Here is a 72,089-nt window from a genome sequence, read left to right as displayed (position 1 = left end):
GGAAAAGAACATGTACATAGATGCTAATGAGCCTTTTCGTACCATACCCCTTGTAAATTCTCCTTCTTTTGACAAATCAATGAAAAGCTCAATTTCTGCGTGCATGATTTTTGTCAAGCAATATTTTAAAAGTCCTAGTGTTTTATCAAATGAAGATGGTAGGAATCAAAAAGAGTTAGACTTGTCTAATTTTAAATGGATTCCAAGATGTTTCTATTGATGATATCCCTTTGTACTTACCTCTAAAATGAGGGGATGATGACCATCGAATTGAGCTCCTACCAGGAAGCTCACCACCTAACAAGCCTCCTTACCAAGTTTCCCAAGCTCAACAACAGGAGATCATGAGGCAAGTACAACAATTGGTAGACAAAGGGATGGTGAGGCCTAGCTCCTCTCCCTTTTGTTCTCCAGTCCTTTTAGTGCAAAAGAAAGATGGTACATACCGCATGTGTGTGGACTATCGTGCGCTAAACCATATCACTATCAAAAAAAAAAATTCATGTACTACGGGTAGAAGATCTATTTGATAAGCTACAAGGATTGACCTACTTTATTAGGATTGACCTTAAAAGTGGCTATCATCAAATAAGGATAGTAAATGAAGATATCGTAAAGACCGCGTCTTGTAGAGCGCTTGGTCTTTATGAATATCTAGTCATGCCTTTTGGCTTGACTAATGCACCGGCCACATTCAGTCATTTGATGGAGAAAATATTTAGACCCTACCTCAAGTTCATTGGAGTGTCCTTTGATGATATCATCATCTACTCCAAATCCTTGGAGGAGCACAAGCAACATCTCCAGGTGATATTTCAAGCTTTGAGGGAGAACAAGCTTTTTATCAATCAAAAGAAATGCAAATTTTTCCTTCAAGAGATTCAATATTTAGGTCATATTATCTCTCAAGATGGTATCCGTATGGATCCATCAAAGTTGGAGGTAATAAAAGCATGGTCTAATCCAAGGAATCTACATGAGCTAAGAAGCTTTATTGGTATGTCTGCATACTATAGATGCTTCATAGACAAATTCTCTCCAATAGCGGGACCATTGCATGACTTAACAAAGAAGAACGTTAAGTACTCATGGACTGCTAAAGACAAAAATGCTTCTGACAAGCTCAAAGAGAAGCTTACCTTTCAACCAGTGCTTATGCTTCCGGATCTCTGTGGATGGGTTTCCTAACCTCACTCTTATCTTATTGCACAAATAGCGAGAACCACGAACATAATTGTCAATCCATGGGATGAAGCCGACTCGACTAGTGCATGGAGGCTACATTAGGGTGTCAATCTCTTGGAAAAAAACAGAAAACTTGCATCTAACACAAGCTACACTCTAATGACCTAAGTCATCAAAAGCTAGTCACTAATTGACAAGCAAACCATGATCATTACAGCATCAAACAACATCCGAATGCTATGAAACTTCTAGGACAAGTATATAAGACCTAAGTGCACATGCTTATGGTCTCAAATCTCACTTTTAGTGAATGGAAAAAAATGTGATAATCAATGGTAGTGAGATTTTGACTTAGTCGTTTCTGACCCCGAACGCATCTAAATGCTTAGCAATGATGCCCCAATACCCCGCCTATACTTACTTTGTTCCTAGATTAAATTCCTACTTATGATGAAATTAGGCCGCGGGTCAGCAATGTCAAATGCTACGATTTATCATGGTATGTTTATGTTGATGTGTAGAGCTCTTACTTGTGGTTGCAATGCAACAGACGGCACTGCAATGTGACAACCGACAAGGCAGATAGAAGCATGAGAAGGAGAGAAGAGAGCGTCGTAAGCTCACGTTGTGTATTTCCTATCCAAAAACTTAATAATAACTTTACAAAATTGGCTTTTATACCTTAGCCAAGGTTTCTTAGGTCAAAAACTAATCATCTGGGATCTCTAACCAAGGATTAATTGATACAATTTGGAAGATTATAGCTCCAGCTCATAGATTACAATATCCACTCGTTCAATAGGAGTTACAATATTCTTGACTTATCAAAAGAATAATTGTTTTTACAATGAAGCTTTCAAAAATGTTACATGAGTTAGCTTGCTGCTACATCCCCCCCTCCTCGATTGTGTCGTCCCTTCACATAGTTTGATGGACTAAAGTAGTCTTCGGGTTGACAACTGGCAAGGCGGCCTTTAAGTGCTTGAAGCGCTTTTTGATATCGGATGCACCGTTCTTTCTCAAGGACTTGCAAAAACTGAATAGTGACTTTATTCTTTAGTTCGATGGTTGAATATCCGACGAACCTTGCAGTTAAATTGTTGATCATTGGTTCGAAAATCTTTGTATGCCATGTGAAGAACCCGGTGTAAAAAGCTTCTTCGAATGCCAACATATTGCTCGATAGTAAGAACATGCATCTGGCATAGAATCCGTAAAGAACTTCTTTTGCAAGTTGCCCACTTAAAGCATAGCATAAACCTTGGTTACCTTCTAAAAAGGACATCCATGGGGCTCCCGCTTGTTCACGCTCATGAAAAACTTGGATACAAGTGAGCAGCACTTTGCAGATTTTAAAAAGCATTGCACACAAGAGGTCAGGGAGGCTCTTGATGAATTTCATGGCACCCATTAGGGTTTTCACCATGTATTCTTCAATTGCCGGCCCTTACTCTGGAGCTGGCAATTTTGGGTAATTAAGCCAAATCGGCCTTTTCTTTTTTAGTGCTTCATGTGCTTGCCATGTCCTTACCATTAGTGCATGACAGAATGTTGGATCCTTTTGAATTGATGTCAATGCCCTTGTAAACAATATGCGATGCCTTGAGGTTTTGTTGAGCCAATTTTTCCTCCATGTGGGGTGGAGAGTATCTGACCTTTGTTCTTGCATATCCTTGTAGAGTCTTTTTTTTACTTGCAATAGCTCCATCTTTATCAAAGGATATGGCAGCGGCTATTGATGCCACTTATAATTAATTTGATTGGGAGTGACCTGAGTTACATTGACAAAGTGAAGGACCCTCAACTCCTAATCCATATCCGCTTTCCATTTAGCATCCACTTCTTGAACAATCTGCTCTTTAAGTGCATCTTTCTCTTGTATTTTTGGGGCTTCAACTTCTACATACATCCTTTCTAGCATGTCTTTTGGATCTTCTTGAATCTTCTTCTCAGGGCTTTTGGTCCTAGGACCCTTGACTTCCCGTGGATTCCATAGATCTAAAGTCTGTCCAGCATCGACTTCGTTTTCATAAGCTTCCTTTTCTCGTTTGAACCTTGCCTTATTCTATGGAGGTTCTTCCTGATGGGCGGCCACTGCCTTTCTTTTCATTTCTTCCCTTCTTGCCCTTTTTTCTTCATTATCAAAACTTTCTTCAGTGCTATGGGCTTCACGTGAGCTTTTCGCTGACCATTCATTAGACTTATAATTCCCTTTCTTATTTGATCTTGTGGCTCATGGAGAGGGCTGAGCTTTCTCTGTGATTATCAATGTGTTCTAATTTGGGGCTAGCAGCCATCCCAATGGTATGGTATGTAATTCGGGTTAAGACTTCTGGAGCTCCCAAGTATGTGATTTTTTCCTTCCTTCTTTGTGCTCTTGAGTGTTGTAAGCACATATTGAGCATGATCTATTGATTTTTCAGCTGCTTTCATTGCACCCCTCATGTATCGTGTGAAACGGCGCTGAAAATGGGTGACTGTGCACTCCGAAAATCACGCGCGAAGAAGATCAACAACTCTCTTCTCCAAGGATGACTAGTAGAAATGAGGTGATTTTGGGCTACCTAAGATATCTATACTTGGACTTTCCAAAGTACTTTTCTTAGATTCCCTTGCTAGTCCTAATAGGCCGTGAAATCTACGTTAGACTCAAAAATTTCCTCGATCGGACTCCGTTAGCTCATTCTGCAAGAATGTGCAAAAACAGGCCCTAGCATCCTAATTTAGGCCTCCCGCTTTTGTTTGTCGTTTTGATTTTAAAAAAAATATGTATGTTCGTCTTGTCTTACCATTGGAGGTCTAACACCTTGATTAGCTACAAAGTACATCGATGTAAGCTCTGGTGTAGCATAAGTAAGAGGATCTTCCATTGAAGGTGGATATGAATTATCCACAACTAGTGTTGGGTCAACAACCTCCATTTTCTGGACATAATGTAGTGCCTATAAAGTGCATGCATTCAAAAGGAGTCATAGATGAGCAATCACTAGTGCCTATTACACCTTATGTTGAGCCTACTCTATTTACAGTTATGGTAGAAGGAGAGCAATAATTGGTTCTCTTGGTGGCTCTCCTTTGTAGGGCTTAAGTAGGCTCACATGAAAAGCATTGTGTATGAGCCAATGGTTGGTCAACTTGAGTTGATAAGCCATCTCATTGATTGGCTTCAAAATTTGAAAAGGATTGATAACCATAGTATCTTTTTGCTAGTAGGATTTTTGATGGCCAGTAGGATTTTTTCTCGTCATTTGCCTTAATCAAGCCTTGAGAAACTTAAGTAAGACCCAATCATTTTCTTTGAACGTTAAGGCCCTTCTCTGCTTATCAGCAGCAACTTTTTGCCTTTGTTGAGAGATGGATATAGCCTCCTTAATCTTTTGGAAAGATTCTTGTAGGTCATGGCTATACTCATCGACAGAGCAAAGATCTTCCCATGTACTTTAAGTAGCAAGGGACTTTTAGGTCTTCTTTCTATGATCTCAAATGGTGCCTTTCGCGTGGTAGTATGGACAATATTATTGTGCGCATACTCTACAAGGGGTAAGTACTTCTCCCATTGTGAGCGTTGATCTACTTCTATAACCATAAATTTTTAGTAGATTGACTATTGTAAGATTGAATATCTCACTTTGGCCATCCGTTTGTGGGTGATAGGCAGAAGAGAAATTCAATCTTGTACCTAAATTTTCAAAGAGACCTTTCCAAAATTACTGGTCATTCTAGGATCTCTATCTGACACTGGGTGTCGGCAATCCATGGTGTTTGAAAATCTAGGATATGAAGAGAGTTGCCATTTGGTGTGTGCCTTAATACTCTTTTTGACAGGACTAAAGTGTGCTTGCTTACTAAATTTGTCAACTATTGTCCATATTCCCGTATTCCCATGGATAGACTTGGATAATCCAAAGATAAATTCCATGGATATACTCTCCCATGGTGAATTAGGGATTGGTAATGGCTGGAGTAACCTAGGTTGCTTCCCTCTATCATACTTGGTCTTTTGGCATACCACACATTTTGAAACATACTCTTGTATGTCTACTTTCATGGTAGGCCAATATAAGTATGTCTCTACTCCTCGAAGGGTAGGTTGAATGCCTCTATGCCCTGCATAGGGAGGAGCATGGGAGTCATACATGACTTTCTCACGAAGGGAGTGGGTAACACATAGCCTATTGCCATGGAGAAGATAACCATCTTGCAAGGTGAATGGTTCTTCTTTCTTTTGCAATGCAAGGGCTGAAATTATGTCTCTAAAGACATACACCTCATTGACTCTTGGTCATTGTGAAAGTGCGTCAACCACTTGATTATGCTTACCATCAATGTGAGTAATATGAAAATAAAATTGTGAAAGAAAATTTTCCCACCTCATTTGTTTGTCGAAAAGCTTGGTTTGAGTCATGAAGTACTTGAGACTTTGGTGGTCCGTTTGTAGAATCAATGGAGTCCCCAATAGATAGTGCTTCCATGTGTCTAGGACATGTAGGATAGCTAGAAGCTCTTTTTCGTATATGCCCAAGACTCGTTCATTGGCATTGAGCCTTTGGCTCTTATATGCTATGGCATACCCTTCTTGAAAAAAAAAATGCTCCAAGGCAATCACCACAAGCATCACATTGGACCTCAAATGGCTTTGAGAGATTGTTAGCATCAAGCTAACTCATGTAACATTTTTCGGAGCTTTATTATAAAAATAATTATTCTTTTGATAAAATGGGATTATTGTAACTCCTATTGAACGAGTGGATATTGTAATCTGTGAGCCGGAGATATAAGCTTCCAGACTGTATCAGTTATTCCTTGGTTAGAGCTCCTAGATGATTAGTTTATGACCTAAGAAACCTTGGCTAAGGTATAAAAGTCAAATTTATAAAGTTATTATTAAGTTTTTGGATAGGAAATACATAGCGTGAGCTTACGACGCTCTCTTCTCTCCTTCTTATGCTTCTATCTCCCTTGTCGGTTGTCACATTGCAATGCCGTCTATTGCATTGCAACCACAAGTAAGAGCTCTACGCATTGACATAAATATATCATGATATATCATAGCATTTAACATTGCCAACTCGTGGCCTAATTTCATCATAAGTAGGAATTTAAGCTAGGAAATCACAAAGTAAGTATAGGCAGGGTATTGGGGCATCATTGCTAAGCATTTAGATGCATTCAGGGTCAGAAACGACTAGGTCAAAGTTTCACTATTGTTAATAATCGCATTTTTTTCATTCAGTGAAAGTGAAATTTGAGACCATAAGCGTGTGTGCTAAGGTCTTATATATTTGTCCTAGAAGTTTCATAGCATTCGGATGTCGTTTGATGCTGTAACGATCATGGTTTACTTGTCGATTAGCGACTAGCTTTTGATGACTTAGGTCATTTGAATGTAGCTTGTGCTAGATGCAAGTTGTATGTTGTTTTCCAAGAGATTGACACCCTCTTGTAGCCTCCATGCACTAGTCAAGTCAGCTTTGTCCCATGGATTGACAATTATGTTCGTGGTTCTCACTATGTTTGCAATAAGATAGGAGTGAGGTTAGGAAACCCATCCACATTTGGCGTCGCTACCGGGGACGAGTAGACCTAAACTAGGGAAAAAAAGAGCGTCTAGTGTAGTTGTCCTTTAAATTCCTCTAGGATCACCTAGATTTAAACTTTCTCTTTAAAACCGTATAACTTAAGAGTGTTGTCTTTGTTTTGTAGAGGTAGCTTGGGAGTAGATTGTACTTTCTAAGTACCTTGTAGGATTAGGTTGGGATTTTGAAAATGATTGATGGATAAAACAAGTTTTAAGATCAATGCTCAGGAAACCATAAAAAAGAAGAAAACAAGTGTTTGTGGACACCTTCCACAACCCAATTGCAGCAGAACGTAGGAGTAGGGTAAGTAGAATCCAAGGTGGATCTCAAATCATTCTCACTCCAAAAGAATCATCTGTGAGCTGTTTATGTGAAGTTGCATAATTTTAGGTCTACGGCTTGAAACAACATCAAAAGACTATCAACCACTGAAACCGGCTAGAGATTATGCTCATAAAAGTTGTATGAACCAGTGGGTAAGCATAAGGATGCATTTGAGGTAAATTTTCAAGAGCTGGAAAAAACTCAAATTATTTACATTTTCTTGAGAATTTATGCCAAATTAAGTTTTGACTTGGCTCAGAGGCTTAAAACATGTCAGAAGAAGATCGACTATTGAACAAATTGAAAAAAATTATTCATTTTAGGCCAAAAGTAAATAATCGTGATTATTTACATTTGGCTCAAATTGATCAAGGTTGATACCAGAGACTCTATGCATGATTACAAACATATTTTGTGAAGGCTCATAGAGTTTGGATCACAAAACATACCAAAAACTTGGAGAAAACTGAAGTCTGTACTGTTTGTCGAGAAATTGTATCTCACTTGGATAATTTGCTTCAATTTGTGTGAAACTTGACTCAGAGGCTTAGTTTAAAGTGTTTAATATGTGTGTATACTCAAATGATAAAAAATATGCTAAAATTTGACAATTGTAAGTAATCATGATTATTTACTTTTGTCCAATTTTCAAGTATTTTTGGCCAACCAAGCATAACACAGGTTTTATCACGTTGTATTGAACACTTATATCAAATTTGGTGGAATTTGAATCACAAAAGTGAGACTTGTGGCTAGTTTTGTAAAGACAGTCTACGGACACAAAACTATTGACAAATTGAACATGGTTTATCCAAACTTTGTGAAACTTTGCTAGGGAGCTTAAGTTGAGTTGATTTACCTGTTTGTATCATCATCTTGAAAAAAAAATGCTAAAAAGCCCCATAAGTAAATAATCACGATTATTTACATCTACCCCAGATTTGAGAGTTTTTGCACAATTGAGTATACCACAGAGTCAAGCATATCAAGTAGACTACTCATATCAAGTTTGGTGGAATTTGGATCACAAAAGTGAGACTTAAGCCAGATTCTTGAAAATTGAATCTGCGGACACTAAATAGTTGGTAACTTGGACAAATCTTGTTCAAACTCAGTGAAACTTGTCCAGAGATTACAACAAGGTGTCTATATGGCAAAACAAGTCTAAAAAGTGAGAAAACTAAGAAAAGTAAATAATCTAATTATTTAATTTTGAGCTCTAGAGACAAGATTTTGGACTTTTGAGCTTGTATAGTGTTAGAGAAACATAATACAAGGTCACTGCTCAAGTTTGGGCTCCATCGGATCCAAATTAATACATGTTAACTCAGTTTCTAGGTTGGAGATTAGTCCTTTAGCTCTTTGCAAGGGTAGAATTTTGAAGTCTCATTTGCTAACTCACTTAGCTAAGATTGAAGTGATATACACAAACCAAGCACAATAGTTAGCAAAAATTATACAGTCTTTGAGAGAAAACACTAACTTGGTTAAAACTGACACAGGAACCAAGTTGCAGGCAAAGAATTAGGAGCTTGGTAGGAGCTGAATTCAAGTCAAGTGGAAAAAACGGATAACAATCCAATCCGTCAGTATAAGTACTCTATCCAAGGCTTAACAAGTCTATTTTAACCTTAGATCTGGTCATACACTAGCAAATCATGCATACTTGGAGAGACCGCTAGAGGGTATCCACCGAAGAGAGTGTGAATCAAGGTGATCAATTGGGCACTATCCTTGAAGAAGTCCCAAACACTTATTCCGACTCGACATCTGTAATGTCTTCCTATTCAACTCAGTCAAGAACCGAAACAACAGTGTCATATAAGCACATACTCACCTTTTATAAGACTAACGTCCATGGAGCTCATGTTTACTTGGATTTTAATGAAGAGTATGCCACTCGCATTGATGACCACGACATAGAGTTTAAAGAGGAAATCATGGCAAACAAACAAGGAAAATTGTATATGGATAAAAAAGGGACACAGTATGTAAAAGTTGACAATCTTGATGTGATGGAAAAATGGGGGTTAGAAGTGAATACAATAATTCCGGATATGGCAGCAAAAGAAGGTCCACGGACTTTAGAATTCGAAGGATACGATCAAGTTGATCTGAAACCTTCGAAACGGCTTAGGAATGATAATCCTAGGATTGGAGTCTATTGCTGGGAGGATAGGAATATCAAGGATCTTTTATGGACCTCTCATGCCAAGCCAGGGCACCTAACACCCATGAAGATCATCTATAATCTTCAAGATCAAGGACAAGTATCCATCAGATCTACCATCTTACCTATTTAGGGATTGTTATAATAATAACTTTGTTATGATGAGTCCTATCGAGGTAGAACATACCATATACCAAGGGTACTCTATAAGAGATTGGATATTGGGGCAAGGACCTGATCCTATTCCAAGAGAGAAACTCCATGAGAAATCTTTTGGAAGCAATGTAAAAAAACCCGAACCTACCTCATAACGAAGAAAATCGAGTGAAATTAGAGCCAGTGCAGGGCTACATGAGTCACTATTTCCAACAGATTGGTTTGAAGGACTCGAGACATGACCAATTGCCAGAAAAGTTGGAACTGAGCCAAATAGACGTGTCAGACCATCTGATTTTAAAAAATGGGTCAAAAAATACAAAGGATCTGGGGATCCATATGACCACTTAGCTAGCTTCAAGCAAGTGCTAGGAGCAGAACGCATATTTGATTTCCACACTAAATTTGAGGGATTTGGAATGACTTTAGAAGGAAAAGATTTGACATGGTTCCAAAACATTCCACTAAGGGCAATCATGGATTTGAATACATTAGCTTAGAGATTTGTAGCTGCATGTTCTAAAACTGGGATCAAACATAACACGATAGCTCAAATCTATAGCTTCAAACAGAAACAAGGTGAGTCTGTTAGGGATTGTGCAACTAGGATGGAGCAATACATTGCAAGATGCCCATAATTAGAAATACCAGCAGAAGAAAGATTAGTGTCATTGTTTTTTAGAAGGATTGCTCCATAAAGAACTTCGTGCTATACTTTATAGCAAGAAGCACATGACCCTAGAGGAGTGTGTAGTAGATGCTATTGAATTGGGAGACAATTGTGATATTTTCAATGAAGGAAATGTCCCCAAGGATACTCAGAGTGAGAAAACAGCATCCACAAAACCAACACAAGTGGGAACAACTATTGAAACACCACTTACAACCATAGAGGACATTCTCAAAAGAATGAACGAAATGATGATTAATATGCAAAAAGCTCCTATGAGAGGACCTGGGCAAGGGATACCTCAACAGGGACAACGAATTAGGCCACTAAAATGGTGTGCTATTGAGGGTAAATGGATAAACCATGAGACCAATGAGTGCTATTATCGACCAAAGTACGATGGAAATGTTCAATATGTGCCTATGAGACCACAAGGACAACCCATGCACAGATATCAGCCTAATATGGCCCCATCACAAAGACCACCAATGGGTATCGATTCAATTAGAAAAATAAAATAGACAGCACATAATTAACCATTACGTCAGCTATCCCAATTGCAGCTAACCACTACAACGGGAGGGTGCCCACTCTCGTAACAACATGCTTGATTTCAAGACATGCCCTATAAGTGCAAATGCAAGAAGCTTTATTTTTTTCCACAAAATGCACACCGGGTTGTAGGACATGCTTGCCTATGTTTTTGCCAATTGTATGCCGAGTCTGGTGTGCTTTGAGTGTAATTCTGAAACAAAAACAAGCTCTTGAGAATGAGGAGCGTCCTCTCTAGGATGGGGTCTCTCGGAATGCGTGATTGTAAGACATTACCAACCAAGGCAAGCTTTGGGTTTTTTTCAACGAATGTTGAACAAATGTTGACCACTGCATGCAATCTCTTAGTTTGCACTATAAGAGAAGTTAGCAAGGGTAAGGTAAGGAAGCTCTATATTATTTTTAATAAGTCATAATCACTCAGATTTTGTGATGAGTCCAAAAGATTTTGGATAGCATAAGAAAAATATATGGCATTTTATTGAACAAAGAATGCAACACTTGCATGGTTGATCGTTTTGGACTTATAGACAAAGCTATGAAAGTAATGAGGATGATGCTCATCATCCTCTAGTTTGGTCAAATGCTTGCCAAAAATGGGGAAATATGAAGCTTGGAAGAGGTTCACACTTGACCATGGGATATAATAGTCCACTATAGATTTATAATAGATGTGTTATCCATAATATCTTTGTAGCTTGGGGCATACAAGAAAAGGTAAAGAATGTTGAATGCATAAGAACAAAAAGAAAACCACTTCTCCAGCAAAGAGGATGTACAACTACTACTTTGATTAGTGGGAATGTCCATAAGTTTTTTACTGGGATACCTTTGTTAGACATTGATAGAGTGAAGTTTTTACTGGCCTGTCAAGTGAAGTGTACTTTGCCTTATGCAAGAAATTGACAGAGTCAAACAACTTAGTGCATCTTGATAAGCTTACAATCATGGTCTATGTTTTACATTCTTAGCAAAATATTATTATCACATCTTGCATGTTTTTTTTGTAACATATGCTCGAATCACGTGTTTGTGCAATTCAAATCTTGTGCTTGAATTGGAGCAGCAACATGTCAAAACACGATGTTATGGGCAAACAAATTCAATAAGATGGAAATGTTGGTTGCAAGATGTGAAAAAAAAAGTGGGGTGCATGGCGATGCTTTGGTTAGTATGTATGCCAAGCGTAGTGTACTATTGGAAGCACAACAAGTCCTTGATGAGCTTCCTATCCTTGGTTTAGGGCAAGGCCAGCGGCTAAACACCACATAGATGACATGCACGGGGGCTCTTAAAGATGGGCAAGACATGTACGAGTAGTTTTTCGTCAGGTGGAGTGTCTATGCCATCACCGTAGAGTGTCATGGGTCTAGGGTCCTAGGATAGGCCAAGGCTAGTGGCGAAACGCGAGATGGATAGCATGCATGGAGGCTCCTAAAGATGAGTAGGGTCTATAAGAGGAGGTTTAGTATGGTGGAGTGTTTATGCCATCACCTTAGAGTGTCAAGGGTCTAGGGTCCTCGGATAGGCTAAGGCCTATGGTTTAGGGCAAGGCTAGTGGCTAAACGCCACATGGATAAATGCATGGGGGCTCCTAAAGATGGGCAGGGGCTATAAGAGGAGGTTTGGTCAAGTGGAGCGTCTATGCCATCACCGTAGAGTGCATAGTGCCTTACACAAAGAAACTTGCTGGAATTTCAAATCAAAAGATACAAAAAGGAACAATTTTTAGTAGATAAATGTAATCAGAAACATAAACCAAAACAAATTCTGACCTTTTTTGAGGTTTTTTGCGAGGTACATGGGTTAGAGTTGTCGAAACACATGATCACAACATACCAAAAACATTATAAGTGAAATGCATGTTGATATGCTTTAAATGATGGGAACTCTCTCTCTCACTAAATTTTTGAGGTATAATCTCCTCCCTCCCCCAAAAACAAAAAAAAAATGAACGCGACATAACGTCTATGAAGCTCAACTCCAATTCAAGCAACTAACAAACGACTCTAATTCTTCACAAAATCCACGTGCCGGGCCCAACTGTTGTGATCACACACGAGACCTGCAGCAAGAGGCGACGCGGGAGAGGGAGACGCACAGGTATGTGTGTGTGTGAGAGAGAGAGAGAGAGGAGACGCACAGGTATGTGTGTGTGTGTGTGTGTGTGTGTGTGAGAGAGAGAGAGAGAGAGAGAGAGAGAGAGAGAGAGAGAGAGAGAGAGAGAGAGCGTTGCAGTCATTGGAAAGATGAATCGATTTGCCTTCTCTAGACTGCCCATTTCCCGTCTGTTGCTATCTTTGGCAACTCATCATAAGTCAGCTTATCATAGCAGTAGTTTTATTGTTTATAGCACGTTGAGCTGAGCCGGTTCTCTAGTGTGTCCAATCTGTCGCATTGCCAACCTTGCTGCTTTGCCTCGATTTTGAGAGCTTGACACCTCTTGTTCCAGTTTAAAACAAAATAAAACTTATCTATAGCTGTTCAAGTTTTTCAGAGTTTGCTGCATGTGATTACTTAAATCAATATTGGGCTATGCGATCAAAAACCGAGGGAGCATCCAAAACCTGCTTAAAATTTAGCTAACGCTGTTTTTTCTACTGTTTGTACATATAATGCATGCATATATCGTTTGTGATTTTCTGCTAGAGTTAGGTGGGTCATCACTAGGATCTAGATCTAGGGCGTGACGGGCTCTTTGAGGCTGTGTTTGGCCTTGTGAGGCCTGACACTCTTGGATAGGTTTCGGATATGTCCTAGATATGGTCCGGTTGGAGCTGATTGGAGCCAAGAGTACGACGGCTTGTGGCTGTGATTTCATTAGGGAGGAGATTTCTTTCTTGCATTTTTGCATTCAGAGGGGGTTGCTGGTCATCTGCTTTGATTTTGTCATGAAGAAGTGCCTTGGATCTTTGTTTTTTAATTGGAAAGGAGGAAAGACTTCATTTTTGAAGACGGTGGCAAGAGGATCTTGATTTGCGACATGCAGGCCTTGTACCTGTGTTTTTCAGTAGCTGGCTCTTGGATCCTGTTTCCCACCTTGAGCGCCCCCCTTGCATCTGCATTTTTTGGATCAGGAGAGGCGATGATACTATTGGTTTTCAGCCCCCTGGAAGCCTGTACCCTTGTTTTCAGCCCCCAAAGAGGAGCAAGATGTGTGTTCTTCCAATTCTATTGGAATTTGGGAGAAGACTTCTTTGGCAGTCATGGGCAGACGTGATTACATCCAAGACTTGTGACTCAATGGAGGAAAAATGGTGTTGCATTTTCAACCGGTATGGTCTCCAACTTGTGGTGGCTATGTTCGGTTGTGGAGATCTCTTCTTGGAAGGTTTGTTTATTAGAATGTTGTGGGCTGCCTTGTATGGCTGATGCCAAGCATCGCATCCATTTGCGGTCCCATGTCCACAGGCTTGACTCCAAGATGAGCGGCCATCTTGGTAGAAATAAAGTTGGCCTTCGCTCCCATGTCAAAAAAGATTAGGGCGTCTTGATCTTGCACCTTGCCCCACTCTTTAGAGCTCGGGACTCTCATCATTGTGGTCTTTGGGAGCCCCCATGAAATCTAGTATACGTCCTGCTTTGGTCTTTCCCTTCTTTGTCACTCTCTCCTTTGCTGCTTTTGATGTTTTTCGTTTCTCTTTGGATTGCTCCTCCTCTTTACGACACTTTGCCAAAATGTGCCCTACTTTACCACATCCAGAGTAGCTTCCTTGCTTGTATTACTTTGCCTTTTGCTCAACCGAATTTGCGGAACTATGGACTTCTTTTTTTGAATCAGTCTTTTACGCTTCTTCTTTCCCTTTGAAGTTTCTTTATCTGAAGATTTCGTAGCGAATGTCAAGGAGCTTGTCAACATTGAATAACCATCTAAAGCATGGTCTATAAATTATGGAATACTCGAAGACTTTTGCTTTCAGGGAAGACTTCCGGAAAGAAGCTACTGGTAGAAAAGTATCCCAAAATCGATGATCGTAGGTGGAAAGTGTATATCTTCCTCCCCCATCCTCAAACGATTCCATGCAGCAAAAATTTATGCTTCATATTGTGGTGTCAACCAAAGAGTCGAAAGCAATCTCTTAAACCGAACCCAACTGCAAGGTGCCTTTCCGAGCAGTAAAAGTGTTGACCATCACATTTGTGCTTTCCTCTTAAGATGGAATGCTGCTTTAGATAGTAACTATGAAGTTCTTTAGGTAGATTGCAAATTTATTCCTTAAGGAAAAGAAGCTACTGGCAGAAAAGTATCCGAAAATCTTTGATTGTAGATGGAAAGTGTATCTTCCTCCTTAGTGCCCTCCTCTTAGAGCACAAAAGCCTTCAAAGTGCATGGATGCTTGCGAGAGAGAGCTTGGGCTTATATTAGAGAGAGGGTCATTGAGGCTATCTATGCTGAGTTGAAGGGACCTCTTTCGAAGATTGAGCTGCTGGATGCTTTGAGGGCTTTGTCACGACAGAGCTACAGTATGTGCTGGACATGATGGTGATGCCACAATTTTAGAGGGATTGATTTATCTTATCCCTAAGGAGGAAGTGTGTCACATGACACATCTAACCCTATGTGTCCGTGGACAAGCTACAACACGACAAGGGTTCAGTCAGTCCAGTCAGTCTAGATTTAGAAGTGTTCTGGCACTTTTGTGAGTGTTCGCAAACCGTGCATGCCCAGGCACTTAGTGTAGATGCATATCCTCTGGTTGCACACAACATGATCATAAGTACTCCCATCAGAATCCTTCAGGGGAATTTTCCAGTGCATTCAGCCTATTTTCCCTATTTTTGACATTTTTCACTTATTATTTTTAAGTGACTTTTGTTGGAAAGTAGGTAGGGCAAATTGAGTAAGTTTGTATAAAAGCAAACCTAGACTAGCACTAATTGGCAGAAGAGGCAGTAGGAACTTAGTTCAACAGGCACCTTCTCAGCAGGACCCCAGCAGGCTAGCGTTTTCTCTCAACAGAAGACCTAGCGTTTTTGCATCAGATCAGCCTTGGCGTTTTGTGCACAGCAGATCAGCCCCGGCATCATCACGACACAACATATCAACCTAGCGTTTTGCATTTGCAGAACCACTGGCGACAGCAGGACCAATTTCAACCCTAGCATTTTTGGGACAGCAGAGCACCTAGCGTTTTGCAGTTCCTCCGCCACGGAATCATCCAGAACCACCGGCATTTTCAGTTTTCAGCCTTTAGCACTCGCTCGCAGATCAAGTCCTGAACCTCGTAGATCTCACCTTCCCGCAGCAGCTCCTCGCCGCACGGTGGGATCCATCGAAGTTTGCAGTTTCAGCCCGGAAAACGCAGATTTCAGCATCTGCGTTTTCAACGCATCATCGTCGCATCGTCGCCATCGACATAGAGTCAGAATTCAGCAGGTACAAGATTTGCAGATTTCAGCCCTTAGCGTTTTTCAGATTTCAGCCTGTCTTGTCGTCGTCCTCATCATCATCGACATCGTCGGCAAGTCCAAGCATTGTAGAGATTTGTGCAATCATAAGTAGACCGGTCTCGCCATAGAGAGTGGGGCCTTCGGAGGAGGGTTTTACAACGTCTCTGGTGTCGTATTCTTTCTCTATCTCTCAGTCTCATGCACTTCCATTCACAGTGTCCATTCACTTTGTTTGTGATCATTGCACTCTCTCATTAAGAATGGAAGGCTCTCCCTTCCATAAGAACAAAAAGGAACCTTGAGCACAGTTCGGAGCACTTATCTTGAGCAAAGTTCAAACATTCATTCCGCTGCACCTTACATTGGTATCAGAGCTTTGGCAGTGTTCTATATCACTCAAGGAAAGAACCACAAAAATCACAAGAAATTTTTTTGCTTGTTGAGGTCGCACGAACCCAAGTTCACTTGGGCGTGTCGATTCCTAATCGTGTTTTTGAAGAGTGACAGGAATCCCAGGAAAGAAAGGCTTGTCCAGCCTCCCCTTGTGCCTTTTTTCACTCATTGAGAGCGGACCATGCACTTAGCGGCCGGCCAACCGACGTGAGGTGGGAAAAAGCAACCTTGGTGTGAACGCAAGGCTGCCAAGGGGTGCCCTGCGGAAAAGAGTAGAACTCGGGTGAAGAGAAGATCCTTCTCGAACACAGATTGCAAGCGAAAGAAGAACCTCAGGAACGGCAAGAACCTCAAGAACCCAAGACCCGCAAGAACCCAAGCTCCTCGTGAACTTAAGAACCCAAGGCCCCCAAGAACCGAAGTTCTTCGTGAACTTAAGAACCCAAGACCACAAGAACTCACAAGAACCCACGACTTCAGTGGATGGTCATCGCTCGAAGCGGAATGGATACTTCGCTTGGAGGTGATGAGCATGAGAGAGGCGAAGAAGAATTTTCCCCACCAGGAGGTTTTTCTGACCCTCCCCCTTCCCCATCTATGTCAAGGATTGCACTAACTCCTATGAAGGAGTTGCCGCAGTTGTTTATGGACAAGAAGTTAGACCGAAAAGCAGAAATAGAGAGTGAACACGAAGAAAAGATGGCAACCATAGAGTGTCAATACACAAAAAGAGTGGCAGCCATATATCGCGAGAACAACGCAAGACAAGCAGAATATGACCGTGAGACCAAAGCACGACAAGAGAAGAGCGATCAACACATGAAAGAATTCTTGCGAATCTTTTCTCAAGTTCAGACACAGATGCAAGAGATTCGGGAAAAGGAGACTCTCTCAGTCTCTTCTTCTCCAAAGCATGACACAGGATTTGCATGATGATTTGAATGATAATGATAAGCATGATGATTTGAATGCCAATGCCAAGCATGATGATTTTCATGATGATCACGATGTGATTTCTCACGAGCATGATGCTTTGTATGATCAAGACGTGATTGTTCACAAGGATGATGGTTTAGTTGATGCTTTTTCTAGCGAACCTAACCTCGTTGCAGATTTGATCAATCACGAAGAACCAATCTTGGCTCTTGAGTCGAGGTCCACAGAACCCCCATAGGAAGATTCGATCAAATACGAAGAACCGATCTTGGCTCTCAAGCCTAGGTCCAAAGAACCTTTACAAGAAGTACCATGTGTTCCAATAATTCGTCAGCACGCATTGTTCGAGTGTTTCTTTCGTGATCGTTTCCTGTATTTTCGTTAGCGTCTTTATGTGATCCCTTTTCCTAGGCATGACATATTGTACGTTGAGCACGTTTCACTCATGAATGAGCACGAATGTATGCGGATTGTTCATGAAAAGCTGAAAAGTATGCATTCAAGGAAGTCACATTCCATGTCTCTTCCGTGGCACGACACAGTTGTAGAAAGAGCACATGAAAGTATGAGCACCAAGCATGGGCATTTCTGTTGTGAATTGCCACAATTGATTGATTTAGATCAGAAAGACAAGATTCGATCTCATTGTTTGCGTGCGTGTGGTGAATGGTTTGGCACTCCGTCTCTTTGTTCATCTACATTGCATGCACAGTCTTTGAGGAAGACAAATTTTTTTCCATTCACTTTACATGGAATAGGTATGTTCATGTTTTTGTGTTGGAAGTGGTTTCAGGAATTTTCAGCCTCGGAGATTCTTGAAAAAGGTAGACGCATGACTCTCGATGAAGTTGAAGCATCGAAGGAGCCATAGAAGACTTTGTGTCACTTTCGGCGCGGCGCAAAGAAGCAAGCATTGCAGACCTTTATGAAGTTCAAGTACCGCACGACCCACACATCTGAGTGGGCCGACGAAGAGTCCCTTCCAGGATTCTGGATGCTATTGGCGATCTCCCTCGACGCCATACAGTTTGGTACCAGTACCTCACTTTGAAAAGGAGGGGATGTCACGTGACACATCCAACCCTATGTGTCCGTGGACAAGCTACAGCACGACAAGGGTTCAGTCAGTCCAATTAGTCTAGATTTAGAAGTGTTCTGGCACTTTTGTGAGTCTGTTCGCAGACCATACATGCCCAGGCACTTAGTGTAGATGCATATCCCCTGGTTGCACATAGCATGATCATAAGCATTCCCATCAGAATCCTTCAGAAGAATTTTCCAGCGCATTTAGCCTATTTTCCCTATTTTTGACATTTTTCACTTATTATTTTTAAGTGACTTTTGTTGGAAAGTAGGTAGGGCAAATTGAGTAAGTTTGTATATAAGCAAACCTAGACTAGCACTAATTGGCAGAAGAGGCAGCAGGAACTCAGTTCAACAGGCACCTTCTCAGCAAGACCCCCAGCAGGCTAGCGTTTTCTCTCAACAGAAGACCTAGCGTTTTTGCATCAGATCAACCTCGGCATTTTGTGCATAGCAGATCAGCCCCGGCGTCATCACGACACAGAAAATCAACCTAGCATTTTGCATTTGTAGAACCACTGGCGACAGCAGGACCAATTTCAACCCTAGCGTTTTTGGGACAGTAGAGTACCTAGCGTTTGCAGTTCCTCCGCGACGGAATCATCAAGAACCACCAGCGTTTTCAGTTTTCAGCCTTTAGCACTCGCAGATCAAGTCTTGAACCTCGCAGATCTCACCTTCTCGCAGCAGTTCCTCGCCGCACGGTGGGATCCATCGAAGTTTGCAGTTTCAGCCCGGAAAACGCAGATTTCAGCATCTGCGTTTTCAACGCATCATCGTCGCATCGTCGCCATCGACATAGAGTCAGAATTCAGCAGATACAAGATTTACAGATTTCAGCCCTTAGTGTTTTCAGATTTCACCCTGTCTCGTCGTCGTCCTCATCGTCGTCGACATCGTCGGCAAGTGCAAGCATTGTAGAGATTTGTGCAATCATAAGTAGACCGCTCTCGCCATAGAGAGTGGGGCCTTCGGAGGAGGGTTTTACAACGTCTCTGGTGTCGTATTCTCTTCTCTATCTCTCAGTCTCATGCACTTCCATTCACAGTGTCCATTCACTTTGTTTCTGATCATTGCACTCTCTCGTTAAGAACGGAAGGCTCTCCCTTCCATAAGAACAAAAAGGAACCTTGAGCACAGTTCGGAGCACTCATCTTGAGCAAAGTTCAAACATTCATTCCGTTGCACCTAACAAAGTGTTAGTCCCTCACCGGATCCATCCTGCAGATGACATGACACAAGCCATACTCACATGTAAATGAGCGTAGAGAGCAGACATCAGACTCACCTCCCAGCGGTAGAGCCAATACGGGCTCATTCCCAATCTTGGGAGCCTGCAACCATCGGGCTAGCCTCTACCATAAGGGCTGGTGTCCCATACCACCAGGTCCACACGAGACGGGTGTGTGGGTAGAGCTGTTGTTAGTCCCTTGTTGCGAAATCCATTCTACACACATGACATGACGGAAGCCATACTCACGCATAACGAGCATAGAGAGTGGACATCAGGCTCACCTCCCAGCCATAGAGTCAATACAGGCTCACCCTCAAGAATGGAGCCTGCAGTCAATAAGCTAGTCTTCACCATAAGGGTTAGTGTAATATATATATATATATATATATATATATAGAGAGAGAGAGAGAGAGAGAGAGAGAGAGAGAGTAGACACGAATCGGCAGAGTTCGGCTTCCAAATGCACTAGCCTCAAAGTTTGACGCCCATTTTGGTATTTCTTTCTTTATTGCTCGATCTCAAAGTACAACTCGTGAGGGACCTTCTCTCCACGACTTTGCTCCCAGATAGTTTGCCAGAGAAGGAAGGCATGGGTTCCTTATAAACTTACATGGGGTCTAAAAGCAAACCTCTTGAAAAGTAACAGGTTCTAAAAACTCTTGCGCAAAATCCTTGCTGTCCGTACAAGCTGCCACATCAGCAAACTTCCGCGATTTGCGGCAATATGCCACGTTGACACTCCCTCCCCCCTCCAACAAACTTGGATACTCCAAGTCAAGAATCAATCACAACAACACTAAATAACCACTTCAAAACAATTCAAGATCACAATAGATTTGCACTAGCCCGGCGGAGTTCCGTGCCTAGAGATATTGGCCCCAAAGACTGGCGCCCCTTTCGGTATTTCTTTATGTATTAATCAATGATCAAAGTACAAGAGAGCGGTTAGGGTTTCTCTCAGACTCTGCGTCCAGATGCTCTGCAGAGTGAGCCCAAAACCGCTTATTTATTGTTTACAAGGGATGCCAAAAGCAAAGCCCCAAAAGCTTCAGAAATAAAGCAAACTCTCTTTTTCTCTCACAAACTCACTTGAGTTTTTAAAAATAAAGCAAGGGAATCTCTCTCTCTCTCTCTCTCTCTCTCTCTCTCTCTCTCTCTCTCTCTCTCTCTCTCTCTCTCTCTCTCATGCTCAATTGCGTTGCCCAAAAGCTGAAAATCAATTCTCGTAAATCCCGCTGCAAAACCCGGAAGTCCGTACTACTGCCACGTGGCATTTTTGCCGCCAGAATTAGGGTTTCAGCCACAATTAGGGTTTCAGCAGAAGTTAGGGTTAGGGTTTTCAAAATTAGGGTTTTTGCAGATTAGGGTTTCTGACAGAAATTAGGGTTTGTAGGTTGTAGGGTTTCTGCAGAGTAGCCACGGCATCACTTTCAAGAATAGCTAGTCTTCCTCTAGGAGAAAGTGTAGGCTTAGACTTATGTTAATGGCTAAGTACAATTAGGCATTACTACTCACTCCCTCAAGAATTCCTCTCATCAATAGCTTGAATGCTTCAATGGTTTTCAAGGAAGAAGAGGTCCCCTTTTATAGGTGAAGGGAACTCCCAAAGATTAACACAAGAAGAGAGGAGCGAGTGTGAACAGAAACTAGAAAATTTGGAAATGAGCTATCCCTGCATGATGTGAGCAGACTGGGGTCCAATATTTCGATCATATCTCTTCAACCGTGGCTCCAAATAAAAAAGTAAAAATATGGGCAAAAAATACAGCTCATTAGCTACGACTTTTATTTTATATACTTTTTTCAATTCGGATTAGAACCTTGTGTAAAAAATTCATCAAAATAAGATACAGTTTTGGCAGCAAACAGTCCTCTTGTGGTCCCCTTAGCTTAGACTTTTATTTGATTCCAATGGACACCTCATGCCATATGAAAGCATGACATTGCTCCTTGACAAAGTTGTGTAATCATACTTACAATAATGCATTAAAATAGGGGTATCTTTGAGAATCATGGAAGCTAGTGTCTCACTAGCATTTGATTCTTTTTTAGTAGCTATTTAAAAGAAATATAAGAAAAATATGAAAAATACATAAAATATATATATATATTGAAATTTACCATAGATATAGGATCTAGCTAGGGTGTAAGATGATAATGACATAGTAGAAATAAAGAATCAATGCTTTTTGCTCTAAGTTAAAGAGACGGAACTATTGACGTTTTTTCCATAGTACTTTTTGACGGTAAAGTAAGAATATGTTACCCTTTAGATAAATAATAAGATGAGATAGAAAACTTATTATTATACTTAAATATGCATAAGTATATTATAGGAAATATAATTATGTATTTAAAAAGTTACAAGATAACTCTTGTAGCATGAGTGCCCACTATGTACGTGTCACAGCACGACATCCACCCCCTCTAAACCTACACATCCTCAGGTATGTGCCACATTGTCTCTTTGTAAGATCAGCCCTCTTGTACATCTTCCTTGCTTTTTTCTTCACTAGATGATTCCAGAGCTTCATCTTGACTTTGATCTTTACCTGTGTTTTTCTCTTCTTCCTCATCAACATCTTTTGGATCATTGTCTCCTCTTCTCGTAAACATTTTGATCCTTTTTCCTACAATGGGAATCTTTAATTTTGTACCATCTAGTTCAGACAAGTTGTAAGTAGCATTTTCATGCACATGCTTTACAACATACGGTCCAAAACCATCTTTTTGAAAACTTACGCATGACTGTGTGTTGGTTATCAAGGCTACTATCATACACTAGAACCGAGTTACCTTTGTCAATTGCTTTGCTCTTGAGCCGATGTCGCTTATCAAAGTAGTCCTTGTTTTTCAACCTTGCATTTTTGAGTCGTTCTTTTGCAGCTTCAATGTCTCCAGGTCTTCTCTCTAGTTGCCTTATATGCAGTGTAGGCAGATCTTCTCTGCTAAGCCCCTCTTGCCAAGAGTAGTACATTCCATGTGGGAATTGTATCTTCAATCGGCATCACTGGCTTTTGACCATACATTAGCTCCACGGGCATGTAGCCAGTTACTGAGCTATGTGTTGTACGATCAGCTCATAAAGCATATGGTAACAGTTTTGGCCACTTACCAACTCTTCCTTCGCAAGCTTTGGCCAAAGTTTGATGATAGGAGGGTGCCCTCTTTCACTCTTTCCATTGCCTTCAGGGTTGTAAGCTGTAGTAAGAGAGAGCTTGATTCCTAATCTAGAAAAGAACTCCCTTGCTTCTTCGGCATCCAGTTCACCTTTGTCTACAGTGATCTTTCTCACACAACCATAACGGCAAATCACCTCATCAAGAAGGAATTTGCACACAGCTTCTGTGGTTTTAGCTCTTAATGCTCTTCCTTCAACCTGGTTGGTTAGGTCCTCTCGTGCAAGAACCAAGTATCTCATGTGTCAGAGTCCTAAAGGTATTGTGACTAGATCCACAATCCATTTATAGTGCACGGCTAGTAGATATGTAGGGTGCAATCCATCACGATATCGAACATTTGAATACATTTGACAAGTTACACATGACTCTACCAATTGAGATACATCTTTGTACATACCCTTCCACCAGTATTTTTCTTTCAACTTGGAGAAGGTTGCCCACACACCCCTGTGTCGAGTCCATATACTCTCATGAAACTCTTGCATGAGCTTTGCACCCTTTTGTTTAGGATGCTTCCACAAGTAGCCATCCCTCAAAAAGTAACCATATGCTTTCTTGCGTATCCTCTTGAATTCATGTTCAGACCAATCATCCTGTTTTGTTAGAGTACTCAAGTAGCTTCCAATAAGAAGCCAATCACCTTCATAAAGGGGTAGAAGCATGTTAACGTGTCATTGAATATGTTGTGCCGGACAGTGCTAGTTACTTGTGCTTGTTAGCATATACTGAAAACGGATGGGCAAGTCCTTTGAATTTCAAATGTTCCATAAAAAAATTATTTTTCCTCCTCATGTGCTTCTGTTTTCAGTTACTGAAGACGACGTGGGGAGTCTCTCTCTCTCTCTCTCTCTCTCTCTCTCTCTCTCTCTCTCTCTCTCTCTCTCTCTCTCTCTCTCTCTCTCTCTCTCAGACTAGTATGCGGTTTGCTGAGTCTTGCTCTCTCTCTCTCTCTCTCGTTCGTTCCTTGCGCTGGGAATCCTGCCGAAGAGATTAGTTGTCAAAGCTGAGCTCTTTCTCTCGTTCTGACACAGACCTACAAAAATGGAGAACCAGTAGAGCCAACATTATTGCCACTAGCTCCAATGCTGGAAATGGAGCCGTACTGTAATCTGATGGTAAGCAAATCTTATGTGTAGCCCACCCACTCCAAATGAAGTCATTGGTTTTTTTGGTCACATCTTTAGTTTTGTGAGGACATTTGTTCATAGTATGTGTGTATTACAAAATCAACTGTTGACAGCTATACATTTAAGTGATTTTAAGTAAGTAACATATTATGCACGTTTAAGTTCTCAGGAAAAAGCAGAAGAGAGCCACTACAAGCAATGAATTACAACTCCCAAGATCCAGCTCTTTCTGTAATCAAGGAATATGAGAGAGTAAGAAAGAGGAAACAACGGGAGCAGAAACAAATGAAATTTGAGCGACAACATCATGCCCTCAACGATGAGGAGAAAAAGAGAATCTCCTCCGAGATTGTGAGAGCTTTCAAGAGTAGGACTGAAGGTTTTAGTACAGAAGCAAAGTGGGAAATCTGGAATCTTGTTGCTCAGCATCCGCATGTTCAGGCGATCCATGATGAGTCTTTCTAGGAGGAGGCTGCTGTACATACTGCAATTGTCTCCGATGTCCGCAGCACACTGGCTACCGTCAAGCAGCCAGGTTCCAATGAGGAGTTGTTTTTGAAGAATGCAGCATTGCAGATGATGTTGAATTCAAAGGAAAACATGCCTATTGCAAAAATTGCAAGGGTCCTAAATGTCAATCGTCGCATCTTGCAGAAGGCGAAATCACGACAGGCGAAGCCCGATGTTGATGGTCGATTGTTTTCATTGGTTGCATGTCACAAGCAACACGGTCATAGCCCTATCACAGATGAATATAAGGAATTGGTCTACACATTTTGGAAAGTGGAGACTCGCGTTTCACCGAACAAGAAGGATGTTTGTCGAAAGAGGATGGGGAGGAACATGTACATAGAACACCCAGTGCACCTCCTAGACGAGCCTCGGTTGATCAATCAAATACTTGTACCATAACTTATGCATTTTATGCATTGCATCTCCAGTGCTTAGTAACTTGTATATGCTGATCAATAGCATACTGGTCTGTAGACTTTTGCTAGTTAGCATATGGACTGTGCTGGTTAGCATATTGACTATGCTAGTTAGCATATGGAGTATGATAGTTAGCATGTCTTGGGTTCTAAATAGCATACAGAGCTAGTTGGTTAACACAATATGTATGCTAATTAACATACCTGGTATGCTAGTTAACAAACCTAGTATGCTAGTTACATACCTAGTATGCTCAATTGCATGATAAGTACGTTGTCTAATAGAAAGTGATTATGCTAGTTAGCAGGCCTTCGGTTCTAAATAGCATACAGAGTTAGTTGGTCAATACAAAAGGTATGCAAGTTAACACCACTTATGCTAGTTAACACCTAGTATGCTCACTAGCATGATAGGTATGCTATTTAAGACAAGGGTTATGCTGGTTAGCTATAACTAGCAGTTGGGTTGGGTATGCTAGTAAGCATATGGAGTATGTTGGTTGGCATAAGGAGTATGCTAGTTAGCATGCCTTGTGTTCTACCTAGCATATAAAGTTAGCTAGTCAGCACAAGATTAACACATTTATGCTAGTTAGCACCTAGTATGCTCAATAGCATGATGGGTGTCCTAATGCGTATACTAGTTAGCATAGTGAGTATGATAGTTAGCATATGGACTCTGCTAGTTAGCATACCTTGGGTCCTTAATAGCATACAAAGATAGTTGGTTAACACAATATGTATGCTAATTAACATACCTGGTATGCTAATTAACATACCTAATATGCGAGTTAGAATATGGAGTATGCTAGCTAGCATGCCTTGTGTTCTACCTAGCATACAGTTGGGCTGGGTATGCTAGTAAGCATATGGAGTATGCTTGTTGGCATAAGGAGTATGCTAGTTAGCATGCCTTGTGTTCTACATAGCATATAAAGTTAGCTAGTCAGCACAAGATGTATGCTAATTAACATCATTTATGCTAGTTAGCACCTAGTATACTCGATAGTATGATGGGTGTCCTAATGCGTATACTAGTTAGCATATTGAGTATGATAGCTAGCATATGGACTGTGCTAGTTAGCATGCCTTGGGTCCTAAATAGCATACAGAGCTAGTTGGTTAGCACAATATGTATGCTAATTAACATACCTGGTATGCTAGTTAACATACCTAGTATGCTAGTTATAATATGCAGTATGCTAGTTAGAACTAGCAGCTGGGCTGGGTATGCTAGTTAGCATATGGAGTATGCTAGCTAGCATGCCTTGTATTCTACCTAGCATACAGAGCTAGCTAGTCAGCACAGGATGTATGCTAATTAACATAATTTATGCTAGTTAACACCTACTATGCTCAATAGCATGATGGGTGTCCTAATGAGTATACTAGTTAGCATGCCTTGTGCTCTACCTAGCATATAGAGCTACCTGGTAAACACAAGATATGTGCTAGCTAACACTCTTTATGCTAGTTGTTGCATGCACTTTAGGATGTTGATCGTCACTATGATTTGTTTTCATGAAATTGCTGGATGTCCTAGTTAACAATCTAAATATTGAACATCATTTGGATGTTGCAGGTTGAGTTCTTTCGTAGATTCAAGGAAAAACATCCAGATTGCAAGATTGGCATGAGAATGTTTGAGATGTTGAAGCCATTCTTTTGTAGGCAGTTGAAGGATAGATACACATGCTGTTGCGAATACCATGTGCAGATGTCTTTTTTGAAGGATACACTGAACCACATGCGCTCGTGCTTTTGGGCTGCATAGAGCAAGTTGATTGTATATGCAGTATCTTGTGCCCCAGGTGAGAACATTAGCAAGGGTTGCTTGGCTTCACATCACACTTTCAAAGGTGTCACACATATGTGGGAGTCTGTTCTCTGTCCAAAGCCCGCAGATGCAGTTTTCCATAGAAGGGAATGCCTGATGGGAGAGTGTTTGACATGTGGAGTGAATACGTTGGAATTATGCTGCTTGGAGACAGCAAAGCCAGGTAATAGTATTAATGTGAAAGTATTTGCATATGTACAAGCTCAAGACAAGCATGGAAATAGTAACAAAAGAAAAGATCTTTTGCATAAAGAAATGCAGTGCTGGGAGTTTCTTCAACTCTTGAAGACCAAGTTGGAGCTCTTTATCACTCATAACTATGTGGCTCGATGGCAAGGATAACAATTCAAGGATTGCCTTTGTCACGAGGACGTGGCAGTTATTAACCATGTCACAGAGATGTGGCAACTGCTAACCTTGGTTGTTGGTTTCTTTCCAATGGGGTTTATTTTATTTATTTTGAGACCCTCTTTTTGAAGTAGCAAACGGTCGGACATTGTATGGCCAATGTGAACGGTAGATTCACCCGCAGACGGGAAGTGGTCGGCACTGGAATTCGTATGGTAAGAGGATGTCTAGGCTCAGAGCAAGATCATATAGGTCCCCCCGTCGCACTTAGCAAGTTGGTGGATACTAGGAAGTGAACTCAATTAAGGCGTAAAGTCAAGGTGGGACTACCAACCAAAAGTATCCGACAGTTGGGCCACATTGCATTTTTGGATGCGGTCCCAATGAGGATAGATGGTCAGAAGACCAGTGGGAGCCCAATGGAAGCATCTCCTAAAATTTAGGGAACTGCTATTTTGGGCCACGAAATGTGTTCGCGTCATTACCTTCGGTATGACTAGGGGAACACTTTACAACTCTGCCGCGAAGTCAACTGACGCACCAGTTGAGATATTTTTAGCAGGGAAAGCCCAAACTCGGAAACTGGGCGACGTTTCAGCTTGTGAGCGATTCTGCCACTCTGGGAGGCAAAAACGAGCTGCATATCAACAAAGGGGGCGCCATTTTCAGCCACAGGCGGATTGCAACAAGTACAGAAGCTATGGAATGCTTACCTTGCCCTCTATGCACAGTATGGTGACGGGAGTGATGCCCCGCACGCTACATACTGCTCTCTTTCTCCCCTACGTGCAGTTATGTGATGCCCCACAAGAGGGCTACTCATTTGACTGATGTACAGTTGTGTGGGTTCATGCTTTTGTGCTGAGGCAAGAGCCTCCTTGAGCAGGAACAGGGGTAGCTAACTGCTGCTCCAAAGCAGGCACTGGTGAGGGTCATAACCTCACCGTACAGGTGCAAAATCAGCGCTGTGTATGCGCTGTAATTTGACTGTTTTTCAGCCATACGGACGCCAGGATCATTGGGAATGGTGCCCCACTGGCAAAGGACAGTTAGGGGACTGTTTGGGGCTGAAAACAGGGCAAAAACCAGTAAATACAGCGTGCTGAATTTACTGTTTTTGGACAGGAATCAGAGGGTATACGTCAGTGCAAGCGAGTTCCAGCAGGGGAATGGGTTTCGCGCAAGTTTTGGGGCTGTTATGCTGCCGAAATTTGGCCAAATCAAATGGTATCTAGGTGGATACACGTGAAAGATTCCCAGGACCTTACCTTGTAATTTACCCTCCTAAAGAATAAAGAAATACCGAAAGGGGCGCCAATTTTGGGGCCTACAGGTTGTCGGCGCCTGCTCGGAGCATTCTAGCTTCCGAGCCGTGTGTGTGTTTAAGTGTTAACTCCCGTCGCAGGTTCTCTTTGCAAAGTGCTCTGTGTGTGTGCATAAAGTAAAGAATTTCGGGTGAAAGCCAACGCCTACCGCCCTACGGGCCGGTTTCATGGTTCCATTGCCGGGATATCAATCACTTTTTCCTCAAAGAGTGAGCCTGGATTGTTCAGGGTAAAGACACACATTGCAAGAACGCGGGGATTACACTATGGCCGACAAGGGGAAGGGAATTATGGAAGAGGGTTCCTCTCCAAAGGACAGGCAGGAGATTCCTATGGTTTTTGAGATGGGCGAGAGCTCACGGCCACGTCAGTCTGTACCTCCTGTCAACGTCAATGTCCCTCCAATAGTACAGGGCTTTATGACAGGGCAACTTGAGGATGATGCGTTTAAGACTCAGTTAGTTGCCGCGGTGAATGTCTTTTCGCAGCTGGTGCAGAATCCGAGGTTTATGGAATTCTTGCAAGCGCCACCAGTGCAACAGCAAAATAGGCAACCTACGCCGCGTACGGAGCTTGTTGAAGCTCAAGCCCAGGTACTTCATGAGGCGCAGGAGGAAAGGAAACACTCGCATGTTGCGGAGTCGGGGGCTCCAAAGCAGGTTCCTCCCGTGCTTGAACAGGTGGCTAGAACGCCTATTCCACAGGTTATGCCAGTTCAGCCCGCCACCTTTCAGAGCCAGCATGCTGTCTTGAATGGACAGGGAGCTGGATACCAGGCTATGCACTCAGTTTTTCCACCACCCACTGTACATCCTGGGTATTTCGGGGGTGGATCAGTGTTCCAAAGTATGGTTGGTTATGCGTCTGGAAGTCAGCCGTACATGCCAGGAACAGTGTTCGGGGGTATGCAAGGCATCATGCCAAACCCCATGTATGGTACTATCGGCATGCAGCAAGGTTTCCACGGCAACCAGGGCCAGTTTGGGGTGCCACAGGGTCATTTTGGCATGGCTGGTTTTTCTGGACAGCAGCCAGATATCGCACCTCTTACGCAAAATGTGAATGGCCAACACGTGCCGATCATGCCTACTACAGTGCCCATGTTGCAGACCATCCCGTATGACAACTTGGGGGCACTAGAGAAGCCGAAGGCTTACAAAGAAGGTGGTGCAGCGGTAAAGTTCAGTACCTTCAGTGGTTTCGAGGATAAGACAAAGGCACTCACTTTCCTCCAGCAGTTTGATACAGCTTATGCGGGAGGGAATTTTACAGAGGCCTCGAAGGTCAGGAAAGCTGCTACTTTCTTAAAGGACAATGCGCTTACATGGTGGACGACATTGTTAATGCAAGGACAGGCACCCGCCACTTGGGTTTACTTCAAGCAAATGTTTGCATCTGCTTGGCTATCAAATGAATTTGAAGCCGATGTCTTGACAGATTGGCACCAGCTTACGGCAGCTTCGTGCAAGAGCTTGCTGGAGTACAATAGGAGGTTTTGTAAAGCATTACTCTCAGTGACCTCCTACAGATTTGTGCCATTGACAGAGCAGATAGAGAAGTATTGTTGTGGGCTGCCTTAAGGGCTTCGCGATTACTGTACAAAGAATAGAGTGGCTACCCTTACTCAGCTTATGGAAGTTGCGAACACTGGTCTTGCCCTGTTGAAAGGAGAGGACAGTGGATTTCCGAGCAGTGATAAAGGAGGGCAGCAAAAGAAAAATTCAGCGAAGAAGCCCCCTTTGTGAAGACGGATCCTGATGCGTCACAGGGGTCTGAACAGGCCACCAAAGACAAGGATTCAGCCGGGACTTCTGGAGCGCAGGCAAAGAAACAGAAAAGGAAGCCTTTTGTGCGCAAGTCGCTCGAGGAAAAGAAGGTCCTAATGGCTGAGAACAAATGCTTTATATGCGAGCAGCCTGGTCATATTTCTATAAATTGTCCACAAAGGAAAAGGCCAGCTGACTCAGAGGATAAAGAAGACCAGAAAGGCAAGAAGCCAAAACCCACGGTTAGTGCCAGACATGGTGGGTGACAGGCCCAGCACAGATGCCAGTGAGTTATGCAGGGCATGGGGTAAAGTTAGAGATCAGACGGCACTCATCTTCTTTGATCCAGGTGCCAAAGCCAACTTTATCTCACCAGAGTTAGCTATGAAGCTCGGCATCAAAGCTGAAGAGATGGGGTACACAGCAGAGGCAGGGTTGGCATGTCCTGGCCACTCAAAGTGTGTTACTCCCATCATTGGAAAACTGCGTCTGCATATTCAGTCGTATGTGGACACTGAAGAGTTTTACATCATGCCGCTGGAAGGTTGTGACGCCTTGTTGGGGATCCCGTGGATGTTCCGAGTGCATGGAGTCTTGGATGCCTACAACAAAAAGATCACTGTACAGCATAGGGGCAAAACTCACATTTTGGATGTAAAGCTTAAAGGAGAGTCAGTCCCTATTGTATCTGCTTCTGCTATCACTTCTGTAATAAAGAATCATCTTTCTGTGTACTTGATTTTTGCACGTGATGTCTCAGATAGGGATCAGTCAAATTTATCTGTGTTAGATAAAGAAAGGTCAGCATTTTTGCAAAAGTTTAGTGACTGTTTTTCTGATTCATTACCGTCGCAATTACCGCCAGAGAGACCTGAGGACCATCGGATAGATTTGGTGCCAGGGTGTAGCCCACCAAATAGACCTCCCTACAGGGCTAGTGCGGCGCAGCAGAAAGAGATTATGGGCCAGGTTGAGGAGTTATTAGAGAAGGGGCTGATTCAGCCTAGTTCTTCACCCTTTTGCTCCCCAGTGCTCCTAGTGCAGAAGAAGGATGGCTCATGGCGCATGTGTATTGATTACCGTGCGTTGAATAAGAATACCATCAAGAATAGGTTTCCTATTCCTCGCATTGATGATATTCTCGATCGTTTAGAGGGTGCTGCAATTTTCAGCAGGATAGACCTGAAGAGTGGGTACCATCAGATTCGTATAAGCCCAGAGGATGTGCACAAGACTGCGTTTAGAACGACATTTGGTCTTTATGAGTTTCTAGTGATGCCGTTTGGGCTAACAAATGCTCCAGCCACGTTCAACAGAATGATGGACCGGATTTTCCGCTCGCATCAACAGTTTGTTGGAACATTCTTCGATGACATGATTGTGTATTCGAAGAATGAAGAGGAGCATAGGCGTCACTTGACCATTGTGTTCGAAGAGCTGCGCAGTCACAGGTTGCTTGTCAATCCTAAGAAAAGTGAATTCTTCCTTGAAGAGATCCACTTTCTGGGCCACATAGTCTCAAAGGATGGTGTAAGAATGGATCCCGCAAAGGTCGAAGCTATCAAGACATGGCCAGACTTGAAGACTGTGCACGATGTCAGAAGCTTCTTGGGATTGTGTTCCTACTATAGAAGGTTTATCAGAAATTTTGCAGAGATAGCATCGCCTCTTCACGCATTGCAAAAGAAAGAGGTCACTTTCAGATGGACCCAAAAAGAGATTTCAGCTTTTAGTCTCTTAAAGGAAAAGTTGACTTCAGATCCAGTTATTGTTTTGCCAGATCTCAGGAAGTCATTTGTGGTCCAGTGTGACGCGTGTGGCAGTAGCATCGGAGCAGTGCTAATGCAAGATGGACGGGTAGTAGCCTATGAAAGCCGAATTTTGCAAGGGCCAGAGAGGACTATGCAAGTCTATGAGAAAGAGCTCTTGGCCGTGATTCATGCGCTTTCTAGCTGGAAGCACTACCTCTTAGGTGCTGATTTTGTTGTCCAAACAGATCATCAGACCTTGCGATACTTCTTGACACAGTCAAAGTTATCCGAAAAGCATATGCGATGGGCAAACATTCTTTCCATGTTCCACTTCCAGATTATGCATGTGGAAGGCAAGAAGAATGTTGTGGCTGATGCGTTATCAAGAAAGCCACAAATTTTAGCTGTGTCAATTCCTTATCATCATGAGTTAGATGACATGAAGGAACAGTATATTGCTGATGAAGATTTTGCAAGGATCTTTGAACAGTTACAAGAGGGGCAACATCACGAGCACTACCTCCTCAGAGATGGTTTTATGATGATGCATGGCAGACTTTGTGTCACTAGGCCACTGCGACATAAGGTCATGGAAGAGAGTCATGTCCCACCGTATGCAGGGCATCGTGGCATTGATGCAACAGTTAAAGCGGTAGAGACGTTCTTCTATTGGCCTACCTTGAGGAGAGATGTGGATGCCTTTGTGCGAGCATGCATAGTTTGCCAAAAGGTCAAGTTTGACAGGCAAAAGGCACCAGGGTTGTTACAACCACTGCCGATTCCGGATAAGCCATGGGAAAGCATTGCTATGGACTTTATCTTTGATCTTCCAAGGACGCCAACAGGGAATGATGGTATATGGACCATTATCTGCAGGTTCAGCAAGCAGGCCCATTTTATCCCTGTCAGGAAGAAGATAAAATCTGATCAGATGGCACGCTTGTTCATGTACAATGTGTTTAAGTACCATGGTATGCCACAATCGATTATCAGTGATCGTGATCCTTGCATGACCAGTTTGTTCTGGAGAGGATTGTTTGAGAACATGCGTACTACGCTCAAGTTCTCGTCTTCGTTTCATCCACAAACTGATGGACAGTCAGAAGAGGCCAATTCTACTGTCTTAGATCTGCTGAAATGCTATGTGTCAGATAATAAGGGCAAGTGGGAACAGTATTTGCCTATGCTTGAGTATGCGTACAATAATACGGTGCATTCGTCTACTGGCAAAGCACCTTTTGAAATTGTTGAAGGCGGCAAAAAGGTTTCTCCCATTTTGCACACAAAGGACAAGATCTTTGAGGCAGATCGATATGTTGAGAACATGGATGAGATGTATAAGAAGATTAAAGTTGCCTTGGAGAAGACTCAGGCAAAACAGAAAAAGGCTGTTGATCGTCACCGTCGTGAATTGCTACTATCACCTGGTGATTGGGTTCTCTTAAGGTTCGAAAAGGCAAGATTAAAGAAGATGAAGGGCAAGGAACGGCTGTTTCCTAAGCTCAGCATGCGTTACTATGGGCCTTTTCAAGTGCTTGACAAGATCAGCGATGTGGCTTACAGGCTGAAATTGCCTGATGCGTGGAAGATTCATAATGCGTTTCACGTGAGTCTTCTAAGACCCTTCGTGGGTGATGTGCCAGAAGATATGCCAGTTGAGGATCAGCCAGAAGTTGAGGAACTTGATGAGATCCTGGTACCTGAGCAAGTTTTGGCACATAAGGACAGAAAAGTTAAAGGACAAGTTGCAAGACGTTATTTGGTGAAGTTCAAGAACTATCCGCCTATGGATGCAAAGTGGATGGAAGAGCATGAACTGTCAGAGTCACCAAATGTATTGCAGCTTTACCTTGAAGCCTTTGGGTTACAGCCTACTTATGCCCCAACCCAACGTGTGCAAAGGAGGGGTAATGATAGAGCTAGTACATCGAATGTACATATGAATTCAATGCCATAGATAGAAATGGCAAAAGTATGAAGGCCTCATTAAGTCATTTGTATCTATGTATGTTACGACCTTTCTTGCGGATACATGCGATGATAAAAGAGTGTTGATAGCACAAGATCATCAGTGGCGTGTATTTATGGTATGCAATCGAGGACGTTTGCGATTTCAAGAGGGGGGTATGTCACGAGGACGTGGCAGTTATTAACCATGTCACAGAGATGTGGCAACTGCTAACCTTGGTTGTTGGTTTCTTTCCAATGGGGTTTATTTTATTTATTTTGAGACCCTCTTTTTGAAGTAGCGAACGGTCGGACATTGTATGGCCAATGTGAACGGTAGATTCACCCGCAGACGGGAAGTGGTCGGCACTGGAATTCGTATGGTAAGAGGATGTCTAGGCTCAGAGCAAGATCATATAGGTCCCCCCGTCGCACTTAGCAAGTTGGTGGATACTAGGAAGTGAACTCAATTAAGGCGTAAAGTCAAGGTGGGACTACCAACCAAAAGTATCCGACAGTTGGGCCACATTGCATTTTTGGATGCGGTCCCAATGAGGATAGATGGTCAGAAGACCAGTGGAAGCCCAATGGAAGCATCTCCTAAAATTTAGGGAACTGCTATTTTGGGCCACGAAATGTGTTCGCGTCATTACCTTCGGTATGACTAGGGGAACACTTTACAACTCTGCCGCGAAGTCAACTGACGCACCAGTTGAGATATTTTTAGCAGGGAAAGCCCAAACTCGGAAACTGGGCGACGTGTCAGCTTGTGAGCGATTCTGCCACTCTGGGAGGCAAAAACGAGCTGCATATCAACAAAGGGGGCGCCATTTTCAGCCACAGGCGGATTGCAACAAGTACAGAAGCTATGGAATGCTTACCTTGCCCTCTATGCACAGTATGGTGACGGGAGTGATGCCCCGCACGCTACATACTGCTCTCTTTCTCCCCTACGTGCAGTTATGTGATGCCCCACAAGAGGGCTACTCATTTGACTGATGTACAGTTGTGTGGGTTCATGCTTTTGTGCTGAAGCAAGAGCCTCCTTGAGCAGGAACAGGGGTAGCTAACTGCTGCTCCAAAGCAGGCACTGGTGAGGGTCATAACCTCACCGTACAGGTGCAAAATCAGCGCTGTGTACGCGCTGTAATTTGACTGTTTTTCAGCCATACGGACGCCAGGATCATTGGGAATGGTGCCCCACTGGCAAAGGACAGTTAGGGGACTGTTTGGGGTTGAAAACAGGGCAAAAACCAGTAAATACAGCGTGCTGAATTTACTGTTTTTGGACAGGAATCAGAGGGTATACGTCAGTGCAAGCGAGTTCCAGCAGGGGAATGGGTTTCGCGCAAGTTTTGGGGCTGTTATGCTGCCGAAATTTGGCCAAATCAAATGGTATCTAGGTGGATACACGTGAAAGATTCCCAGGACCTTACCTTGTAATTTACCCTCCTAAAGAATAAAGAAATACCGAAAGGGGCGCCAATTTTGGGGCCTACAGGTTGTCGGCGCCTGCTCGGAGCATTCTAGCTTCCGAGCCGTGTGTGTGTTTAAGTGTTAACTCCCGTCGCAGGTTCTCTTTGCAAAGTGCTCTGTGTGTGTGCATAAAGTAAAGAATTTCGGGTGAAAGCCAACGCCTACCGCCCTACGGGCCGGTTTCAGCCTTCTTTGGTTTCCGAACGATGTCGTCATGTCAGTTGTTGATTTTGCAGAGAATTATGCCTTCAAGGAACAAAATGAGATTCAGTCAATGCATTGGTACTCTACTCAAGTGACCATTTTTGTACACATAACATACTACCGCAAGGCAGGGGAGGTAGTCAAAACCATCCACTTCTTCATATCAGATGACAAGGTGCATGACACGTTGTTCGTGCAACACTGCTTCGTGCTACACTGTGACTTGGTTACAACAAGAGGGTGTCACTCCTAAGCAACATTGGGTGTGGTCTGATGGTGCGGCCTCACAGTTCAAGGGAGCCAGGCCTTTTTACTTCGTTGCAAGATATGGTGGACTCACAGAGATGGGGATGAGCTGGTTCTTCTTTGGATCAGGGCACGGCAAGGGAGAGCATGATGATGCAAGAGCAGTTGTGAAAAGAACCTTGACCCATGAACAGCTAAAACCTAATGGAGCTATTTTGCGGTGTGCAGCTGATGTGGTTGCTTATTCCCAAGCCAACGTGTCGTCGCAGGGAGCACCTTCCCACTATCCTTCAAAAGAAAGGGAATGTGCCCGTGTGTTCTGGGAGGTTAAAGAGGGGGAAGTAACAGGGAGGTGAAGTGGAATTGTGCCACTGTGGCAAAAACTCGCTCTCTGCATGCTTTTCGTGGCCACAACCCTGGGGATCCAACTGCACTTGCAACAAGAGCCTTGGCATGCTTCTGTGATGCATGCATGCACGGAAGATGGAATCGTTGCGTCAATAAAGCTCACGTGCAGCCTTGGGATTATCATACTCTACTGGCATTACCTGATGAGGCTGTCACATTCGGAAGATGAAGCAGCCGCCTACGATGACTTCACGTACGAAGGTCATCATGATGTGTTGAGTAGCGCTCTATGTGCTGGCGACACATTTGCTGTAAATCCAGATTCTTTGACCAACGTCGAGGATGTGGATTTCTACTTGGTCAAGTGTGTTGTAGCAAAGGAGAAGGTGGAGAAGGGGTACCTCGATGAGTGGGGCAATGCAATTGATAGAGGCTCATATATTGTGCAAGGTCTATATTACGAGCAATTGGATGCATACACCTTCAAGTTAGACCACAAGCAGCCCATCGTCCACGTACTTTCACATTTGGTACGATGTATCAAAATACCCATGGAGCACATCCCAAGGAGACAGCAGGTGTACACAATCAACCCAGAAAGCTATGAAGCAATCTATAATAGCATGCCCTTCAGCTTTTAAGTTGTAATCATTGCATCTTCAATATTCTTCTTGCTCGGATATAATGCAGTTTTATCAAAAACTTAGGTATCTTGCGTCTCTTGTGTGCTTTGTGTATACATGGCTTTGGTGTCTATCATAGAGGGGTCTCAGTTTAAGAGAGATCATTTGTACAACCTGTCTCATTGGGTTCTGTGGGTATGCTAATTAGCATACTGTTAATGCTAATTAGCATAGTGTTAATGCTAGTTAGCATACAAAATGTTCTAATTAGCATACCTTTTGCCGGTTTTCAAGGAGAAGAGATGGCAGCTTCCTGTATACTGTGTATGCTAATGCTAATTAGCATACTGTTTATGCTGATTAGCATAAACTTATATGTGCTAGTTAGCATAAACAATATGCTAATTAGCATAACTTTGCTGGTTTTCAAGAAGAAGAGATGGCAGCTTTCTGTATACTGTGTATGCTAATTAGTAGACTATATTGTGAGTGGAATTTGCATTCTGTGGGTATACTAATTAGCATAGTTTACACCATTAACAGTATGCTAATTAGCATAGGTTTGCTGGTTTCAAGGAGAAGAGATAACAATTCTCTATATACTGTGTATGCCAATAAGCATTTCATATATGCTAATTAGCATACTGTATGCTGGTTTCAAGAAGGGATGGCAGATTTCTATATACTGTGTATGCTAATTAGCGTACTATGCTGTGAGTGGAAGCTAGCAAAAACAAAAATCCACAGTATGCTAATTCGAGGAATGCTAATTAGCATATTGTTTATACTAGTTGGCATAGACAGTATGCTGATTAGCATACCATTGCTGGTTTCAAGGAGAAAACATGGCAGTTTCTATATATTGTGTATGCTAATTAGCATACTATGGTATGCTGTGAGTGGAAGTTAGCACAAACAAAAATGCTCCGTATGCTAATTAGAATGTATTCTAACTAATTAGCCACTTTGAGTATGCTAATTAGCATGCATGGTATGCTAATTAGCATACTGTTTTGGCTGTGTTAGCATAAACAGTCTTCTAACTAGCATAAACGTTATGCTAATTAGCATACCTTTGCTGATTTCCAACAAGAATGTATACAAATTCAATGTTTTCAAGACGCCAATAGTTTACATAGTATTGTCTTCAAAGCAAGAATAGTACAGGATCTGATCATTACTATCTGAAGTGACAGTCGGAATAGTTACAAACATTGGAAAGGCAATTTACAAATTTCCCTCATAATGTTACAAAACTGCAGAGAGCCTCCTACTTTGGATAAGATTGTGGTTAAGCGCGCTTGTACACTCGCTTTTGCCCAGTGTCCGTTTGCTTCTTTGTTTGTTGAGCTTTTGGGTCTCGCTGGAATTCTTCTTCTTGCTGAGCTTTTGGTTCTTGCAACTCTCTTTCATCTTCTTCTTGCTGCTGCTTCTCTAATTTTTCCCTCTGTAGCCTCTCTCTCTTATGTCTTTCAGCTTCTTCATCAGCCTCCCTTTGTCTTCTACGCATGGCTTCATTACGCTAGGCTACTGTATGCCGGTGCATTTCTGATTCCAGCTTCGTGATCACTTGATGTGAAAAAAAAGTTGGGGTAGTATCAAACGCATTTTCAGCTGTATACGCTGCACGATCCTCTGATTACAGCCATAGGAACAGCCAGCTGCTCAAAGTATCTATCAGGAAGTTTTGCCGTTGTTCTTTGGTCTGGTCCTCTATCTTAGGAGTAACAAGCCAACTTCCTTCAAGGTTCTGGCACACTTTGTACATACTATCGTCAATAATTAGACTGTTTTGTGGCCCAAAGTTGCAGTTCTTTCAAAAAAATCTCAAATCCTTCAAGAATACAGGCTTATTATATATCTGCCAAGGTTGGCCAGTACAATGACCTTGTGTAAAAACACCTCTCAGCTTATCCCGCGGCTCTTTGAATACTGTTTCTAATATTGCATTCACTTTAGGTGCCATGCTGGTGCTCTATATATACACATGGAAAAAACGGAGGCACCAATCCAAAAATTTGTGGCTGTCTTTGCGACAAAATACCAACCTCCTATCTTGCACATTGTACTTTATCATTTCCCCTGCATGTTTAGGGGGAATGTCACCGTGCATTGGCTCTACAACTTGAACAAGCAGGCCATTTAAATCAAGAACCAAAGTGCGCCCCTCGTCTGGCAATGGCTTTGGCACGCATATTGGGTCTGGCAGTGCATACCACTCAGCATAAATAACTTCCCCCGAGGGATGAACATAACTAAAGTACTCATTTATTTTCGTTAAGCGTTTAAGATAGCTAGCCAGGCGCTTCTCAATCTCGGCTTTTTCTTTTTGTAGCTGTCTAGCCTTGGCAATACGCTGCTTTCATATGGTTTTGCATGCAATGGCATAATTCAAATCATGCAGAGCAACTAACTGCTTGCTCTGTGACACAGAAATGGTATCGAATAAAGATATCATAAAGGACAAGCAAAAACTACTGTACTGTTGCATAGTAAAATAATATTGAAAAGAGTTTTTCCATTACAAATATCTAGAGAGATACATACCATAGGGTGTGGAGCTTGCTAACACTACATAACTTGGACACAATAGGGAACAGATTGAGCATAATTTCTTGCAAGCACGTGAGCGAATGGCTTTCTTTTCACATCTGCTGTGGTCGTTTATGTCATCCAGGGTGCTCGGAGGGGCAACACATTTCTCGTCCCCAGGTTCTTCCAGAATCTGTTCCAAGCCACCTTTTCTCTTTAATTTCACTTTGTTTACAAAACCCTGTAGGAGGCTGTCATCACCGGCGTCTTGCGCAGTCAGCCCATTGTCAGTACTGAAACCTTCCTCTTGAGCACTCCTACCTTCCTCGTGCACACTCCTAACTGTTTCCTTTGAGACGCTTGTTTGATCATTTGTAGGGGGCTTGGGTTTGGGATGAGTAATCATGATAAAATCTTCATCATCATCATCATCATCTGTTCCTTGACCATTTGCAGCAACCTCGTGCGCTGTCGCATGCTGTCGCATTACATCTGCCCTTTCTTGTTGTCTATCTAGCTCATCAGATTCATCATTACAGAGCTTCTCTTCTTTCCTTTAATTGACAGGTATCTTGTCAGGTTCATATCCTGCATCATTGATACCTGTGTATTCCATTCACCCGTTAATTTTCATCGATACCATTATGATTGCTTGTATGCATAATGTGACAAGTAGCATTCCATGTATGGTAGGCATCTATATCCTGTAGACATTCATATTGTCTATGCTAACTAGTATACAAAGTGTGCTAACCACCATGATTAATATGCTAACTAGCATACAAAATATGCTAACAAGGAAGTGTGAATATAGTGTGTATGCTAACTAGCAGAGAATGTATGCTAATTAGCATATATAAAATGTTAATAGGCAAAATTGTGTGTATGTTAATGGTATGCTTATGTTTGATAGTGTGCTAATTAGCATACATGTTGTGTTAATTAGCATAAATGGTATGCTAATTAACATACAATGTATGCTAGCATAGATGGTATGCTAACTAGAGGATAAGTTATGCTAATAAACATAACGTCTCTGCTAATTAGCATACCATTTTTGTTGGTTAGCATATTGTGCATGCTAACTAAAGTACACATTACGATAACTAGCAAAGAGGTATGCTAACTATAATACAAATTATGCTAGCTAGCTCAAAATGTATGCTAACTAGCATAGAGGTATGCTCATAAGCATACACATTTTGCTAGCTAGCAAAGAAGGTATGCTAACTAAACTTTGAATGCTTGTTAGCATGCACCAAATGCTAGCTAGCATACAGAGTATGCTAATTATCATACCTTTTTTTATAGTTATCATACTTGCATGCTAGCCATCATACTAAATGTTCTAATTAGCATAAGAGGTATGCTAATTAGCATATCTTGTTAGCTAGTTAGCACACATGGCTAACAAGGTATGCTAATTTACTTTTTATGCTAATTAGAATATTGTGTTTAGCCATGTGTGCTAACTAGCTAACAAGGTATGCTAATTAGCATACTTTTTATGCTAATTAGAACATTGTGTATGATGACTAGCATACAAGTATGATAACTATAAGAAAAGTATGCTTATGCATGCTGATTAGCATACCTTTTTCCTGATTAGCATACTTGCATGCTAGCCATCATACAGTATTCTAATTAGCATAAAAAGTATGCTAATTAGCATATCCTGTATGTTAGTTAGCACACTGTGTGTGCTAATTTGCATACCTTGTATGTTAGTTAGCGCACAGGGTATGCTAATTAGCATACTTTGTGTCTAACTGGGAAACTCTCTATGCTAGTTAGCATGCATAGTTTGTTACCTAGCATAGGAGGTATGCTTATTAGCATACACAGTATGCTAACTAGCATACAAAAAATGCCAAATAGTATTCACAATGCTAACTAGCATACAGGGTATGCTAATTAGCATACTTTGTGTCTAACTGGGAAACTCTCTATGCTAGTTAGCATGCATATTTTGTTAACTAGCATAGAAGGTATGCTTATTAGCATACACAATATACTAAGCAGCATACAAAAAATGCCAACTAGTATTCACAATATGTTAGCTAGGATAACTATCTGTGCTAACTAGCATACACAGTATGCTTACCACCATGACAATGTATGCTAGCTATATCTCATAGCATGCTTACTAGCATAACTAAGTTTGACAACTACCATACACAATATGCTAGACACCATACCCACTAAGCTAACTAGTATACCATCTGTGCTAACTAGTATACCTTTTATGCTAACTAGCATAACTAGATTTGACAACTACCATACACAATATGCTAGACACCATACCCACTAAGCTAACTAGCATACCTTCTATGCTAACTAGCATACACAGGGCTAGTGTAGGAATCAAGGCTGGATAATTGTTCCTTAACATTATCTTACCAGAACTCTGTGTGATTGGAGGTCCTTGCCACACCATTCAGCTGGTATCCTCTACTGGGGCAGGTGGAAGCTCTACATTCGGTCCCCAGGGAGCATGCAGCAACAAAGCAGATTAGGTGATAGGTATGCTCATAGGGCATTTTGACCATTGCACTGATTTCGTGTACTTCTAGTGACAGACTACAGCCAGTACACACGTTGCTTGTTGTCCCATCGCGTTCCCCTCCTATACACTCTGTAAAAGTGTCCATAGCTATCTTGCATAGGGCAGTGGGGATGAAGGAGCCTTGTATCATCCTACTTATTTGCATGAGCAGCTGCAATTGACTATCGCAGGCGTGCACTTTCGCTTCCTGCACCTCCACATTAATCTACAAACCAATCAAAGCAGAGGCATGGTAAGTACATAGGATAGTTGTGCACATATTCAAAACATAAGGTTCAATCACAAAAACCATCGGCACTTACATGAAGACATGTTATGTCAATATCAACAGCAGTGGGGGTGTCCTCACTATGAGGAAACCCCAAACCATCCAATGTCTCCTTCAGTGTCTCAATCTTTACCTTGAGCTCTATTTCTCTTCTTGCATCCACACTGTCATTGAGGCCTAAACACCGCAATTCATTCTCAGCATCATGAAGCTTATGTCTCATAGCAAGTACTACAAGGCTGACCATATCATGGCTTGCTTTCAGAACCCTCGCAGCTTCAAGCTCCTAACCCGTATTCTTGAGCTGCTGTTTAGCATCCTGCAGTCGATTTCTGAGATGGTCATTTGCACTCATGATGTGTTGCAAATCAGAGAGTCCGAAATATGACATGCTTGCTGTCACTTTGTGAGAGTTGAGGGGTGTTGCCTTGGCAGCAGAAACAACGTTCGGAGCTACTTGGCCATCGCAATCGTCCTTTGTTTCCGCGGAGCCCTCCTCTATCTTTTGACTTGAGGGGTGGGTATTACGCACCCTCCACTTTTCAACACGGGCATTGTGGTATCCTTTTTCTCGAAGGTCCTGCAAATGCTGGACAGCAAACTCAACCCAATTGAACTGCATGATTGAGCCACTTGCAATTGCCACTGGATTGAATTGTTTTACAAAACCCTTCGCAAAAGCCAAATTAATTTCCATGTTAATGGGGGGCTTCTAGTACACCCTGTAGTGCAGCTGAAGTACTTGGTCATACATGTCTCCACGAATGCTACTGCATTTGAAGCGATATTTGTTGCGATCCTTCGCCTCTGTGAATACACTGAACCACTCCAAATCTGTAATCTGCTCTCACTTTACCAATCTAGGGTCGTCACCATCCATGGAGAGGCCATGGACAACATTAAACTCTTCTACTGTTACACAAAACTTTTCCTGCAGTGGGATGTTCAGCTTGGGAGCTTTCCATCGGCGTGTACATCACACAGGATTATAAGATTAAAACGTTACAAAACCCCACTAGAATAGGGCTGTCAAGTAATTTATACACAGGCAATTGTGCGGGCTCTCCTTAGATGCAATCATCTAAGCATGCACCTTGAATGCCTAAGGCAATGCACAAGCACCTGATCAATGTGAGAGAATCCACAACTAGATTGCAGCCAGGGGCTACTGCAAAAATAAGCATATAAGCTGAATGCATAGTCCTCTTTGTTGATTGCAGCATATGCTTACCAACACAATTTTCTCATGGGTGAGAGGATTCACTAACAGATTAGTAGTCGGGGCATGCTGGAGAAATGTGTCATGCTTTGCTTGATTTACAACTTCCAAATGTGGCCCTCTCATTGAAGAGAGAGAGAGAGAGAGAGAGAGTACCTGAGTTCTGCTTCCCCTTCGATGCATGCATGTACTTTGACATTGAAGATCCGTGGGAATTAGAAGCATTCAATCTTTTGCAGGGCGAAGGAGAAGCAACAGAACCTTTGCCCCTCGACTTCCTTCTCGGTGGAGTAGTGTCAAGATTACTGTCAGAGGTGGCTGGCTCCAGTGGTGAGGTATCCTCCACTTGGGCTGACTGCTGGCCTCTGACTGCAGACCTGCTTGCAGCTCGCAATCGCTTTCCTCCCTCTCTCTGACCTGTGGCCCCTGCGTTGTGCTTCCCTCCATGCTTCATGACTATACCACTACCTCAACGTAACGACTGAGCTTAACTGTTAGAGATTTTAAAAATATTACGATTCATTTTTTGAAGTCCAAGTATTACACTTTGTATAGTTCATGATGGTGGCCCACACACTTGAAAAAACATGACTGTCCTATCCATGTGTTATGCTTATAATATGTGCTTGTTGGCATATATTAACTAGCACAAAAAGCGCGACACGTTAACATGCTTTCACCCAAAGATCTTTAAAGAACAATTCAAGTGGATTAGTCATGCAGACATTGTTACCTTTGACATGAGAGATGGAATAGAACTTTGTGCCCACATCATCTCCCTCATCAATCATCTGTGACTCATCTTCATACCTTGCCCTTGATAGCATATCTACCACTGTATTGTCTTTACTTGCAATGTGTTTAAACTCAGGGTTTAAGGACTTAATGTAGGCAATCCACCGCAACATAGCAATGTCTGGCGTTGAGCAGCTTGTAATCATCCCAAGAAGTGATAGACAATCTGTTTCTACAACCACACATGCACCAATTAGGTACTCTTTCCCATTTTTCAAGGCTATAACCATACCCCATAACTCTCTCTTTATGTGTGGATAGTTTCTTTGGCGAGCACTTAGTACCTTTGCTCCAAATCTCACCACATACCTGTGTCCTTCTTCGTCATCTTGCCCTATTTCCCATCCAATCCGTGTAGGACTGGTGTCTATTGTCACAATTATTGGCCTTTGACAAAGTTGGTGCTGACTGGAGCAACTCCTTTAGCTTTTTCATGGAATTTACATGTGCTTCTGTCTATTTAAACTTTTGATTCTTTCTAAGCAGCTGATAAAGAGGATCAGCTACATGTGCATAATGTGGAATCCAAATAACATAGAAGACACATGCTCCCAGAAGCCTTCTAACCTCAGTGATGCTAGTGCATGTTTCTTTCATTCTTTGGATGGTATCTACCTTTGCTGGACAAGGTTTCCTACCATATCGCCCGCACATGTGCCCCACAATGAGCACTTCATTGATCCCAAACATAGACTTTTTCCCTGACAATGTAAGATTAACTTCTTCCAACCTAGACAAAATTTTATCACAATCATTTATGTGATTTTCCACAAACCTGCGACATTCCTTGAGATCCAAAGCTTCATCTTTGTCACTTTCTTCACATCCTTTGATAGGCAAATCATCAATGAAAGGCATTGTGATTTGAGGAATAAAGTCACGTAAGACCTTATTCATCCCATTCATCATATGTGCAACCGAGTTGGTTGCTCCCTGTGGTAAGGTACACATCCTTACCAAACCCAAAGGTGTCCTCATGGTTGTCAAGTCTCTGCTTTCTATTACAAGTTGAAATTGATCATACCCTGAGTAGAGATCCCCCATTGAGTAGATTGCCCTCCCTGCAAACGCCTCTGCAAACTCATCCACAATTGGACATGTACCTACATTTCTAATTGTCACTTTATTCATTGGTTGCATATCTTAAATGAAGCGTAGAGAACCATTCTTCTTTGAAACTGTGAACCACCTGTTTGAGTATGGAGCACAAGAAGTGTCACGTGACACATCCAACCCTATGTGTCCGTGGACAAGCTATAGCATAACAGGGTTCAGTCAGTCCAGTCAGTCTAGATTTAGAAGTGATCTGGCACTTTTGTGAGTCTATTCGTAGACCGTGCATGCCTAGTCACTTAGTTTAGATGCATATCCTATGGTTGCACACAACATGATCATCAGTATTCCCATCAGAATCCATTAGAATCAGTTAGGGGAATTTTCCAGTGATTTTAGCCTTATTTTCCTATTTTTGACATTTTTCACTTATTAATTTAAGTGACTTTTCAACAAAAGTAGGTAGGGCAATTTTGCTAAGAAAATATAAGCAAACCAAAGCTAGCACTCTTTGGCAGATGAGCAAGGAGCATAACAGGCCCCCATGCAGTAGATACTCCCCTCTCTCAGCAAGATCTCTCCAAGCTTCCCTTGGCGAGCCCAGAATCCCCTAAGCCTAGCGTTTTTGGTCATCACCCACACCACCCCCTAGCCTGGCGTTTTCAGCTTTGCTTCATTGCCAACAGTCTCAGATGCCCAGCGTTTTTACTAACGCTACCAAGATCTGCCAGCGTTTCCATTTTCAGCCAAATGTGAAGCCATTGTACTAGCGTTTTCAGCATTCATGAACAGCAGCAAATTCAGCCCTAGATACTTGTAGAAGATCGTCATTTTCAACCTTCAAAAACGTAGCCAAAACAACGTTTTCAGCAGTCCCGAAACAGTCCCAGATTTTCAACCATAGCGTTTTTATGGACAGCAGATAGAAGACCGCAGATTTCAGCCCTTAAGTCGTCGTCACTGACATAGTCCCAAGTTGCATCAGTTTCCATGCATCATCATTGTACCAGATTGTGCAATCATAAGTAGACCACTCTAGCTACGAGAGTGGGGCCTTCGAAGGAGGGTTTTACAACGTCTCTCGTGTCGTATCTCTTTTCTCTCTATCTCTCAGTCTCATACACTTGCACGCACAGTGTCCATTCACTTTGTTTGTGATCATAGCATTCTCTCATTAAGAACAGAAGGCTCTATCTTCCATAAGAACAAAAGGAACCTTGAGCACAATTCAGAGCACTCATCTTGAGCAAAGCGCAAACAATCATTCCGCTGCACCTAACAAGAAGGCTCCAAAATTCCCATTTTGATCTTCTCATTCAGTAGCTCCACTAACTTTGGCAAATGAGCCTTTGGAACAGGAATAGGCCGCAGATTCCAAGGCACATGAGGTATTCTGAAAATTACCATAGGAGCTACAATAGAAGGATTAACACATCCTATCTCATGTGGCTCAAATGCAAAAGCCTTACCATGCTTTGAAAGCATTTCTTTGAAGCACTTTGTCTTCTCCTGTGTTAGAAACTCCTCGCAACCATTCTGCAACTCTTGAAAAGACTCCTTTGTGAAGGTATGCCCAATCTCTTTAGAATTCCTCAAACTTGGTTGCAAAGAAGCCTGCTCAATCTTTTCCCTATTGTTGGTTGCTAAGGGTGAAGCTACTGGTTTCACCTTTTTTGCTATACTCTTGTATTTAGTTTCGACATGGACTTCTGGGCAAACTGTTTGGTTTTCTTTAAAGGCTTCTATTACTTGATACATTTCCATAGAGAAAACTTCCACAACTTCATTTTCAAGATGCAAACTAGACCCCATTATAGCATCAAGCTCACCCATAGTATCTACAAAAGAAACTTGTTCACACAAACCCAAAACAATTTCAGTAGGCTCTAGCAATCCACTCTTTTTCATGCCTGTTTGTACATTATGCACATATTGCCTCTCACATCTCTTCAAATGTTCAAGTTTTGTAAAACATACTGATCCATTCTTTGTTACCAAGGAGCTCGTTGAGAAAGTTTCACCTATTTTTGGATCAAGCGAGACCCTTTTTCTTTCTGTACCACTGCAATCCCGCTTTACAATGGTACTTGGTCAAAACCCATCATTTCTCTATGATCATGAAACTCTTTGCTCACCTTTGGTAGAGGATGTTCTCTGAGGTTGTCACGATTTCTTTCATGGTTTACACAAACTGTGAGAAATTGGACGGCTCGTTTACCATCTTTGCTACGTATCCTAGCATATGCTGAACCATCATCCATTACCTTTGTTTCCATTCGAACTCTCACAATGTAGGGTTGTCCAAGGATGAGATGATATGAAGATGTATTCTGTACAAAGAAGTTTTGGTCAATCTTTACATCACCTATTGTCACCTTTACACCTGGACATGCTGCATACAATTCACCGGATGAATTGTTTGCCACTTTTACCATCCAACCATGATTTGTGTCCATCGGCCATTTGTACTTGTTGTAGAGACTCTTTGACCTTATGTTTATTTCTGAATCATGGTCAATCAAGGCAACAAATGGCTCTTCAAGATCACCTACCTTGACCAAAGTCTCTGTAGTAGCCCTTGCCCAGTGACTTCGTGAATAGTAGCTCCTAGGAATAGCTTCAACTTCTTCATCATCATTTGAGAAATGCACTTGCTTCACTCTCCCACTAGATTGGTAGCATCCTACCACAGCTCCATGATCCTCCTTATTTTGCAATTGCATCCCTTGTGTCTTCAAGGTTTCTCCATCAACCTGTGGACGAGCAACCTCAGCAAGAGTTTGCCTCTTTCTCTTGATGATGTCAATGATCTTCTCGTGGAATTCACGCTTTGCGATACCAAAGACTTCTCCCAGAGTGAACTCAATCTTGCTATTCAAAATCCTTTCCTCTAAGACTTTCTTTAAATCTGTAGCAACCTCAATACCAGATTATAGTTTTTAAGTTGGGCCTTTTGTCTTACCTTTTGGTGGCTCTTTCTTCTTTCCTGTTGTAGACTCCTTCATGAGTACTTCAGGTGGAGATGCTCCTTGTGTCGGGGGTGTTTGAGAAGGCATTGAGTCGCTTCTTCCCCCACTTCTAGAAGCTCTTTTCGATGGTCCTTCATCAACATTCTCACGTCTGCGCTTCTCTTCTACAATAGCCTCATTCTGTTGGCATTTTGTAATGTAGACATGCACTGACAATGAGTCCACTGGATCATTCCATCTTGTTTCTAGATGTATGCAATCACTTGCTTCATGTAGAATCTCTTTCGTAAGCTTTTCTTTTTTAGCTAATTGCATGACATTTGGCCAAATTTGACCATGATAGTCACTCACCTCTTCATCACTAAGATGCTCAATTTTTACTCCATAAGTAGCTGCCTCAACTAAAGAGGTAGCATGGTTAGTTGCCATATCTTTAACTAAGGTTTACATTCCCCCCTTTCCAAAGTTAGTTCTCAAGGGTAGACCTGTGTCTCTTAAGTGGATTTTACCATCCTTAAAAAAGATCATCTTTTGACAAAGCATCACTAAAATCATCACAATCCCTTCTTACATGGTCTGTACTATCACACCAAATACATCTATTAACAAACCCTTCTTTGGGTTGTTGTCTTTGCCTAGGAAGTGGCCCTGACGGTTGGCCTTTTTCTTCAAGCTTTGCAAGCTTCACCTTCAAGTCACGCATACCCTTCACAAGCTCATCTAGCATAGACTCATCAAACTTGGGAGTGATAAAAGTAGGCTTTACCATTTTGTCAGAAGTTGAGGTGGAAGGACTTCTAGTGTTTACTACCATCTTGTCCCTTCTTCTTTGTCGTTTGGCAAGCAGTGAGACAGCACCTTCAACCTCATTCCAATCGGTCTTTAGTCCTTGCTCAGCATCTTTATCTTCAAGAAGAAGCTCCAAGTTTTCTTGAAACTCTTTACCTGCAACTTATAAGAAAAGATTTGTCTTCTCTGCATCTAGTGTGGCCCTTTTTCTGTCCTGGTGAGTTGTGCATAGCGTCGCTCAAATTCCCTAAGTAGCTCTGTTATTGATAGTCCTTACTTTGGCTTGACTACCCATTCTAAGAATGTCTTTTTGGTTACTCTCTCAGAGTTCTCCATGAAATATTCCTCCTTCAAAGCTACTTTGAGTTCTTCCCAGTTTCTCCCATGCCCATCTTTAATTCCCCTAACATGTTCCCTAATTTCTGGAGCAACAACTAGCTCAAAGCTTTGAATCATCTCACCTTCTGACACGCGATACAGCTCCAATCTCCTTCACATACTCGCATAAGTATTTGGTCACATCTTTACCATTAAACTGATCCATTCTGTTGACGACCGCTTGTATTGCCTTCGTTGTTGAAATCTCCCTTCTTTCAGTGGCATGTTGTTGTTGCATGAACATTGCAAATGCTTGAAACATTTGCATTGTTGCTGGGTCAAAATGCATACCCTGTTGCTCAACATGATCACCCATGGTTACCCAAAAACTCTCACCCTGACAGATTCGCGTTGGGTTCACCAAAAAATATGTCGAGAAATTTGCGGTCTTGCCAGGGAAGCACCGGGCTTTTGGTTGTGAGAGTTTGTGAGAGAACTCCAAAAACTATATGAAGGAGTTAAACCATAGATGCTTGAAGTATAGGGTTTGAAAGGAAGTGCAATCAAAGAAGCTTCATTCTTTCTCTCTTGTACTCACACACACAAAGAAAGAACACAAAAGAGAATATCAAAACAACACAAAGATGAAAACATCAAGGCTATGGTCATATCGTATCATGGGTAATATGAAAGGGTTAATAGATGAGTTAATGGCGTTCAATCTTTGCCAACCAAACAGGCTACGAATTGTTCTTTGGAATTGTAGTTTTGTGCTCACCATAATATATATGTTTTGTTTAGTAATTGGGATTAATTGTGTGTACAAATCCTCTTGGTTCATAGCAAGATAACTACACTTACGTCAAAAGAAAAGTTATAGTCTAGAAGAGGTAGTATGATGGGATCCAGTGAAAGAAGTATTTCATTGAACCTTTCTAAGCCAAAGAGAAACACAATACGTTGTTGAAAGTGCATTTTACGGCTAATCCATACGTTAATTCTAATAGATCGCACAGAGTGGAAGCGATAGAAATTCTCATTATGTGGATTATTCATCTAGGATAGTATGTTAGAAATGTAGATATGAGAGAAGTCAAGAGATGAGAAGTTTCCCTCCCAAGCCCTATTCTTGCCCGTAGGCAATAAGGATACTGCGGGGAGAGATGTACTTGTAGGAAGGAGAACTTAGAATTTATAGAGAGAATGAATTTCTAAGAGTGAGAGAGATAGGTTTGGTTAAGGTGATGAGATTAGATATATATATGTTGGATTAGAGATGGAAAAGAAAACAACAAGAAATCAACAAAATATCAATGTAGAACACATCTTACTTGTCAAACCCTTCGGCACCATTTTTGATGGAGAGAGAAGAAGAGAGAAGAATTCAACTTTGATTGATACATCAAATCCAAAATCTTCTTCGATTAAAGTTGATCTTCCAAGGATAGCTTACAAGAATGGCTAGTCTTTCTCTAGGAGAAAGTGTAGGCTTAGGCTTATGTTAATGGCTAAGTACAATTAAGCATTACTACTCACTCTCTCAAGAATTCCTCTCATCAATGGCTTGAATGTTTCAATGGTTTTCAAGGAAGAAGAGGTCCCCTTTTATAGGTGAAGGAAACCCCCAAAAATTTACACAAGAAGAGAGGAGCCAGTGTGAACAGAAACTGGAAAAGTTGAAAATGAGCTGTCCATGCATGATGTGGGCAGACTGGGGTCCAGTATTTTAATCATATCTCCTTAACCGTGGCTTCAAATAAAAAAGTAAAAATATGGACAGAAAATACAACTCATTAGCTATGACTCCTATTTTATATACTTTTTCCAATTCGGATTGGAACCTTGTGTAAAAAATTCATCAAAATAGGGTACAGTTTTGGCAGCAAACAGTCTTCTTGTGGTTCCCTTAGCCTATACTTTTATTTGATTCCAATGGACACCTCATGCCATATGAAAGCATGACATTGCTCCTTGACAAAGTTTTGTAATAATGCTTGCAATAATGCATTAAAATAGGGGTATCCGTGAGAATCATGGAATCTAGTGTCCCACTAGCATTTGTTTCCTTCCTAATAGCTATTTTAAAAAAATATAAGAAAAATATGAAAAATACATAAAATATATATATATTGAAATTTACCATAGATATAGGATCTAGCTAGGGTGTAAGATGATAATGACATAGTAGAAATAAAGAATCGATGCTTTTTGTCCGAAGTTAAAGAGGCGGAGCTATTGACGCTTTTTCCATAGTACTTTTTGACGGTAAAGTAAGAATATGTTACCCTTGAGATAAAGCCAAAGTTACCCGGAACGGGAACAAGGAACGGGAACAGGGAACGGGAACGGGGGCCTCCGGAACGTTTCCGGAACGGGGCCCCCCCGAAAAAGGGGAACGGGAACGGGGGCCGGAACAGTAAACTCGAATTATGCTTAAATTAGGGTGGATTCAACCTATATGTTAGTAGAGAGCCACACACACTCATTACTCCAAGTAGAATCCTATTTAGGCATGCTTTGCAATGATGCTTAAGTCTTAAGGTGCGGTCATGACTCATGACACGAATCCACCATTCACATGACACAGAAGCATCTTGATTCTTCATAGAAAGGACATTAACTTAACTTAAAATTAAAAGAGTCCAGACTCCACACAAAAGCTTGGAGCAAAACAATGATACTAGATAGATCATGACGATGGCTTACAAGGCCAGCCAAGACGCTACAAAAAGATATAAGGAGCAATCAGTCATGACTCATGAGTCATGCTTGAGAAGAGCCTCCTGCCTCCCAATCTGTAGTGGTGTCCTGGATCTCATGAATATCATCCCAATCCTCCTGCATAGGCTCATCCTCATGTGTAGATGCTGCCGCCTCTCCAAGCACCTCTGCCTCTGCCTCCATCTCCCACTGTAGAAAAGGATCTGTCACTTTAGATGCTGACTTGCAAAGCATTCGTAAGTTTGCACTGACAAAAACAAGGTCATTTGCTTTCTCCACTCCAAGTCGGTTCCTCTTTCTAGATGCAATGTGGCTGTAAACACTCCACAATTGCTCCAAGCAAGAGGAGCTAACCGCTTGGCTGAGAATGCGGATAGCAAGTCGCTGAAGATCGGGACTATCTGAACCATTTTCTTGCCACCACAAGACCGAGGAAATCTTGGTGCGATCAATTTGGGCATCGGCAGTCCCAAATGATCCTCGCATATCCCTGTAAAATGCAAGCTGATCCTTGATTTTGCGCTGCATGTCTCTATCAGGGTGAAGCCTCTTCAAAATAGTGTTCCAATGTGTATTTACCTCTGAATCATGCTCCTGTCCTGCACCTTGGAACTCTGGATCCAACACAAAAGCTGCACCATGAAGAGGTGAACTATAGGAGTTCCATCTGCTGCAGCATAGGTCTTTGATTTCTTCAAGCCTATCTTGGTGCTTCTCAAGATCTCCAAGCGCCTCCACCATGCGATCCATTGCTTCATAAACCTTGCCAACACAAGGTTGCATACCATCTATCACTCTAAGCAAGTGAATCACTGGTTTTACCATTTTGTCAAGAGTCTTGAGAGACTCCCAGAACTCTGGATCCTCTACCTTCTCTGTACAAATGATCCCTGCTACTGTACGTGCATGGGAAGTCTCAGCAAACTCTGTACTGATGAAGAGTTGCCGCACTGCACTCTGACACTCCACAAATCGGCCTACCATAAGAAAGTTGTAGGCAAAGCGGGTCTCACAATACTTGAGAAGAACTTTCCCCCCGACCGCTTCAAGAACTCTGCTCGAAGGACGTTGTGGTTGTTGACAAAAGAAACCACTTTGGCTGTAGAGGCAAAGAGGGGCTCTATCCAAGGTAGTTTGCCGAAATCCTTCAGGAGGTTGTTAAGGCAATGCGCCATACAAAAGGACACCGTGATGTGGGGGTATGTGCCTTCTAAAATAGCCCCGGCTGCCCTGTTCGATGCCTCCCCATCAGTGACTAGCCCTATCACAAGTTCGGACCCAATGGTCTCTATGGCGGAGGCCCACTCTCCTGCAAGGACATCGGCTGATTTTCCTGTTTCTGTAGCATCATGGGAGTGGGCAAAATACATTTCCCCTTTGGAATAGGCAACAATGCCATGAATGGATCTCCTCCTGGTGTCGCTCCATCCATCCGCAATGAGGGTCACTCCATACTTGGTCCATTGTCTCTTCATGTTAAGGGTTGCCGTCTCCACAACGGCCTTCTCTCTATCGAGTAGAGTAGTGCGGAGGGCCTCGAAAGAGGGTGGCACATATCGTGCCCCATACTCTCCTATCCTTGTGCACATAGTCTTGAAGTACTCCGACCTACACATAAGAGGTAACACATAGGTATTAGGATTCAAAGTTAAATTAATAAACTGGTCAATATATCTAAATCCAAAAATGGAGGAATGTCTTACCGAGCCTTTATGAAGGGAATGTGGTCATGATAGAAGAAGCGTGCAACACTTGCATCCACATCCTCCTTCCTTTTCGGATCCCAAGTGGCATGTAGAGTGCGTTGGTGCGGCTTGGGAGTGGAGACCGGCGTAGTATTAGGGGTTGAGAATGGCGATCGAAATGATGTCGCCCCCATCTCCGCCATCGCCGCATTACTATTACCACCGATGGATGAAGAAGGTGTAGAAGAGGGAAAGAGCAAATCGTTGGGGTCGATTGCGGGGCGCTTCGGCTTGGCCGCATCCTTCTCTTCCTTGTTGGCTTTGATGGCGGCATCCTTGGCTTGAAAGACCTTCAACAAATGCTCGTTGACCTCCTTGCATATTGCCACTTGTTGTCCCTCTAGCTTAAGGAGGTGAGCGCGGACTTTGGTTGTGCCGGATTGCCTCTCGAAGCCGCATAGTTTGCACTTCCATGCACGGGCACCACCGGACTTTCCCAACACTCGGGAATGCACTTCGTCCCACCATGATACTTCCTCCTCCTTCTTCTTCGCACCCAAGGGCACACGTTCACTTGATGCGGAAGCTTGCGCCATGTGAGACTCGAGAGAGGGAGGGAGCTTGAGAGAGAAAGGGAGAGGGACTCGGGAGAGATAGGGAGAGGGAGAGGGAGAGATGGAGTGATAGGGAGAGAGAGATGAGGGAGATATGTATTATGGAGAGATGGCGAGCCGTGAGAGAGAGAGGAAAAGGGAGAGATGGAGAGAGGGAGAGTGAGCTTTCACTTGAGCCTTGAGGCTTAAAGCCTTGAGGCCCAAGGGAGAAGGAGAGAGAGCTTGAAGCCTTGAAGGTTGAGCCTTGAGGCTTGAGGAACTTGGAAGAGGCTAGAGCCGACGTAGAGAGCTTGAGCCTTGAGGGAAGGATGAGGCTATGAGCTCTCAACCTTGCCCTTGAGGCATTATATAGGAGTTAGAGTCTACCCCTCCCTCAAACGTTCAAAAACAGTCCCTAAACGCCCCCTGTTTTTTTTTAAAAACGGTCATTTTTTTCAAAATTTGAAATCTGCCGTTCCCGTTCCGTTCCGCTCACGCGTTCCCGTTCCGGTTCATCCGTTCCCTGCCCGTTCCACCCATCCGTTCCGGTTACACCCAGGAACGGAACGCCGTTCCGTTGCCGTTTCCGTTTCGGGGACCCAAGTTGGCCGGGAACGTGTTTCGGAAACGGGAGGGGTCCGTTCCGCCCGTTCCCTGTTACTCTGGATAAAGCTTATTATTATACTTAAATATGCATATGTACATTATAGAAAATATAATTATGTATCTAAAAAGTTACAAAATAACTCTTGTAGCATGAGTTCTCACTATGTGCGTGTCACAGCACGACACCGCGTATATAAGTGCTGCACTCAAGCTACTGAGAGCCGTCCGGAAAATATCCCAACTCTCGATCAATGTGCATAGCAGAAAAGTGGCTTTAAACTCGTCGTCAATCTCAAATTTCAAACTTGAGAGTTGACTGAAAATTGAGTTGAACTCATTGAGGTGCATTGACATTTGCATGCCCTCCTTGATACGAAGATCCATAAGCTTCTTAAGCTAGTATACCTTACTAGCAGCACTCTGCTCTGTATACAAGTCGTCCAATCTCTTCCACATGCCCCAAGCTTACTTTTCGTTCTCAACATTGAACTAAAAGCCTTAGACACTGAAAGCACAATCGTGGAACGAGCTAACTCGTCCACTTCCTCCCATTCCTCATCCGACATGTCAATAGGTTTCTGTCCCTGCACTTTAATCGGTTTTGCCTGTTGCTTTTGCAGCATCACATTATAACATTGCTTCTTCCATATCGCAAAGTTATGGGGCCCACTTTCACTACTTGAAGCCATCCCAAGTGAGTGCAAATGCTAAAACCTTGATTTGGCGATTTAAACACGCCCAAATGTGCGCAAATAGGCCAAAAACAGCCTGCTGTAGCAGAAAAACAGCAACCGATTTTCACTCAAAATCAGTCCACAACGGCTTACATTCACTGCCAAACCCTTACCAAAGGTTTCCACAAGATGTAATACATCTATTGCTTTCTGAAATTGACTGTTTTAGGGTGAAATTTAGACCTGTAAACACCTGTTTTGCTGAATTTTCAGACCGGTTCTAGTGGAAATGCCTGTAAGGATGACCTTGAGACTCGCCCTGCTGAAATTGTGTCGAATTGATGTCGAAATTGGTCAATTTCAGCGAAAATTAACTGCTGTTCGTCAGTTTTCGAAACCTTAATTTCGTGGAAATGGTCATTGTGGGTCTGTTCTACACGATGAGGAGACTCCTTCGCGACAAGTTTGAGGCAAATTGGCAGAAATCCCTGCGCTCAGCGAGCAAAATCGAAATTCCGATCTGTGCTCGCGAGATGGCTCTTCTGGGAAACCCTAGGCTCTAATACCACGTGTGGGGGAGGTGAAGAAGAAGCCTACTTGGTACCTCTTGTGATGGCGATGGAGAAGAAGGGTGGAGTGAAGCAGAAGCTGCCCACGAAAGTGGTTCAGCAGGAGATAGCGTGGAGAGAGAAGAAATCGTACGCTTTGGGAAAAACGCCCATGTATTGAGTTTGGGGCTATCTCTTTATTATGAGTAAGTGACCTAAAGGTCCAAGAGCCATTCACATTTGGGCCCTTGGACTCAAGGCTTAAAATGCCTTTATAAACATTATTCCCTAACATACATCAAGAAGTAAGGCACCATTTGAGATAGTGGAAGAAGGGAAGAAAGTCCCACCCATTTTGCAAACTAAGGACAAGTTATTTGAGGCAGACAATTATGTGCAAGATATGGATGAAACATAAAGGAAAATAAAGACTGCTCTCGAGAAGACTCAGGCTAAACAAAACAAAGCTATTGATCATAACCGTCGTGAACTTGTATTTTCACTTGGTGATTGGGTACTTTTGCGCTTTGAAAAGGCCAGGTTAAGGAAAAGGAAAGGCAATCAACGTTTGTTTTCAAATCTCAGTATGCAATATTATAGTCCTTTTCAGATTTCAGAAAAGATCAACGATTTAGCTTACAGGTTGAAGCTACCAGAAGGCTGGAAATACATAATGCTTTTCATGTCAGCCTTCTAAGGCCCTTTGTTGATGATGTGCCGGAGAATATACTTGATGAGGAACAGCCCGAAGAGGACAAATTGGTTGAGATTCTTGTTCCTGAACAGATATTGGCACATAAGGAAAGGAAGGTTAGAGGAAAGGTTGCAAGACGCTATTTGGTGAAGTTCAAGAACTATCCATCTTTGGGCGCTAAATGGATGGAAGAGTCTGAATTGGTTGATTCACCTCAGCTATTGCAACTATATCTTGAAGCGTTTCAGATGGAATCCACAATGACTTGATTTAGCTCTTTGGAGCCAGGTGAGAGCATGGTTCATGATGCTCAAAGGAGTAGTTTAGCAATTGTATCTACTCTTTCCATACAAAAGTTGGCTAGAGAAGTTTGTGCTTGAGAGTACACCAAAAGACTTCTATGCTTGATATATGTGTGGTAGCCAGGTTGGTGGGATTGTCTAATCTGGGTGACGTGGAAAAGTCCAAAGACAAGGATGGTGATGATGCATATACTCGCAAGCAATGGATTGCCTGCTGGATCAACGATGCCCTTGTTGGTTACAGGCAAACAATAACCTTTGTTGCCCCAACTCGGATGGTGTGAACCAATCTGCAAACTGGATGGCTGGATATGCAAATGCCGATGTCCACAAAGGTTACTACTAGCCTATGCTGCCCCTACGTGAAAAGATTGGCGAGAGGAATGCCGAATGGGAGATGAAGATGGATATGTCCTTTGCAATGCCCACGAACCATGGCAAGTCCACTGTATGATGTCTCATGAAACCGCCAAGTAACTACTCAAAGATAGAGGCTTCTCTTGGGGCTTCGACTAGATTGCTACATGATGGAAGCTCTAGATGAATCCATGTCTCTGCAACGGATGTGGTTGCGAATGTAGGGTCACGATGCCTGCCAACTCCTGCGGTGGTTGCCTCGGATTGGAACCCTATGGCTCCGGATTGATGGCTACCGATTGCTAAGAAGATGCAGATTGTGTGGACCCGATGTGCTGCCAAAGATGTATGCATATCGATGATGATGCAATGCCCTCCTCTGGAATGTGGAATTCTTCAAGCATATGGGAGAGATGGTTTTGCAAACAATGCCAAGTCTCCAAAGCTTATAGGCTGATTTTGATGGTGCCTTCCATTGTCATCATAGGCCGCTAAAAAATCCTGATACTCGCAATCAACATCTTCACATTTCGAATGCATGTCTTCAATGATACTGAAGGAGTACGAGCGGAAGTGCGACGCGAGAGAGAGTGCAAGAAGAAGAGCACGACGATATGGTGAACTCGCTCTACTGTAATGTGTAGAGCATAGTGAGTTCTTATTAGGTTTTTACAAAAGAATATGTGTACATACCTGCTGGCCCGCCCACTTACCTGGGCGACCACATTGGGCTTTATACCCCAACAACCTCCCACTTAAAGTCCAATGTGGTACTTTAAGTGTGAGAGAAGCTACTATACAAGCTAATATACAAGAGATGTAGAGAAGTGATGTACTACCCTACACCTAACTGCTTGCGAAAATGCGCAAAGCTCTCTGAGGGAAGTCCTTTTGTAAGTAGATCAGCAGGATTTTCTGTGGTGTGAACTTTGACAAGTTGAAGTTGCTTATCCTCGAGCATTTCCCTGATGAAATGATACTTCACATCCACATGCTTTGTCATTGAGTGATAAACTGGATTGCGAGCCAATTGTATAGCACTTTGACTATCACAATATAACACAGGCATCTCTTCTTTGATTCCCAAATCTGTTACTAGTCGATTAAGCCAAATTGATTCTTTGCATGCCTCTGATGCTACAACATATTCAGCCTCTGTAGTAGACTGAGTAACACAATCTTGTAATCTAGAACGCCATGATACTGGTCCACCAGCCAATGTAAAGACATACCCTGACGTAGACCTTCGGTTGTCTAAGTCACCTGCATAATCTGAGTCTGTAAAACCCTTTACACTTAGCTCCTGACTCCCATAGCATATACGCATACTCTTTGTAGCTTTCAGGTATCTCAATATTCCTTTCACTGCCTCCCAATGTTTCTTGCCTGGGTTTGACATGTATCGACTTACTACTCCCACTGCAAATGCAATGTCTGGGCGAGTAGCAATCATTGCATACATCAAACTACCCACTGCAGACGCATATGGAATCTTATCCATTTCAGCTTGTTCTTCCTCAGACACAGGACAATCTTGTTTGCTAAGTTTCACATATGGTGGCAATGGAACACTTAGTGCCTTTCCCTTCTCCATATTGAAACGTCGCAAAACCTTGTCAATATACTCTGTTTGAGATAACCAAATCAACTTCTTTGATCTGTCTCTCTCAATGTGCATACCAAGTATATGACTTGCCTCACCCATGTCTTTCATGTCAAACGATTTTGCCATCTTTGACTTCAAAGCTGAAATTTCTTCCAAGTGCTTGCCAGCAATCAACATGTCATCCACATACAAAATAAGGATCAGCCAACTACCATCCTTAGCCTTCTTTGTATATAGACAGTGATCGAACTCACTACGTTTGTAGCCTTGAGAAAGCATAAACTTGTGGAATTTACGGTGATTGTTTTAAGCCATAAAGACTCTTTAACAACTGGCATACCCAATCTTCCTTGCCTTTCTCAACAAACCCTTCTGGCTGCTGCATGTAAATTTCCACATCTAAATCACCATGCAAGAACGCTGTCTTGACATCCATTTGGTGCAACACCAAATCTAATATGGCAACCAATGCAAGAAAGCATCTCAATGTAGTCATCTTGACCACCGGAGAGAAGACTTCATCAAAGTCAATGCCTTGTTCTTGCTTAAAGCCCTTGGCAACAAGCCTTGCTTTGTACTTTGGCTGACTATCATGAGCGGTGATCTTATACCTGTAAACCCATTTACAAGGTAGAGCCTTTTTGCCCTGTGGTAATTTAACTAGCTTCCATGTCTTGTTTTTATGCAGAGCTGTCATCTCTGACTGCATGGCCAATTTCCGGAGTCCTTCATTTGCACTGCTTCCTTGTAACATGAAGGCTCATTGCAATCAGTCAACATGACATAGTTCATAGATGGAACAAACCTATCAAGAGGTCGCGTGACACGTCCAGATCTACGCACAATAGGTGGCTCAGGCTCAGCCACAACCTGTGGTTCCACTCTATCCTGTCCTTGCTCCTCTTGAGCCCTGACATTTTGTCTTGCACGTGCAGGTCCATCTTCTTGGAAGACAACTCTTCTAATCTCCTCAACCCTCTCTGGTTTAGAATGATATTTGGATTCATTAAAGTGAACATCATTGCTGCGGACAACCTTTCTGGATTCGGGATCCCAAAGTCTGTACCCCATCTCACCAGAATTACCATAGCCTAGAAAGATGCACTTTCTACTTTTTGGCTCAAGTTTGTTCCTAAATTCCTTTGGAACGTGAGTATATGCCTCACAGCCAAAGACTCTGAGATGCTTGTATGAGGGCATTTTGCCTGACCATACCATCTCTGGCACTGAATCCTTCTGCAAAACCTTGCTAGGAGATCTATTTACAAGATGAACAGCTGTTGATACAGCTTCAGCCCAAAACCCATTTGGCAGTTGTGCATTAGACAACATACTTCTGACCTTCTCTTGTATGGTCCTATTCATCCTCTCAGCAACACCATTTTGAGGAGGATTGTAGGAGCAGTAAGTTCACGTTTTATACCTTTTGACTCACAAAAGTCCTGAAAGGCCTTTGAAACATACTCTCCACCATTGTCAGTGCGTAAGCATTTAAGCTTCTTGCCACTCTGATTCTCCACAAGTGTCACAAACGTTTTGAAAACATTCAACGCTTCATCCTTGTGCTTGAGAAAGTAAACCCATACTTTCCTCGAGTAATCATCTATAAATGTCATAAAGTAAGAAGCTCCCCCTAGAGATAGGTTAGGCATAGGTCCACACAAATCACTATGAACAAGTGCCAACTGTGTATCTCTTCTATTGCTTCTATGCTTATGTGGCTGCTGTGTTTGCTTACCATACAGACAATGTTCACAGAATTCAAAATCATTAAATGAAAAGCCAGGCAAATAACCAGAACGAGACAAGATTTCCATTCCCTTCTTGGACATATGTCCTAATCGGCTATGCCACAAAGAAACGTTCGGCTGCTCGGTTACATTGATTACATTTTTAGAGACATTTGATACATAAATCATGTAAAGTCCTCCAGACTTTACTCCATGTGCTACTGTCATAGAACCCTTGGATATCTTCCACATGTTCTGTCCAAAAATGGTGACATAGCCAGCATCATCAAGTAAACCTGTGCTGATCAAGCTCTTTGTAATTGCGGGAACATGTCTCACATTCTTCAGCGTGAAAGAAGAGCCATTCTGAAACTTCAATTGAACATCTCCAACACCTAAGATCTCACATGTCTGCCCATTGCCTAACCGAACATGATCTTTAGTGGTCACATAAGAGGTAAACCACTCCTTGTTTGGAGACACATGAAGTGATGCCCCTGAGTCTATAATCCAGTCACTCAGTGCATTTCCATCAGATGCTGTAAGAAGAGCTGAGTCCATTGTATTCTTCAAGAAGTAGATGTCTCTTGACACTAGACTGTCATCCTCTGCAACAGTGTTTGTCACATTTATTTCTTGAATCTTCACTGAGGACTTGTTCTTCTCACCATGGTCTTCAGCTTTCTCTTTGCCTTTTTCAGCTTTCCATTCTCTGCAGTCTCCTTTCATGTGACCCTTCTTGCCACAATGGTAGCATTCTATGTCACTCTTGCCTTTAGCACTGCGGGACTTGCTACGAGACCGATTCCTCTTTCCACCTTTGTACTTTTCTTTGGTCCTTCCACTGACAACTAAGGCTGTTCCTTTGCCTTTGTCCATCGTCTTTCTATTGGTTTCTTCAGTAAGCAGACTTCCTTCTACACCTGCTATGTTCAAACCATCTGGAGGTGCAGAATTACTCAAAGTTGTGCGAAAAGTGTCCCAACTTTCCGGCAATGTGATCAACAGGAACATAGCTCTAACAGGTTCATCAAACTTGACACCTTGAGCTGACAATTGACTATAGATTGTGTTGAATTCATTCAGATGATTGGACATAGGTGTCCCTTCTTTCATCTTCAAGTCAACAAACTTCTTAAGCCAATATACCTGTGAAGTTGCACTCTGCTTCTCATAAAGATCACTCAGCTTTAACCATGCTTGATAAGCTGACATCTCGTCTGCTACATTGAAGTAAACGCTTTTTGTCAAAGTCAGCATAATGGTAGAAAGTGCCAATTCATCCATTTCGCTCCATTCATCTTCGTCCATATCTTCTGGTTTTATCCCCTTGAGCTTTATAGGTTTTATCTACTTCTTTTGTACCAACACGTGCCAAATCTGCTTTTTCCACAATGGGAAATTGGTTCCATACAGCTTCTTGATATTGTAAAGAGCAGTGTCCTGTGATCCAGCCATAGCTACGCTTCACAGTGGTTTACTTTCCTGGGAAAAATTCGGCAAAGTTTCCCCTGTAAACTGACCTCTGAACCAATATCAACCTGTCAAATGAACCAAGAAAGCTTCAGATTCTGCATAAATTTCGGCAGAGTCTCCTTTGTAAAATGGCTCTGGTGTACTAAAAAACAAACCAAAAAACAGCTCAAAAAACAGTGTCTCTCTGACACTGTAAGCTGCGGGTAAACCTGTACTGTCTCTGACTGTCCTGTCACTGTCCTGTAAGCATAGACTGCGACAATGCCTCAACGGCAGTAAAGCAAAGATGCAATCCCAACTGTCTAACTCACAGTCAATACATCCTAGCTGCCTATCTAAGGGTGCTCGAGGGATCGCTCCAAGACCTGTATCACCGAAAGGATCTCAACATTCGAGAATCCCCCAGCTCAATAAAACCTCACTCGACCCTCAACAAAGGCTGCAGTAGATCTGACAGTACATAGACTTCCCACAAAATCATACATCCACAAATTTCCCACTGTATGCTGTAACCGCTGCGACGGTTGTTTGCTGCGTGACTCACAGCCAGCAAACCCTCAACAGACATACATCATCTCTGACAATACATCCCATGTGGAAGTACCTGTAATGTCAGGATGAAATCTGGAATATCAAGCAGCAAACACAAGCTACCTGATGAACCAGTGGATGTCGCCTACAGTCTGTGTGTAGATGCGCCCGTGTCGTATGTGACACGCCTCCAAGAACTGTGAGCCGTCCTTCGATGTGTAGACAACCACAAATCAGCACTCTGGGAGTGTCGATATCCTCAGCACCTGCAGTCGTAGGCCGAAAACCCCAAATTTGCAGAGTCGGATCTGCACCCGTCGAGACCACGTAGTCGAAAATGGCCTGCGCAGACCTTTGTCGAAGCTGAACGGTGGCTGAGATGACCTCAGAATGAGATTTGGGGCCGTGTCTTCGCCTGTCGAATTTCACTCCAATCTGAGTTGGTGACTGTAGCCTCCTGCAGTGCTGCCCCGAGCCTCGATCTGAGCTCTGATACCAGTTGAAGGAGTACGAGCGGAAGTGCGACGCGAGAGAGAGTGCGAGAAGAAGAGCACGACGATATGGTGAACTCGCTCTACTGTAATGTGTAGAGCATAGTGAGTTCTTATTAGGTTTTTACAAAAGAATATGTGTACATACCTGGCGGCCCGCCCACTTACCTGGGTGACCACATTGGGCTTTATACCCCAACAGATACGATGTGTCATGTTGAAGGAATTATGACTGCAAATATCCATGCTAGGATTTCTTTATGTCGAGGTGGTCAAGCACACACACCAAGTCAACCACCCTCTCGCAAGCGCACCACAACTGTAACCCCCGGTATACAGCATTCGCATTTCCCACGCTCAAGGCGCACAGTCCTACGCGCAATGGCAGGTCCTTCGGTTCCCTGAGTGAGAGAAGCGTCCTTGGGCGAAACGCTACAAGTTACAACACGCACTCAAACACTAGAGATAAAAAAAATTCAAGGATTAGTGGACTAGTACAAAATCACAAAGCTCTGATACCAATGTCAGGTGCAACGGGATTGAAATGGTGAAGACCTAGGTTTTAGGCTTCCACAAATTCTTTTCTTTCTTTCCTTGCGTTAGTGATGCCTTTTAGCTTGAATGGTGGCTCCTTTTACCTTTCCCCGAAGAGAGGGAATGAGAGAATGTATTAGAGATGTGTAGAGGGAGAGAAAAAGAGAGAGAAGAGGAGAGCGACACCCGATGGGGTCCCAACCAACCTTTGCAAGGCCCCCCCCACATCGTTTCCGATGTGGTATTTGCTTTAGATTGCGTAAATTGAATGTATACACATGCAATACCTCAAGTGCAGACTCTACTGACTCAAATGATGACTATCGCTGCTGTAACTCCTCAAGACGAGGCACCACCGGACCTAATTTGATGCACCTTTGGATCCTTCTCGATGGGGGATTGCGGATGGCTACCAAGGGGAAGATGCAAGGCTGAATTGCCCTCGTGATGTGAGAGGAATGAAGGGTTGAAAGCTGGCTGCAAAAACGCAGATCTGGTGCACAAAACGCAGCAGATCTCTCGCAGATCTTGATGATGGCGATGACGGGCAGCAATTTGAGCACTCGATGATGGTGAGGGAATGGCAAAGGGGGAGGCTCGATGGGCTACCGAAGTACCAGACCGCAACGGAGATGGCTAGCAATCGTAGATTTGTGCCGATCCGGCGAGGGAAGGGCCGCAAATTGAAAACGCTAGGGCTGAAAACTGCAAATCTGATAGCGCTAGGCTGATCCGGCAAGGAAAGCCAAAAACGATACTGCTGGCAAAAAACGCTAGGGTTGAATGTGGTAAAACACTGGCTCTGCTCTCCACTAGCGTTGTCTTCTTCTCCAACTTGCTCAAGTGAGGGATCTACTGCTCCCTTTTTAGGGCTGAAATAGGGCTTATGAATTTATTTTGGCTTAGGTAGGGAAATCCCTCCACACCCAACAAATAAATCATAAAAATGATTTATTAAAAGTTAGGCCAGGGGGTGTTAGTTTTGGGTGAAACTGTTGCATATTTGCCCACCCGAGAATTCGATCGACGTAGGGAATGGCTAGTTGGATTCCTCTAACCTAGAACTACATGCTCGTCATGCCAAATGCCCACCGTAGTGTAATAACATCTGTCAAAACGCGTATACAAACCTTTTATGCAAGAGGGTTCCAAAACGGGAAAAGCTAATTTAATGGACTTGTCCAGACATGCAGGTCCTACGAACGGGCTCACAAAATTGCCAGTACTAATTCTCCTAAAATTCTAGACACTCATATCTAGAAAGAAGTGGAATACTGGCTTTGGAAGTCGATGAAGCATGTCCTCGTGGCACACAGAGCTATGTGCACGTCACATTTAGCCATTTATCAAGATCTTGGGGTTCTGGTTGAGATAGGGCAAATTTTGGGTTTGCCTATATATGCAACCCTCCCCCCCGCCCCCCTCCCCCCCCCCCTGCCCTTCCTTCCCTTCTTGTACTTTTGGCATGTTGTTCCGTGCCGAGATCCAACGTTTGGGCACACTCTCTCTCTCTAGCGTTTTCTCATTTGCTAGCATTTTGGTGTGTAGGCGACTTAACCTCTCTCTGGCATTTTCTCTGTCCACAGTGATCTCTCTCCTCTGATATTTTTTTCCTTGCGATCTCCTTCCCTCTTGCTAGCACTCCCTTTTCCCAGTGTGTGCACACCCTCTACGGTGTGCCACTGCCTGTGGTGTGTTCCCATGCCCGTTCGGTGGGCAGTACGCCTAGGACCTTGACGACGAAGAGATCCATCACCATAGGCACGAGATCTATTGGTTGCCCTGTACGGAGAGGTGATTTGCTCGCGGTTGCAGACAAGTTCATCACCTGCTTCACTCTTTTTCCGTTGCACCTTTGACAAGTTGATTACCTCGGGTCTATCGAGTTGGCATGTTAGTTCTATGCCGGACCACCCTTGTTCACTTGTATGAGCAGATTGCTATAGCATGGAGAGCCTTTCCTCTCTCTCTCTCTCTCTCTCTCTCTCTCTCTCTCTCTCTCTCTCGGGGTCAGCAGGCCCTTGAGACTTCTTGTGTTGCTTTGGGTGCGCCGATCAATTGGTGCAAGACGGTTGTATTTTGGATTGGTAGATAACCCATACTTGATTGGTATTTTGGAGAGGGCTTTAGATGGATTTTACCCGGGAGGCAAGTGGGATTCTTGGGCTACAAAGTAGGGCACACAATTGCAGGAGACTGCCCCCTCCTTTTGAGCATTCAGAAGAAGCTTCTACACTGAAGTTCAGCTCGACTCTTCTTGGTAGGGAAGATTGTTGTGCAAACCAGGCTCTGTTTGCGACAATATGGTACATCGATTCCTGTTGATCATTTTGTGTTCCTATATAGACTAGATCTAGCTGCTTATCAAGAACTTTCTATGGCTGGACAACCTGCATGCGCCAAGGTTGCCTGGTCTATCATGACTTTACCCACCTTGTAGGGTGGTTATGGGTTCATAGATCTTGCTTTTTAGAGGCGCATACCCTACTAGGGAAACTCATTGTCTATGGTCTCCTTGCGGGTGCACTTCCTGTTGATTATTTCAAGTTCCTATATGGACCAGATCTATCAACTTACCAAGAACTATCTATGGCTGCTAGGATGCCTGGTCTATCATGACTTTACCCACCTTGTAGGGTAGTTATGGGCTCATAGATCTTGCTTTTCAGAGATGGGCCCTGCTAGGGAAACTCATTGTCCGCGGTCTGCTTTCGAGTGCTGAGCCTCGGAAGGAGTTTCTTCTGGCCAGGGTTGAAGTTAGAGTTCCCCTAGCTAGGGGCGCATGGTGCCAAGAGACTCTACGGATTTTCACAAAGTTGTGCAGGGTTGGCTGGGATGATACAACGACCTATTTGCCATGAGTTCGTTGAGAACCTGAGAGAGGGTACGACCTTGCCTGTATCAGTGAGAGCCTTCTTGCATGGGGGAGAGACTTCGTAATCCTGTGATTTGGAACCCCTTGCGACACAGCGAGCATGGTCATGTGCAAGGCAGTCGGCCATATGCAGGTTTGGGTCCCCATGGCAATTGGACCAGCACTAAATTATGAGGAGTGGGTTTGCTTTGGCAGCATGCGTGAGGATGTATAGGTGGACAGCTTGAGCCTATTTGAAGAGGATTAGCCATCAGGCAAGACATCCAGGCTGCACTCCTGAGAGATTGGCAGGTATCTTTTGAGTTTCATACCCGAATTACGCAAATAGAGGTGCTTATTGCAATCAAAGCTTGTACAACCAAGCGAGAGTCCTTCTCTGAGGTGCAGGAGGGTCGGGTTGCTCACGTTGGCACGAGTCAGCCTTGGTCTCAGAGTGAACTTTGTACAGGATTAGAGTTGTGGAAGCAATAGCGCGGCACTGGTTCCTAGATCGTGTAATTGAGGAGGCACAAAGGAGATTGAAGGTTGTGGGCCTTCGGGGCCCATCTTCTAGCTCAGCTACTGCGGGGCTTTGGAGAGTTGCTATGGGGATCCTTTTGCCTCTTCTGACCACCTCAGAGTTTGTTTATTCGATTGCACTGCATGGCTTGGACAACACGTCTCGATGGATCGGCGTGAGGCCATTCCAGCAACAGCTCAAAATTGGCGCCAGCAGGGGCTAACTGATGAGTTCCTTTCAGATTTCTAGACTTGCCTTTTAGCTAGCCACCAGTCTTGTAGGATTCCTACTTTTCAGTGACTAGTTGCACTAAGGCGTAGGGATGGGGATCTGGCTAGCATACAGCGGACATCCCTCAACTTACTGTGGATATGTGCACCTTGAGGAGACTTAAAGACGCTTTCTATGGGGTTTCTTACAGGCACAACAGATCTGGCTAAGGATTTTTCCTGTGATGGCCTCCATTCTCCTGGATATGATGTTTAGTTGGGGGCCCGCATCATGATCAAAACTAGCTCAGGGCGCACGGGGCTATGAGACAGAGCAGGGCAGTCTTAGGCTTCATGCAGGTGAACCTCAGGAGGCATGGTCAACTAGCTCAGGGCCAGCACTGGGCTATGAGACATGAGACAGAGTAGGGCAGAGACTCGATGCCCGATTCTCGGCAGCAGTTTGGACACGAGAGTAGCCTTGACCTATGGCCTGTAAGGTGGGCCTATGCTTCAGAGTCTTTGAGGGAAGACCAGAGCTTCCCGTAGTGACAGTGTGCGCGTTGTTGCTGGAGCAGATTCACACTCTATGAGGATAGTTTGTTAGCATACAGGGTTGCTCTAATAGGCTGGGAGATAACACAAGACGCCATGCATTTATTCAGTTGTTGCAGCGTGGACCTTTCTGTACAGTGGACCACCGCACAGAACGGCACTACAGGCCACTGATGTGGCTCTTTCCCGCCTCCCATTTTATGATTTAGCCATTCTACATAAATTGTTGATCATGGAAAAGCTCATAGTCTCCCTTTTCTTGTGTACTATTTATCCTCTTGGTAGGGGGATGGTCTGCTGGGCAGATTAAAACTAATTAAAGGCTCTTATTTGTGCAAAATAAAAAGTTGGCCACCTTACAGTTGTGAGCAGTTGTTCCGTTGTGTGTACATGCTTGGCAACTCACTACCTAGGATCAGTAGGCTACCTTATTGGCCTCTCTTGTCCACACTATCCACATTCCATGTTATTTTCCAAGTTGTAGGTCTTTTTTTGCTGGAGCTTTGCTCTACATGGTAAATTTGGAGGCCCAAGTACCATACTGCTTTCTCTAACTTGCTTGTGCATTGGTAACTTGCAGGTGTTACAATTGACAGTAGATATGTTAACAGCTACTGATCGTCTGAATTATTCACCTTACCATGTAGAAGTATGGTAAGTTTGTGGATCGGGCTTGTATTATGGAGTTGTTCTGATAGTGGGTAGTCAATATACTGAGCATCCCATCTCTGGCGTTTCAGTACACATCATCGTCGCCACAGGACAAGCTGTGGATGGATTCCTCCGAGATGTGCAATATTGCAAGCTCCTCCTCTTCCAATGAAAAGCTTTGAGCTTAAAAACAGGTAAGCACTTTACTTGTCTCTTGGACTGTCGAAAGTGGTTAATTGTGTAATTTGTATGAGCATTTTCCTGTCATGCAAATCTCTTCAGGGTTTTTACAATTTTAGTGGTGCACAATTTTCTCTTTTGCTTTCTTTGGGCATAACCTTTCCTCAAACCTGTAGTACTCCAGTGGAGGATATAAGGAAGCTGAGGCTGATCACTGCCATTAAGACTCCATATCTGCCAGATGGGCGCTTTGATTTGGAGGCATATGACAAGCTGGTACACTCTCAGATAGAAAAGGGGGTGGAGGGTGTTATAGTAGGTGGAACAACAGGGGAGGGCCAGTTGATGGGCTGGGATGAGCATATAATGCTTATTGGTCACACTGTTAACTGCTTTGGAGGCGTCATGAAGGTGATTGGTAACACTGGCAGCAATTCAACCGGGGAGGCCATGCATGCTACTGAACAGGGTTTTGCAGTAGGGATGCATGCAGCTCTTCATATCAATCCATACTATGGGAAAACTTCTCATGAGGGCCTACTTTTCCACTTTCAAAGCGTTCTCTCCATGGGTCCAACTGTGATTTACAATGTTCCTACAAGAACTGGGCAGGACATTCCCCCTAGTGTGATAGAAAAGCTTAAGGATCTACCCAATTTCGCTGGTGTGAAGGAGTGCGTTGGCAACAATCGCATAAAGGGCTATACAGAACGCGGTGTAGCTGTTTGGAGTGGAAATGATGATCAATGCCATGATGCAAGGTGGGAGTTTGGTGCGAGAGGTGTCATTTCTGTTGTTAGCAACTTGATTCCTGGGCTAATGCATGATCTCATTATCAAAGGGAAGGACAAGGGACTCAATGAAAAGCTGTTGCCTTTAATTGACTGGCTGTTTGCTGAACCCAATCCCATTGGCCTTAACACAGCTCTTGCACAGTTGGGCATTGTGCGACCAGTTTTCCGTTTACCATATGTTCCTCTGAATATAAAGAAAAGGCGGGAGTTTGTGGACTTGGTCAAGAGCATAGGTCGTGAACATTTCATTGGTGATAGAGATGTGCAGGTTTTGAGTGACGAGGATTTTCTTGTGCTGCAACGCTACTGATAAGCAAAATGACGATGGTGCCTACAGTTTTGTTGAGCAGTATAGGGATCAAAAGCTCTTGAAAAAATCACCTTAATTATGTAAAAACCAGCGAAGCTGGGGGTTTTCAAATGGAAGGGGTTGATGTGAAGTGTGAAAACAAGCAAGCGGATGTCCTTGGGTTTAAATTTCTTCTTTCTGTGTCGGTGGCATGTGTTGTAAAGATCATTGACATGTGAACTAGAATTGTGTTTTGAGTAGCCTGATCCACAGTGGCTTCTTATAAACCTATGTACAGTCGTGGGCAGCTTGTGTGTCATGTTCACTAGGGTTCAGTACTGTAGGTCATATGTAGGGCCATGAAGAGCGTTCTACTTTTAAACCTGGGCAAGCAGATTAGGATTGCAAGCTGTGGCATGGTCCTGTCTGAGAGCTGAGCAAAGAATTACTTATGGTAAGCTCAGCATAGGCATTGCTAGGGATCTTGGCTATCAGCATTATCAACATACTTGAGACATTTCTTTTATGGAAGATTCATGAGTATCAGAGAGAAAGAGAGAGAGAGAAGCAAGCTACATTTTGGAAAATGGGGTGCTGAAATCATAAGCACTTTGGCTAATATAGCCCTAGTTTGATTCTTAGGGACATTCAAGCCAATCTCAACAAGGTGAACGCTTGTATGGGCCTTCTAAAACAAAGGCCTATTTTAATGCTTCACATGCTGTTATAGGCCAGTTGAATATTATGGTAATTTAATGAGATGTACACCCAACTCGCCTCGTCACCACAGTTTGTTTTAGCATTGCCCCAAAGCAAAGCAATGAATGTGCTTTGAATATTAGTAGGTTTTTGCATGAATTGCACAAATCAAGGAATTTAGTTGTCACACAATTGAATCGAACTTAGATTAATCTTTGATAGTCAAATTTACATGAATTCTTTGCATAAATACATGCCTCTTGGGTGATTTCTCTCTCTTTAAAATATGATTGCCAAGCTATGCAATGGTGGTTTGGGTATTTTGTGCATGTGCATGTTGTTATGTTGGCAATTGCAACGTGGTAATGAATGTAGCAAACCCTAAGAGCAATTAAGCAACTTATATCATTTCGTCTCCGAGCGTAGTTGCATTGATAATTTTTTGGTAGAATTGAGAGAGAGCATGTAGAAGGCATATGGATTAGAGTGAGTGTATGTAAGTGGTGGCGCATTGGCAATTGTAGTGTGGTACACAATACAAAAAATGTGATGAACAAATGGAAAGAATAATTATTGCTAATCGAAGGAAGAAAGCGACTTAAGGATAAGGAAACAAAATAACGAAGTTTTAAGGTTTTTCAATTGCAAAAAGGGTATCTCTATGTTGAATTGAGGAGATGTTTTCGTGAGTGCACAAAGTGCAAATGGCTACCAAGAACTTTCAAAGTACAAGGAAAGCAACAATTTACCACCAATATCACTCTAAGTATGTCTTTTTTTTTTTTAATAGCATGGACGAAAATAGGATAGCAAAAGTACGTATCTAACCCCCAAATTACAGAGCCTTGAAAGGGAGTTGGGATAACCAATTCACCAAAATAGGCTTGAACTAAAGTAAAAACAAAAAAAGAGAGAGAGAGAGAGAGAGAGAGAGAGAAATGAAATGTTATATTAACGTCTTCAAAAGGCCAAAATGACCTATGAGACCAAAAAGTTACAATTGGTGAATCTAATACCATGTCTGAGTACAGAAATTACAAAGTTACAAAGAACTAACATTAAAACACTAAGGAGAAAGGAAATAGAAGGGGGGGGTTTGTGGGTTCAGATGAAATCTCTCATCGGTCCTCGCTGTCGGATCTCATCGACCTCCTCCATGGTCAGTACTCTGGTTGGGCGTCTTGCATGACGAGCTAGAGTGATTTGTATCTTCTGTTGCAGCCTTCTTCGGTGGTGGGAGACCCCTCAAGGTCGTGGGCGGTGTTTTACGTCATTGGAACAATCCCAAGAGACTTCAAAAATCTATCCAACAAGTCTTAACCTCAAAACTTGTTATTTAAGAGGGAATTGGGATAACCAATCTACCACACTTACTGATATAAAGGTTAATCAAGTTTCCTCTTTTTATTCATACACACACACACATCCCAAGAGGAGAAGTTTTTAATGTCATAGGAACAATCCCAAGGCCTCAAAGATCTATCTAACAAGTCTTAAAC

At 42.8% G+C, this 72,089-nt stretch overlaps 2 protein-coding genes across 4 annotated transcripts; one reads left to right on the top strand and one right to left on the bottom strand.

Annotated features, from left to right (window-relative positions):
* The first annotated feature begins 12,589 nt into the window (after positions 1–12,589).
* Positions 12,590–70,151, top strand: LOC147458931 (4-hydroxy-tetrahydrodipicolinate synthase, chloroplastic-like). 3 transcript variants are annotated; one of them, XM_086510354.1, is made up of 4 exons: positions 12,590–12,739; positions 68,558–68,631; positions 68,718–68,822; positions 68,985–70,151. In XM_086510354.1, exons 2-4 carry the CDS (start codon positions 68,579–68,581, stop codon positions 69,910–69,912), a joined length of 1,086 nt encoding a protein of 361 aa, XP_086366480.1. In that variant the 5' UTR covers positions 12,590–12,739; positions 68,558–68,578; the 3' UTR covers positions 69,913–70,151. The 3 variants fall into 3 exon arrangements, with proteins under 3 accessions (XP_086366480.1, XP_086366481.1, XP_086366479.1); XM_086510355.1 differs by having other exon boundaries at positions 12,736–12,781; XM_086510353.1 differs by lacking the exon at positions 12,590–12,739 and adding an exon at positions 23,842–23,970.
* On the bottom strand, positions 52,055–54,795 carry LOC147458932 (uncharacterized). Its single transcript, XM_086510018.1, has 6 exons — positions 53,716–54,795; positions 53,468–53,620; positions 53,031–53,434; positions 52,775–52,989; positions 52,592–52,744; positions 52,055–52,561 (listed from the first exon to the last, which is right to left on the bottom strand). Exons 1-6 carry the CDS (start codon positions 54,291–54,293, stop codon positions 52,055–52,057), a joined length of 2,010 nt encoding a protein of 669 aa, XP_086366144.1. The 5' UTR covers positions 54,294–54,795.
* Positions 70,152–72,089: the final 1,938 nt, after the last annotated feature.

The sequence above is a fragment of the Adiantum capillus-veneris genome, chromosome 4 (genome assembly GCF_014529385.1).
Source record: "Adiantum capillus-veneris isolate H3 chromosome 4, ASM1452938v2, whole genome shotgun sequence".
Classification (NCBI taxonomy): domain Eukaryota; kingdom Viridiplantae; phylum Streptophyta; class Polypodiopsida; order Polypodiales; family Pteridaceae; genus Adiantum; species Adiantum capillus-veneris.
This window is presented reverse-complemented; position numbering and strand designations above follow the sequence as displayed.

Bases quoted from the DNA above. Each gene is read 5' to 3' on its own strand.
- LOC147458931 (XM_086510353.1), top strand. From the start codon at position 23,938: ATGCTGGAAATGGAGCCGTACTGTAATCTGATG. The intron at 23,971-68,557 runs GTAAGCAAATCT...GGTAACTTGCAG, and splicing joins AGCCGTACTGTAATCTGATG to GTGTTACAATTGACAGTAGA. The intron at 68,823-68,984 runs GTAAGCACTTTA...TCAAACCTGTAG, and splicing joins AGCTTTGAGCTTAAAAACAG to TACTCCAGTGGAGGATATAA.
- LOC147458932 (XM_086510018.1), bottom strand. From the start codon at position 54,293: ATGGCGCAAGCTTCCGCATCAAGTGAACGTGTGCCCTTGGGTGCGAAG. The intron at 53,621-53,715 runs GTAAGACATTCC...TCTTATGTGTAG, and splicing joins ATTCCCTTCATAAAGGCTCG to GTCGGAGTACTTCAAGACTA. The intron at 52,745-52,774 runs GTTTATGAAGCA...CGCATGGTGGAG, and splicing joins TGCAACCTTGTGTTGGCAAG to GCGCTTGGAGATCTTGAGAA.